Source organism: Anarhichas minor, unplaced genomic scaffold (genome assembly GCF_050575085.1).
Source record: "Anarhichas minor isolate MPS153535 unplaced genomic scaffold, ASM5057508v1 ptg000017l, whole genome shotgun sequence".
NCBI classification, from domain to species: Eukaryota; Metazoa; Chordata; class Actinopteri; order Perciformes; family Anarhichadidae; genus Anarhichas; species Anarhichas minor.
This window is the reverse complement of record NW_027466463.1, coordinates 3,293,532-3,365,620: the sequence shown is the minus strand read 5'-3', so window position 1 is coordinate 3,365,620 and position 72,089 is coordinate 3,293,532. Positions and strand designations below refer to the sequence as shown.

The 72,089-nt window shown below is 42.1% G+C and overlaps 1 protein-coding gene across 1 annotated transcript; it reads right to left on the bottom strand.

Annotated features, from left to right (window-relative positions):
* Nucleotides 1-20,090: 20,090 nt before the first annotated feature.
* On the bottom strand, nucleotides 20,091-69,864 carry LOC142951250 (uncharacterized). The gene is made up of 4 exons (XM_076092743.1): nucleotides 68,455-69,864; nucleotides 66,871-68,281; nucleotides 21,256-21,377; nucleotides 20,091-20,138 (listed from the first exon to the last, which is right to left on the bottom strand). Exons 1-4 carry the CDS (start codon nucleotides 69,862-69,864, stop codon nucleotides 20,091-20,093), a joined length of 2,991 nt encoding a protein of 996 aa, XP_075948858.1.
* Nucleotides 69,865-72,089: the final 2,225 nt, after the last annotated feature.

The window sequence follows — 72,089 nt, the reverse complement described above, 5'->3', positions numbered from 1 at the left end:
CCAGAGAGAGCTGGAGACACACACACACTAATACATAAATACATGAGAAATAAAAAAAAAAAATAGATACAAATTCAACTCCAGGTTCAGAAATCTGAAAACAGAGGAGAGAGAATAAAATAATGAATGAAAAACAAAACTCTATTGAATTTGAACTTCAATCTCATGAGTCGCTGTATCAAGTCTGCATAATCAGCTCCACGTTTCCATGACTCCAGCGTTCTTAAAGCGGTGCTCCATTCATCTCAAATCTTTACTTTCTTTAGCTCATGATCCTTATCTAGAGTTCTTCACAGGTCCAAAATGGTCGACCAGATCCACAGGACACATACAAAATCCACCCGTAACCATTATGCATAAATCTACTTTTGGAAAAAGAGACCCAGCCAGAACTGGTTCAAAGTAAACCTCATCCAAAATGCAATGGAACCAGAACCGAGACAGAAAGAGAAAGAACCCTCCACCAACCAAACAAGCAGATAGAGTAGAGAGCAGAAATACTTAAGAAGCAGTTCAGCTCTCTGTCTACTTTAAATATGGATACAGCTTGACCTAACGTCCTGGGTCAGGTCTTAGTTATAGGAACCATGTGGAGCCGTGTAGACCTCTACCCTAATCCTCCCCCCAATTTTCTTAAGGTTCAATTAAATCATATTTCAAATATTTTACACATATAAGTTGAAGTTTAGAGTTTTAGTTTTAAGGATTTACTTTTGGTCCATACTCCCAAATTAAAATTGGATGCACCACATTCACAACCCTGAGTGACCCCACACCTCTACAGTATATGCACTTTCACATGGCGCACTACTTCCTGCACCAGCACTGACTGTTGGCATTGGAAAGAATCCTTGCACTGCAGAATGTCCAACATGGACATACTTTACTCTGCTCTTGTACAGTCAGTCAAACCATGTAAACGCTGCTAAGTTATACTTACATAAATAGTATTCACCCGCTTTTCTAACCCTGCTTCCCTATTTGTTCCCGGAGTTCAACCAACAACCACAAACCCTTGGTCCCTGAGTACATCTGGCTCTCTGCAATCCCTTCATGAAGTGAGTACTGGTCTGCAGTTAAACACTGACATGGGGTCAGAGATTCAGAGCTGCGGTGATAGCAGGAATAAGAGAGTGGCGGCGCGCTGACCTTTCCCCGGTGGCCCTTCTGTAAACAGTGCTAATGATGGCTCCAGGTGATAACACCTCGCTCCCCTGCTCCTATCACACACTCCTTCCAGCTCCATGTCTGTGCTGCCACCCAGGTCCCGCTCCTCTTTCTCCCTCTGCGCTGTTAAAGCCGAGAGTAATATCCCTCCTTCCCACTGATAACATTTTGTACTCACAGGAAAAATCCTAGAAATCCCCTCTCCTGCTCCCCTGTTTAATCTCCTTATCGCCGCGGAGATTACAACACACAGTGAATAGAAGAATGAGCAACAAAAAGCCAAGCGCCGAGTGAAAACTGCTGCCCTGTGATATGGCGGGACTCATGGGATTACAAGGGATCTCAAGCAAAAGACGGCAACAGAGGTCTCCTGCCTGGGGGTTTGACCGATTCCAAGAGTTTGGACGAGATTAGCAAAAAATAAAACAACTTTATTTTGTCGTTTTATTTTGCATTACCTAAAGTCACTACTGAAAGCTAGACTAATAACATTCTTTCAAGTGAATTAGTAATTCCTTCAGGCAGAGTGAAAAGTATTCACTGAAGGGATATTTGGTAAATGAACACGCTACAAGTTCTCCACTGTCAGAAGGAAGGAAAGAGCGGATTCCATTATACACTATTTTGTATTGATTCTAAATCCTGTAAACATTTTCGATATATTCAGTGAGCCACCAATTGAAGCCCAATTATCAGTCCAATAAATCAATCAATTCTCTATCAGAGGTCCTCAGAAAAACAGCAAGGCACGCTACAAAGATTCAATGAGTGGGAGAGCTGTCAGCTAACCCCTGAACTAGACACCCCCCCCACCCCCTTTATACACTTCTGCTGTTAATAGAACCACTATCATCATGAATGCACCTGTAAACCATCCAGCATCATCAAAAAGCAAAAAGGCAGTCAGCTATTTAGTTGAATGTGCTGGTCAGACAATGAACAGGAGAATGTTTGCTTCCAATGTGAATGAAAATATTAATACAGTTCATTCAGCAAAATAAAGGTGCACTCGTATAGTTGCCAATGAGCTGTACGGCGTTGTAGTACACACTTCATTCAAAGTAAGAAAGAAACAAGTTGATGAATGCAGTCAATCTGCTAGAAGTTGTTGTATAAGGCATCAAAATGAACAAAACAAAATGAAACACATCAAGCTGTGTGCCCGTGCAGCAGCAGCGGAATGGAGGCGTGGTACATCAGTGTGTGTACTGCTATTTACGTAAGCGGTTAGCCAAACACACCATCCAAAACACTTAGATTGAGCAGACTGCTTCCCACCACTGTGTATCTGGCTGTAGAGTAGCAGATTGGGGGGGGGGGGGGGGATGTACTCAACTGTGATACCACTAGCGGCCCCTAACGGCCAGGGGCCTGTTACGAGTAGTGAGCGAGGAGTCAGCAGGCAGTCAGTGGGAGTATAACACAGGTAATAAGAGGTGTTTTGAGAAAGTGCGTGTCACTGCAACCACAAGAGGTGCAGCCATAACTGGCCACCCAACATATGATGCAGTTTGCTGCAGTAGAATGCGATAGTAGCCATGGACAGACACAGAGGTGCACACTTACTCACTCACACACACACGTTACCGATCACAACTTATCCTCATACAACGATTCGTATGATTTCTTACAAAATAAACTTTAAACATTTCGGTTTAGTCTTTTACTAAACCTATCTGTGAAGATGGGAAATGGAATTATCATTTGGACTAAAATAACTATGGAAGTGAAGTGAATGAAAGACACACGTTGTGTGACAAATGAATCACCGTTTCTCGCATGGGGAAGGAACAGCGGTCTCCCGGATCACAGATCCATGTTTGTTGTTCCCATCCACCTCTACTCCTTCCTGGCATGTGTGGGCTTTTGCAGTGAATATACTTTCTTGTTCATGAATACGTGGATAACATAAGACATGATTTTGTGGGATATCTACGAATTATGGCGCATTATTTTTTGTCAGTATTGCTACGAACGCTGGATGAGACCAGCCTGCCCATCATGTGATTCTCCTGGCGGGGATAATACATTTTAATTATGATAGTGAATACATTTCACCGTTGGATCACTCCAGAAATGTGCATGCTCATCTTAAGTATGAGTGAAGTGCACTAGATACCGGTTTAGGCATGGTTTCTGTGCATACACATTTTTCATACATCTGGCTCTGAACGGGAAAGCTTCTGATAAAAAAAAAGAAAAAAACATTCTTTCCCTTCACTAATTCTAAAGCAGCAGCTGTTTACCAGAGCTTCAGTCATCACTACTCACTCGCTTTGGCCATTACCATGATGAGAGGCTACAAACATGGATCAATTAAAGTATTACTGAGTGGACACTGCCAGCACTTTGTCCATTTAACAGTTTGACACCGTTTTTGCAGTGGAGAATTACATGGATTACACGGCTGATTGCTAGCAACTCATCACCACACGGCCTCTGAAGTGAATATGGAGAGGAGCGGTGATTCACACAGACACTGCAGCTCTTGTTACAGTAGTGGTAGGGACAACCGCACATCCTGCCTGCTAGCTTGTCAGTGAGCTAAATGAAGTGTGTAGGCCGCTGCAGAGTAATGTCAGACGTCACAAAGGGAAAGTTTATCAAGAGAGCTGGCTGTGCGTCCTCAGCTCCTAGCTGACTGCCTGCTGCCACCAGCCTACCCCTCTCTGCAAACACTCGTGTATGACTTTACCAATTAATGAGGTCTTGATGTGCCTTCTACTGTAGATCAGTCTGATCTACAGTCTGATCTGATCAGATATATTCCAGCTGTGTGGTCAACCTCTGATGTTAGATCAGTGGCCTGTGTCAGTTTCCACTCGTTACATGCCAAGTGTCTTTTCAAAGTAAATTTCCAACCTGAGTTAGTCTTTAGGTTTACTTGGTTAGGTTTTGGCAACAAAACTCTTAATAATGAACTTTCTCCCTTCTTATGCTCATTGTTATACAACCACATCACTTTTGTAATGTACAGTACATACATAGTTAAGTACGGAAGTTACGTAACAAAACTAAGGTGAAATAAGTCAATGTTGACTTTTACAGGAGACATGAACAGCAGCCTCCTGGGTGAGAGTCAGTGTTTGTTTGATCCATCCATCCTCCTCGACCTCATCCAAACATGGACGTTCTCTCACTTTAAACTACGTCAGTGGCTCTGAGCGTCTTATAATGATGTGGATGAGTTAACATTGGAGTTAGTCGGTATCAGACACCGAGCTGCGGTACTTGCCAAGTTGCATATACATTTTATAGAATTGTTCGATACTGTGCTAGCTAGACTATCTGCTCCTCTCTAAAAAAGGGAGAGGTTGGAGAGTCAACCCCCAAAGAACAAAATCTTAGCCTAAGCCCAACATCAAGTTTAAAATGTCAGGATGGAGCAGGGCTTGTTCTCAAAAGCTCTCAGATCAGGGCATGAGACATAACGACTGATGAGGATCAAAAGTGAGACAAGCAGAAGAAGAAGATGAATTTAAAGGATGCGATCTCTATTCTGGAGCAGGTCCTCATTTCACTGTCTAGCGCCCCAGCAGGCCCCCCTCTTTCTCCTCCTCTAAACCATGCAGTCCCCTGCTCGGCACACTCAATTATTTATCAGCTTACAGACGCACTGACGAGAGCAGAGAGGAGGGAGGAGGCAGCTGCAGACCTTCTCTCCGCTCTTCACTTTTGCTCCTTTCTATCCCTCTCCTCTTCAAAAATGACCATCCCTCAATCTCCATCCTGCCGTGTAAAGCATGAATAAATAGCACTAATGACCCCACATCACCTGTCCCCTTCTGCCCTTTCTTTGTCTCTGGTAAGCCCCTGAATCCTGACCTGCACCTCCAACAGCTCTCCTCCTCTCATAATGCTTTCCTCTTTCTCCTTTTCTCTCTCTTCCTTCCACCCTCGACGTACCTGTTCATTAGTTCTAGTTGATTCCTCTCTTCCAGCCTCTGTTATCGTTCTTACATCCCTCACACCGGAGGTCTTTGCTCTAGCCCAGAGTCTCGGAAGAGACAGATGGAAGTACTTTAACTCTGTTACTGTTGTCAGAGCGGCATCAAGGAGATCACTGCAACCGCAGCACTGTGTGTGTGTGTGTGTGTGTGTGTGCCAAAGCACTGCAGTACAACCAGCTCCCAATACATTTAACAATGGATACATTTTCAGTTTAGCTTATTAAATTTGTGATAAGCATGTGCATGTGTACATGTGTGTGTGTGTGTGTGTGTATAGTATTAGAATTTACAGCTGGGTGTGTGTTTGCACAAGTGTACAATAACTATGCATCCACATCTTGATCATATTTTTGTGCATGTATATGTTCACGTAAAATTCCTTGTGTGCTTATTTACAGTATATTTGTGTCTCAGAGACAGAGGAAGAGGGAAAGAGAATTGGTAAGCAGCAGTGATGAAGAGGAATATCTAATGTCAACTGCACTGGCTGCTGCTCGGTATCAAAGCCCCCTGCTTGCTTCATATCTACAGACAGCAACCAGTAACAGACTCCCCATCATTAACTACTGTATGTCACACCGGACTGAGAGAGGGAAACATGATGGAGCGAGAAAGAACAGCCAGAATAGACAGAAAGGAGGAGGAGGGCCCCAGTTAGCAGCGAGACACGGGAGGCAAAGATCCACTGAGGTCACCATGGTGTCGCTACTTGCCCTCTCTTCCTTCCCGCCTCCTTTCCTCACTTATTTACCACAGCAAGAAAGGTTCTATTAGCAACACAGTAGTCCCGCACTCTACTTCATCATTTATGGAAATTCAAACCCCATTGTCAGCAGCATCGGTGTGGAAACATGTGACACCAAACTCAAGCAAATTAACACCATTTGCAGTAAAGCAGATGTTCTTTTGCCAGCAGCCAGTTAAAGGCAGCGTGGCGTGGGCGGATCAGGAGGCAGGAGGCTGACTGCTCAAATAACAGGTTTTTGCATCTTTTAAGCAATGTAATCTGAACGGTGTTTCAGCAGCTTCACCCTGTGATGGTTGCTTACTCACAATTAGAACTCCTAAAGCAATTACTGCACACTGAACCCAGGAGTGTCACACTAAATAGGGTAAACTGAGCCTGAGGGGAAGAGAATTTCCATTCGGAGTTACTTACCCACAATGCATAGTGTTGAGTTTTAAGTTCTGAAACTCAAACGCTTGAAAGCAAGCGAAGGCCATGGGTTTTATTGAATCACAATGCAAAGGTGGTACTAAATCGATAGGTTTGCCTTTAAACAATACACAGCAGCCCACGTCAGCAGCCAAAAGAGAGCAGCGATGTCTTCCAAACACACACTCGACTTGATGAGCGCCAGACAGCCAGGGAGAACATGCTGGAAGGCTCCTGTAGGTCTGCAGTGGGCTTCATCGGGCGAAGGTCAGTACATGCTGTATCGCTGTGTTTCCAGCTCCAAGCTGCACATCCATAAAAAAGCCTCTTTTACACACTTTCAGCTGAATCTCTTGTCTAGGCCCAACTCCCATGACAGGCACTGCGGAAACACACACTGACACATATGCTCACGCAGTGTGATGGAGCTGCTAATCCACATGATGTTGAACCCTGATAATGGGATATATAGCTCAAGCATGCCTGCATCCAGATAAATGGTGGACGTATACTTCAAAATGATGTGTTTATCAATTTATATGCTGACTTTAGGAGAAAAAAAACTAAAAACTCTTGACAGTGTGTCAAGTCAGAGACGTAGATATGGTAAGTGATCCATTCCCATTTTGCTTTGGGTTGGAAAACATCTCCAGTCATGCAGTACAAAATATGAGCTCTCTGATTGATTGTTTGTTTCACAATGATGTGAATCAGTGTTAGATTTGTGAGGAAGGTTAGAATTCCTCTTTCTCCAAGTGGTAGTATTGTTGGATCCGCTGTCACAAAGATCGCTTTCCACTTTCCTCAGATTCCACAAAGGAGACATTTAGAGACCTATTCAGACCATCAGGGAAAGAAGCAAGAAACATATTCAAGTATATTATATAATCATTCATTCCCAAAGTAATCTCTGTGATGGCTCTAACGGGTCTCTCCCTCTCCTCTTGTCTCTTTCTTACTGCAACCGACACAACCACTGAGCTTTATGTCAATAATTGAATGTGATGGCAATATGCAAACGAGCATATGACATCATCTGGCAACATTAAGAGACTGTTGGTGCTAGTGCTAGCTACTTTCATAGGGAAAGAGTTGGCAACACTGTTTGCAAAGTCCACACTGCATTTTGTTTACCAGATACTACGCTTCTACTGTCCATCATTTTGTCGACTGGAGATGGTAACTGAAGAACATACGCAGCTTGTTTGATTATCATATTTCTTTTTCATCTGAAGTACAAAGGTCCAAATGGATGTTTGTGCCAAATTTGAAGAAATTCCCTCGAGGTGTTCCTGAGATATCTCGTTCACGAAAATGGGACGGACGGATGGACAACAGGGAAACGTAATGATGTCATCAGAAAGGAGACATAACAACAATCTACAATGTCCAGAGAATATTCTCCTGTCTATTCAGTCCTTCAGTCAAATCAAGTTTAGATAGCAGGTATAGATACAACAGTGTTGTTGTAACCTCATACAACCACAATAATGATCAGATCTCCCTTCCTAATTGTCTATTCAATAAAAGTGTGATGACCCAGTAAAATGTTTCATGAGGAACTAAAGAGTCCTAACTCACAACGTGTCATTCATTCTTTTTCAGGGTCTTGTGACACTGCTCGCTTTCACCACGTAACAAATACCACGAGGCCAGACAGTGAATGTTCCCAATCCAGTTCTGCAACAGAAGCCATTAATGTTTCCTATTCATGTCTGAAAAGACTACATGAGCGAGATGCAATGACACGACAATCAACCCCTCACCTCACATGTAAAATGTTATTACCAGTCTGGGTTTGCTTTGACACACTGTCATGTGATTTGCCATGCTTTTAAAGAAAGCAATTAATCACTGTTATCATCACCACATAACTCTCTGCAACATCTCATTAATGTGCTTGTTTTGATTCTGTGTTGAAGATTCAGACATTGGAGAGCTGACTTTGTTTGCTGTGGGTGACAGTAATAATCACACTCGCCTGTTTTCTAACTGAACATTTTGTTTAATTAATCAAACAGACTGGACCTCTGAAGCCTTTGATTAAAGAACTACGGCGATATGCTGTCTGACGCTGGCACTGGAGCCTTTTTTCAACCTTTGAAATTTCAATGCAGCTTGGTGGCTCGTTATGTCACTGATGGAGTAGCAGGCAGTGAGTTGAGCCACTGGAATGAACACCGTGTTAGATGCTTTTAGTCCAGACGCTTTGCTTTCTTACTAAACCCTCAAAACTCATTTGGATAAGAAGTCAGTTTGACGTGTAACGTCTCTGTGAAATGTTCTATTTCAGATCATGTTTACTCTTTTTGTTTATTCTCAAGAATGTGATCGTCCTTTATGTCGACAAGTTCAAAATATAAAAATAATCATATCAATAATAATAATTCCACATTCATAGCTTAGCAATAAGCACTCACACGGTGAGTGGGATCACATCACATCACATCACATCACATGCATTAAACCTGAGACAGCCTGCAACAATGACATGAATGCTGTCTGCATCTCCAATGACTTCATTGATCGATTACATGACAAAAAAAAACACATCTCCCAACCTGTCGGTGGCTGAAATAATTTGGAAAAAAATAAAAAATGTCATAAAGTGTTCCTGAAACAAGGCTCCCTCCTTTAAAAGCACATCTCTGTGTTTAAGTGCATTTTACTATTCATCCAAAAACATCCCATTTCTACACACGACCTCTATGACGAAGGATAAGTGCAGTTTGTGCTGATCGCCTCAAGTCAAATCTATAAGGTCAGACTCGTAAAACAAGACATCGTGCTCTTGCTTACTACAGCAGCAGAGAGGGAATGCATCACTGTAACAGGGCTGTACCTTATCAATGCCAATAACAAACGCTGGCTCATTAGTAAAGGGCCGAGTGAGAGGGACATGATGTAAACCTTTATGCCTCGTCACTTTACTCACTCTCACACAGGCGGCAGATCAAAGAAACCCTTCACAACGCACTTTCTGGTACGAGATGATAAAAAAATAATTACAGGACCAATAAGCACGCCTCTCTGTGATCACACACTGCATGTCAGCGTGCAGCGTGCCATGCTTTGTGTGTGTCCCTGGTCTCTCGGTAGTGTTCAGGAGCCCCTGTAGGGCCTCGGTACTCACCCAGAAATACATCATCATCTCGGCTGAGGGGGGACGGGAGACCAGGGGTTGGAAGACGGGAATATGCAAGGACACCGGAGAAGCCAGCGCTCGTCCTCTTTCTCTGTCTCTTTCTCTTTCTTGCTGGTGTGTTTTGTTTCAGTACGTCTGTCCTGTTCTGCAATGATCTTCTTCTTCAGTCACTTGACTTTTCTTTTCCTGCCAGCGCTGCTCTGCTCTGCTCGGCCAGCTTATAGCTGCTGTGTTTGGGGTTTTGCAGCCGGGTCCCTTTTTATGTGTCCCTTTGCCCCCTGAAGACAGTCGCTCTTCCTCTCCCGCTGACTCTTCTGAAGCGTGACTTTGTCCCTAAGAGTCGCCACTGAGGCTCTCACGCTGCTTCTCTTCCCCCTAAACCTTTCAAAAAACTCTTCTTTTGCTTCTTTGCCGAAGGAGGAAAGAAAGAGAGGGAAGGAGTAAAGAGAGAGAGGGAAGGAGTAAAGAGAGAGGCAACAAGGAGAGAAAGTGCTGCACGGCGTTGTTACTGTACCTCCCCTCGCTTATTGTTCTTGACTTCACTTCTCCTGCTTCTTCTTCCTCCTCTTCTCCAACTTTGCAACCCTTTCCTAGCTGCTAAGCTCTTCTCGCCTCCTCTTTTTTCTTTGCTCGCTGTAAACTATCCTGCTCTCTATTTCACTGACACACATGAAAGCCTGCCTTCCTTCAGTCTGGGCGCACTCTCTCCCTTTTAGTTTTCTTCGTCTCTCGATCTGGGGGTAGCACCAGTCCAGCAGCTCTGTTTTGAGGGGAGGCGAGTCTGAGACGGACTTTCTTCTACAGCGCTGAAGAGACTGGGGGGGTGGTGGGAAAGGCTGGAGATCACCACAAGGTACAGTAGCACAGGGGCTTTCAACCGGTGAAACTAGTGCAGAGGGGAAGGAGTGTGTGTGTGTGTTGGGGGGGAGCCGGTGGAGGGATGCCGGTGTTGCAGACACACGCTTGGTAGTGGAGGACGGCGGCAGACTGCGTAGGAGTTGTGGGAAAGCCGATGGACGAAGCCGGAACGAGGCACACAAGGCAAGATGAGAGAGGGAGGAAAAGAGATGCAGAGAGCTGAGAGAAAGAGGGAGCAGCTTGTTGTTGCTTATGGTAAAGAGCCAATGATACCAGCCGGTTTCATTAAGTTGCACTGGGAGCGGCGGGGAGGAGGAGATCTTGCGGTTCGGTGGTGGTGCGCGTGGGGGGTAAGAGGCAAGAGAGCCATCAAAACAAAATACAATTCAGGGCACTTGTGTAACCTAAGAAGGGGGGGGGGGGGGAGTGAAAGAGATGAAAACAGCCGAACTGGTGCTGCTGCATCTCTTCTGGTTGTTCTTTTATTCCCTCCATTTTTCCCCTCTCTGCAGAGGGAGGGAGGGGTGCTGTGTGCTGCTGTTAATGTGTATGGACATATATGTGTGTGTGTGTGTGTGTGTGAGTGTGTGTGTGTATAGGGGTGTGTATTAGCTGGGTTGGCTGAGCTGGTCTGGCCCACAGTAGTGCAGAGGGAATATTGTAGGCTGCCCTGCTCAAGCTGTGCACACGTGTGTGTGTGTGTGTGTGTGTGTGTGTTCACATGCAAGTGTATTGCATGTTTACCACTAATATTAGCTTACATATGATTTGTATATCTCACACACACACACACACACACACACACTGACCACTAGTATGTTTTATACACTCCGACTTTGCATCTGCATCATCATACACACTGCATATTGTGTGTGTGCGTGTGTGTGTGTGTGCCTGCATGCATATGATGGGTGTGTTGGTAATGTGGCTGGGCGACAGACAGGCATGGGAGAGAGCGAGAGAGATGGGTGAGGGTTGGATGTTGTAGCCTGCCTCAGCACATTCACCCCCCGCCCCTACACACACACACCACCATCACTACAGTCGATACACTACTGAGGCAAGTTGCCAGGTTAACCCCTTCACTGCTTTGAATGCTGCACTGCACACGCTGGGAACAGTGGAAGTACTGGGCCACTCTGTCACACACTGGGTCAGTATCACACTGCAATTAAAGTCAGACACAACTTCATTTTTTTCAGTGCTGAGAAGTACAAAAGACAAGCCATCTTGTTAGGAATTCATAAATACTGATCGCTAATAGCTAATTGAATTAACTTTGACTCATACTAAAACCATAAAAACAAGCATCTTGAAAATTCTCTTCTACTGTAAAATGAAATGAGATTCGTCAGTCGAGTTCCTCCACTGAGTTTCTCTCTCATGCCAGCTAAACAACATCAATTGGTCCAGATGGAAGCAGTTGGCTGTTGGAATAAAGACACATTTCTGTATTGGTAAAAAAAATAAAAGAAAACATGGCTGTTTGTCAGCTCCCAACGTCAGCTGAGTGCTAACATCTTAAAATGATTGTCACTGTCAACAAATCTCATGTGCAGAGCCAAACAAACACATGTGGTGTGTATGTGTATATCTTCTTCCTCTGTGCCATAGAGCTGGTAAAAACACATCAATGAGCCACACTGCTGCTCTGGGTGACATGTTCCTTCATGAACACACACACACTGTAGTTTTTTTCCACTCAATTCCACATACATCGTCCTGCTGCCCAAAACACTGACTGGAGAAGTGGTTCCCATGCACTGGGCCGGGCTGGTACCAGGCCTCGGAGCATTTGCAACCAGGCTGTGAGAAAACAATACGATGCAGAAAAGAACACTCAATATTAACCATACAACTTATAGGCCATGTTTGCAGTAATTCACATATATTTAAACATAGGGAAAAGTAAATACAAGTCAATGCATACCATGAATAGCAAGTCTCATTACAGCAAGTGAAAGACAGTATGGAGAGTCATTGTACGTATTCAACACATGTAAGAGGGTGGATTCTGAAGTCTACTGGGCTGATTCAGAGAGATGGTGTGTGCACATTAGACATTTTTTTTAACTCTTCCACTTCAAATGTAGAAGAACTCATTTAGAAAATCTGCATTGGGGGACTACATTCCTGATTAAAGTTGCATCAAACACTTTGTGTGGTCACTTCATTTTTTAGTTCAATCCAGTTTTTTATCATCATCAATAAGACATTATCACATTCATTTTAATATGTTGGTACAATTATTCTAAACAAACAAGACCCATCGCGTCCACACTGTATTCATGCCGTCTATTCAACCCTTGTGGAGAGCACCGTCCCCATACCCTCTTCACGATAGGAAGTTTGACATTTACCAAAGTAAAAAAATAATGAGCTAATTCATAGTTAAAATAGATTATGAATACCAATTCATCTGCGGCCATTTGTGCTGAAATTGGTTTTTAAGACTTGCTTGAAATGAGGCCATTTACATACATGTATGCATGCCTCAGCTCTCACTCTCCTTCACTCCTCCCTCCGAGACAATCACCACGGGCTCAGAGATGGGCTGCTTTCGCTCTCTTTTCTTCCCCTAGCAACTACCATTCAAAAGAGAACATTTTCCTATCAAATCTGGGCGTCATGCTATTTCAGGTCTGGGTCATGAATAAGTTAGTCCAAACTCTGCATGTGAGTGAGCTAATGCAAAAAAGACGACAGACTGATGGTGGGCGGGGTGTTGTCAGGGTCTAGAAGGAGAGGAGCAACATCAGGTCAGAGCATGAACGGTGTACATCCCATCATACTCGGTGTGCTTGGGGTGACACGTACTTCAAGGGAAATATCCAGTAAGCCAACCCAGAAGTTGCTTTTTTCCCAAAGGGATGGACTATAACTCATCTATAAAGCATTAGTAAATGATTAATTAAGCATTAACTTATAAACGATTCATAAAGAGTGCCTTGTTAGATAGCTGTGCCTCTTTGCTCGAAAACAGGCCGATCCATGCTCTGAGGATGTACGTCTGTACTGAACACTTGGTCAACATAATGTCTAACCCTGTGTCGGTGTGTCCAGTCGACGCATTCTTACTCCAACGCGTCAAATACCACCGCTTAGTCAGTGGCTCTGCTATGACGCTCTAGGTTCCCCTCTGGGGTCACTCTTGGACGTGTCCGTGGCGGCGTGTCAGTTTCCGCTTGTTACATGAAGTGTTTTTTCAAAATAAACTTCTGTCTTCACAGTGGTTTCAGAAACAAAACTATACTACAGTAAGGGTTAGGACTAATGACTCACGTGATTAGCAAGTGCGTAACGACTCAAGTGACAACAGGTGCCTAGCGACTTTCAGCTAACACTTGACAATACATCAATTCATCTGACCGTCTAATAATGACCTGGATGAGTTTACATTGGAGTTAGTTGAAAGCCAGTGCATCTCATACAAATGCTAAAATATGCCTTGGTATGGGTTGGTATCAGACACCGAGGTCTGTCTAAGCTGCGGTATTTGCCAAGTTGGGTGGAAGAATGGGTTGACCCGGTTCAGTACCCCAAAATAGAAAAGGTTGTTTTCAATCTGCATGTATTAAGCCAATAGCTGATTATGCAGTCAGCCCCTGCACTGCACCTGGGACGCCTCATGGGCACAGTTCAGCAGTGGGATTTCTATAAGATCACTAAGTTTACAAAAGAAACGATAACAGGGCGATCTTCAGTTCCAAAATATTTGCTTTGATCAATTCCAATTAGGCTATTACTAAAAATAATACCAATCAAACAAGCATATTTAATTCAATTCAATTTCGAATTTAATTTAATTTTTAATGCCCAAAACCACACATCACAAGTTTGCCTCAGAGGGCTATACAATCTCTACAGAATACAACGTCCTCTGTCCTTGGACCCCCACATCAGAGAAGGAAAAATCTCCCAGAGACACCTATGGCAGAGCAACAACTAGTAACAGCAGAAGTAGCACTAATGTAAGATAGCAGCAGTGTATCGGATTATTAACACAGAGAATAGACATGTTCCTGGGCAGAGCAGAGAGATGGGGTTCATATGGATCTCGTCAATACTGAGATACATGCACACACTCAACAGAAGAAGGAACCCCTCCGTTGCAGCCTGGAGTATTTTATAGTTATTGATGGCCAAGTTCAACTTCACATTTTTTAGCACAAATCAAAAAACCTTCCCCACTGTTTGTTTGTGTTACAGTTTTCAATATAGTGTTCATGAATAAAAGTCTTTAGTCTTTAGTTAGATACAAGTTTCTATCTCATTATTTTGCCCACATCAACCTTCCTTGTGGGTTCTGTAAATCCCATGTTTGAATTTTGACGTTTCTCTGCAAAACTCTGCAAAACTAACAAAGTGTGATTTTAGTAAATCCAACGGAATATTTAATCAATGCTTTAAATACATATGCAATGAAGAGAGAGACGCAAATGACAAGCAAACTGTGAGCAAAGTCGACATGTATGCTGACTCAGCAGAGATAACATTAAATGAGAAAAGTGATCTACAGGAGAATAAATATTTGAAAGCAACACAGAATGACTTCGAGCCTTACTGCATTATCTTCCATCATATTTTGAATTGGTCTGAATTTGGTGTTTTCCTTCACATTAAACACATTTTCACCATGCATATGTGCATACAAATTAATCAAATTTCAGAATGAAGGCCTTGTATGGATATAATGTCCTTAATGAAGATGGAAAGTTCATTCTTATGAACCGTGGGGAGAATAGCTGCTGTGAGACAGCAGGTGGATCCAAACAAACACACATCTTATTTAAATGTAAATGTAAAACAAAAGTATAATAAAAAAAATGTGTACACTTTTTTAAAGAAAATATCAAGAGAGTGACATTTTCAAAAAAGATACTCAAAACAGTATGGCCAACAGCTGAGAATACTCACTGCAGCTACATTGCCCAACATCTGAACTCAACTTTCTCTTCTCAACACTGATGATTTCAATCCCAACCAACAATAGCAATCCAGTTAAATGCAGAGAGGTTATAATTACAACCTACGGGCTGGGGATTGCTCACTGTGATCTTTGGAATGCAGCACACTCAGACACACACTCACACTCAGTCTGGTGCTCACAGTCTGAGATTCAGTGCTGTCAGCAGCCCTCTATCACGCCTTCGGAGAGCAGTGTTGCCAGCTCCACCTGATCTCAATCCTCCTGCCGGAGTTCTTCTCATTGACTCACTGTCTGCTGCCAGGCACACCGAGCAATCTCTCACCTGGAAAAACTCAGCAGGCTGCTTTGGCTCCACCACTGTTTACTCTTCCTTCTCCAGGAGAAGAAAAAGCCGGTTTATTGTGCATCTGTGCCGCTGTGTGTTGTATCTTAATAACAGGGGTCCCTTTGGTGTGTTAGTGGACACATATTGGCATCCCCCTCATCTCTTTTTTCATCTAGCTGGGAATATCTGGGAACAACACTGGCTGCACTATCGGACAGAGGGAAGGAAAAAGGAGGGAAAAGGGTAAAGTGTTTGTTCAAGGCACACCATAAACAGAAGCAGACCGAGCACAAGAGATGGATTGAGGTCCCTTCACACTATAAGGTTGACAGGTGGTCATAGAGAAAACATGTCCAAGACGTCTTAAAACAAACAAACTACAATAGGAAATGAAATGGCCGAGAATACACTGGCTGACACTGACATTTTAAGCACAGACGCAGGTACATGTAGATGCTACATTGATGTACTGTATGTATCTATTCAAAACTCTGCCAGGTGTCAGTTATATGGTTACATTTGCTTTTGTTTTTATACTATGTCTCAGACAAGTTTTGGTCTGCGATGGTTATGTGTTTCCAATAATAATAGTTATACAACAAATACATTGAAATGCTGTATATATTGCTATTTTACTGCACTAACCCTTCTTCAAATAGCAGTTATTTTCCTTCCTTAATATGTGGTATTTGCATCTTAAAATATGAAAGAGAGCATTCTACTCTCACTGTAAATACAAATATAGTAGTTTGTACAATTATTAATATCATTATTATTAATATCATTATTATTAATATCATTATTATTTTTTCATCCAATTAAAATGCAGAGGAGGTAGCTGTGTTTTGGTTTGGTTAAAACAAACGCAGGTCCATTTGCCCGGTTATTGTGGGTTTGTTTGTGTTGGTGTGAAAGCTGTCAATCAAACCCTGGTGCGGACCAAACTACCGTTTCCTGGTGGACTCTGGTGCGGTTCGTTTGTAGAGTGTTGCTGAGGATTTCTTGGGGAGCAGTCTCTTCTAACTAATCAGTATACAGTTACAAAGTAACTTCATCAACTTTACCAACTTTATGAATGCTATACTTTTGTCTTTATATAAGGGGGAACGATCTGCTCATTTGCTTACATTCTACTAACTTTTAAAAAGGAACATTGTCGAAGCACCTTCAATTTTCTCATTTGGCTTTACATTGCAAATGTCCATGCACATTGAAATGAGGAGCTGGAGGAGAAGGGATTCCTTTAAGCGAAGGGACTTGAGCACGCTGCTTGAGGCTTTGCAGCAGCCTTGTGTTGCCTCTGCACAGCTAAACTGGTGGAAGAGGTGACCAGCAGCCCCGGCAGCCAATCCAGAGAGGCTGCTGGAAGTGCTCTGGACGGTGCTCAGTTAGCCCTACATGTATATGCTGGTGGAAGAGTGGAGAAATGTTGCCATGCTTCTTATGGAGAGATGAGGCTAATTGTAAAGGAAGTGAGAGCACTACAGTTGTGTTTGATTATTAAAATGGTGGTGAGGAAATGAAAGGTGGAGCATGATGAGAACTGTCCTTAATACAAATTACCAGTGAAATAATTGTATCTATCAACAGTCATTATTTTGACCAACAATTGTTCTCCTGCTATTTAACCTCATTCTTATAATCCTTGATGATCAGCCTGAATGAAAGTATTCATGTAATTGTCACATGATGATCTAAAGTGTGTTATCTGTAGAACAATCATTTCATAAAAACTATAGTTGTTTAAGTTAGTAAAATAATAGATATTCATCTTAACAACTATTCTTGTTTTTGGTGCCATTAAAAGACCAAAACCAACAATGTGTTAATTCATCTGTGGCACTCAGCACCAGGCCCATCGGTTTCCACTGAAGGCTGCTCACAAATGTATTGTTTCATTTGTTGGGACTATTTTAAGCAGCAGAGTAAAAAACATTTGGTGCTCTAGTGAGTAGTTGTGGCAGCAGGACGGTGTATGTGGAACTGAGTGAAAATGATCTACATTGTGTGTGTTCATGGTAATAAAGGAACATGTCACCCAGTCCAACAGTGCGAATCATTAAAGGGTTTGTAAAAAAGAAGAAATATCAGGCTTTGATACACATACAATACTTGTTTGCAGATACGTTCATCATGGTTTGGCTCGTTTTATGGATTTGACAATAAGAAACATACAGAATATCACCAGACTCATACCGTATGCATCCGATTTAGTCCAACATTTATCTCACACTGCTCTATGGTGAAAAGTCTCGATAACACATTAGTGGGCAAATAGTTTGAAAAGATATATCCCATAATATGTTTCAAGAATAGTGTTGGGTAACACTACTGCCATTAAAAAAGCGTTACTTACTGAGAAAAGTCACTCGTTGGATTACGCTCTCGTTACCAAAAATGAAACCCCCTCTGATCCCTTGAACACTGCTTATATTGTCCAGACGGCGGGTAGCCTACTGTACACCTACCTTTTGAGAGTATTGACTGTACACTCGTTGCATAGCCTTGTCTGCTGCATCTGTGACTCTGTAGTATCCCCTTTACAGCTCTTTATTATGTAGAGGTTTTTGTTTTTCTGTCACACAATGTTCCCTCCATGTCAAGCCTCAGAGGTATTTTGTTAATGATCTTAGAGAAAAATGGTGGCTACAGTTGATATTGGTAGCATCTCCTCCACCACATAACCGGCTACAAGCTCATTCATTTCTCTTGGATTGGCAGCCGAGAGCCGTCGCTCGGCCATCATTCTCCTCGAAGTGCCTTGCCACCCGCCGGTGTTGTGGAGCTGTGCTGATGAAGGTGCTTCTTCAAATTTAAAGCAGAGTTCGTTGTAGCTGACAGACTTTTATCCCCCAGGCACAATTTGCATTTCACAATGTTGTTCTTGTAACAAACTAACGCGTTACATTACTCGTAACAACAACAAAAAGTAATCTAAGTACTCTAACACTGGTCATGGAAGCATTGCTTAAGAAAGAAAGTGTCTGACTCCTACGATACAGTATGACCACAGAGTAACAGACAGGAGTTACGTGTATTTTACACAATATACTGTACATTACTTTCACTTTGAAAGGAGCTCTCCAGCCATTTAGAACGTTACTCCTGTAAAGTGTGAGTGTTTCATGAATCACATAAAAGATGAATCAATAAAATAAATAAAATGAAAATAATAGTAAGATTTGAGGCAGGCGAGGCTGAGACACTCGATCCTACATTTCCCTTCATGCACCTGAGACTCTTTCTTTTTTAGTCACTCACCAGAAGCTTCTCCAGAGACACAGAGGACATTCTACTTTTATACATCAATGACACATCTCACTGTGGTTTCCTGGTCATTCTGTGTCTCTTTTTCATCGTTTTGGTTCTTTTTAAGTTATTCTTAGTCTTAGTAGATGTTTTGCACCTATTTGTAGTTGTTTTGTGTCTCTTTGTAGTCATTTTATGTTTCTGTGTGGTCATTTTGAGTCTCTTCCTGGTTGGTATGTGCTTCTTTGAATCTCTTTGTATATTCTTTGTGTATGTTTGTTGTTGTTTTGTTGCTCTTTGTAGTCGATTTATGTGTCTTTGTAGTCATTTTGAGTCTCTGGTAGGTTAGTGTCTCTTTGAGAGACATTTTGCAGGTAAAGACCAGGGGGGGCCCTGACACTTTGGGCCCCTGGGCCTGTGCCTGTTTAGTAATCCACCCATGGAACAAAACCACTGGGGTCAGTGTTCCAGTTACACCATGGCTTTCAAGGAAGCCATATTTTGTGCAAATGCACATACATACAAAAATGTACTCGCTTAAGTACAAATATATACCATTAGTACATCTCAGTTCATACAGAGGATATTTAGTTTTCAACAACAAAGAAACAGAAAAATGATTCACTGTTGCAATATTTTTTGACTGAGAAACAATAATCCTGTCATTAATTCCCACAAATTAACCCATCTTGCAAAATCATTTAGTGGTGTATCTGGTATACATACAGTGGTCCTCATTCATTAATTGCCTACCGTTGTATTCATGGATTCATTCATAACTGCATTATTCATTTACTTGTATTTTTATTAGTCAGTAGTTGTGGGTGTCATTAGTGGTTAAATAAGCATTTCATTGATTTGAAATTGATAATTTGATAAGATTGAAATTTGATAACATGGTTTCTGTAAATGTGTTATGGTCACTCTCACCAGCTGGTGACTTAGGTATCTTTGTTATAGAGCTCCAACTCAATGACACTGCAATACTGAATCATTGATTTAACATAGCTGCGTGTGTGTGTGTGTGTGTGTGTGTGTGTGTGTATCCCAGTAAATTAAACATGGACGATACAGCTAATATGTCAGCTGCTGTATAGGTACACTCAGTTTAAATATTGACACTGTTCACCATCTGAAAGTCCTGATTTTCCAAGAGTTGAAAGTACAACTGGTTTCCACTTTCCAAACACTGATAAAATATCTGAATTTATAGTATAAAAAAAGACAACTATCCTTTTCCAAAGTACCTAAATCAGCTGTATTTCATCAGAGGCAATAACTAAGCACACACATCTGGGTGTGTGTGTGTCTCACAGGCGAGTGATCGAACTGAGCCAGCACATATCCTCTGCCGTATCCTGACGGGGAGACAACATCGATACCTATCAAATATAACATTTATCAGCAGTTCAATAAAACAGAGCCACGCAATCAGCAAGTGACATGGAAGAGATTACAGCCTAATTCAAAGTTAATTGAAATACCACTAATATTGCATTAGTTCGTGTTAATGCTAGAACCCAATCCATTATTCATGGTGCCGGTCCTGAAGTAAGAACAACAGCTGTGAAGGCAGACACAGCCTTCAATGTGAATGTCTATTTATCTCCAGCATGGACCCTGAAGAACACCAGAACCATGTTCAACAGGCCCAGAAACAACCGCATTTCAAACGTTTCAAGATTACTACCAGCTACTACAAAGCCTACCCAGTTAAATTACACTCACTTTGATCAACCACTATACATCCCACGGTTCACAAAAGTGAACATAAAAAAGGTTTTCAGCTACAAGGCTGTAAAAATGTTACTAAATGATGCGGGGACATCTTGAGGGACACGTGACCAGTAGCTGAGCTGGCACTACAGCCAGCGAGGTGAGTCGTCTCATTTAGCCGAGGGGTATTCACTGACATACTTAATGTTGTCAGGCGTCTAACCTATACCCATTCAAGAAAAAACATTGACTTTAAGAAAGTGCAAAAATGCTGACTCATGTGTGCGTTTTAGGACTCATTCCTACAGCTTTCTATAAACAGCTTTATTCGCCTTACATATGGTAGTGGTCCCAAATAGTTGGCTTAAAAATATCATCATGTAAATTCAGTTCAACAGTATTTAGACTTAAAAGGCTGAGCTGACAGTAAGTTAGCAAAACAGACTTTAGTTTTGGGTGACAGGTTAGAATGATTTCTTTTCATTAATTAAAGATCTGTCCATTCTGCTAATGAATGAAACCCCCAACAACTGCAGCTCAAACTGTTACAACACCTTAACAACAACCTTTAATAGCTCTACATTAATCTAGTGTGTGTGTGTGTGTGTGTGTGTGTGTGTGTGTGTGTGTGTGTGTGTGTGTGTGAGAGAGACAAAAGACTGACATATTGTAATCGAGCCAGTAGCTAAAGCAAAGCAACAAAGCACAAGAAAGAATGTAGAGCAAAGAAGACAAGGAGGAGTATAATGAGGAACTGACCAGTCTGGTGACGAGGGGAACCCCGAAGTGCCAGAAGTGCTCGTTGAGCAGCCCGCTGTACACCACGTTGCCAAACAGAGCAATGGTTCCTGGTTTGCACAGACCACGTCCTGGCTTGGTTTCTGCAAAATAACACAGGGCATTTTTCACCACTATGTGCAGTCAATGGAAATGACAAAAATGCAGTATTTACATTACAAACAGTGAGAGACAGGTGTGTCCACTACAGTGTACATACACCACCAGCTGATCTCCTTCTCAGGTCTCTCTCTCCGCCTACTCTTTCTTTATTCCACATCCATCCCCTGCACCAATTTGCACCTCACATCAATCAGATCCAACCTGCTCCTCTTCCTCATTGTGATTATCATTTGCTGTGATAATAGTTGACCAGGTAGTCTAACAGCAGATGACAGACACAGTGTGTGTGTGTGTGTGTGTGTGTGTGTGTGATGGGTGTAATGCATTATTCTGTTTCTGTTCATTCACAAAAGTGTCAGGCCTAACGCCTAGACATCCTCTACACTGCTTCATTCTCTGTGTGGACGTGTTTTCTACCATCATTAATACTCCAAATATAACTCTGTACCTAAATTAATGAAATAATAGGAAGAGTCTAAGATGGTCTAAATCAAAGTTGTGTTTACTGTCTGGGCGAGAATGAGGACCAGGGATGGAATAGAGGGAAAATACAAGGCAGAATAGTATCGGGTCGTATTGCATTATGAGAACAGAACACTGGAAGTTGTGTATATGCAACGGTTTGTATGATATTACGAAAAGTTACTCCTCGTTTTTTATGTTTTCTTACAAAAAATTCAGCAACACGTGTCAAATTGAGCTCGTAACATGAATGCGGTCTTTTCTAAGTAAACTTCCGTCTCCACAGGTTAAGGCGACAAAACTATTTGTTTAAATAAGGTTTAAAATAGATTTTTGAGTACTTAGCTAGGTGTAGGCAACAAAAGTACTTAGTATGGTTTGGGAATGAATCCTGAAGTTCTTGGTTAAGTTTAGGAAACAATTGTGATGTACTTGGTTAGGTTTACACAACACAAATACGTAGTTAGGTTTAGGAAAAGATGGTAGTTTGTGTTAAAATAAAATAAAAATAACCATGGAAGTGCTGTCACTACATTACGCAAGTTAGGTGACAAATAATTCAACATTGACTCCTCGATTGACATGGGGAACGAACAGGGTTGAAACAATGATGGCTGAAAGATCAGGGTTTATTGGACCACTTCACATCTCCTCCCTCCCGCCCAGTCTGTGCTTTGGCGGTCTTTATACTTCTGCGTTCATGATTATGTGGATATAGTTTAAAAACAATGTGTGGGATATCTATGAATTACGGAGCATTATTTTTGGGTAAAGCTACGAATGCTGGATGAGAGCAGCCTGAATTGTGATAGGATGATGCCCAGATGTGAGTTGGTCTGATGTGTGTAGAATTAAAAAATGAAAAAAATTAAAATAAAAATGCTCTTCTTCTCGTCTTTCCTGATTTAAGTTGCAGAGTAAAACTTGTGCTTTTGGGCTGAGAGAGAAGTCACAGAGAAAAAGAGCCAAACCACGCCAAGCCAGCCTGATGGGCCGGGAAACACTTCAGTGTGCCATGCTTTATGGATGCACTGCTGTCATTCACTCATCCTGCTTCCATTCCTCTTCCTCCGTCTCATTCACATCCATTCTTTTGGTCTCTCGGTCCGTCCTCGCTGTTTTTTTTCTTACTGAATGATTTCAATGTTAATGTTCTAAAGATTTGTGCGTCATCATTAAAGTTTGAAACAGATCTTATAACACGTTGTTTTCACTTTGACACTTTTCTTCATATTTCAGAAAAACAGCCAAAAAACAGTCACGTTATTTAAGTTACAAAGTCAATTGAAATAAGTCATCATTGACTTGGTTTCACATGGGACACAAACAGCAGTGCTGTGTTGAGCCATCCAACAACCAGACCTCCTCCATCCACAACTAACTCATTAGTATTGGGTCAGAAAATAAATAAAGTGGGAGAAAATACATTTCCCTCGAAATGTAATTGACACTGCAGTTTTGTTGTATGGTAAGTTAACTTTTAGGGCAGCAGGCTGGTCTCTCTCTAGTTTTGTCCGACAAGAATTAATAGTCCTTGGTGTTAATTAGACCTACTCAAACCCCATGTGTTTCACATACTGACATTAATAACCCTGCTTAATTTTAGATTACATATTCACCTCCAGCTAACCGAACACAATTACTTTGGAATAGAATTGATGCCTATATTTTGTCTTAGTACAGTTATTAGAGGTTCTCTCCCGACTGAACAAACCAAATTAACTGGAGGAATGAATGTTTCAGTGAGTTCAAATAAACCACTCCAAACACCTTGGCCTAAGTGCAGCCTTTATTTGGGGCAACCATTGGAGGTGAGCAGCTGACTGAATGGATGTGGGAGGAGTGTCAGTCTGCAATGTGCACTGACAGTAAAACCCGTAATACGAGACGTGATTGCAGTGTGGAGCGGTGAATGATGAGATCTAAATAAGGAGAGCAGGTAAATGCAGCTCTCCTCCGGGGCTGCTGACATACACCTCAGCCAGATCACACTGCACCATCTCTTCTTCTGTGCCATCATCACAACTTGGCTGCTTCCTCCTGGCTCCACTTAGAGTGGGCCTATCTTACATTCCATCACTCTAAGTAGCTTGGCACATGCACACACACACACACACACACACACACACACACACACACACACGGTTATGGCCTGCTGCCTTGGGTATGGCCTGGTTCTTTGGCAAGTGTGTGTCTGCTAGGCTTGCATCCCAGTCAACACCCTTTGGGTTGTGAGTGTGTGTGAGAGACAGAGAGAGAGAGAGAGAGAGAGAGAGAGAGAGAGAGAGAGAGAGAGAGAGAGAGAGAGAGAGAGAGAGAGAGAGAGAGAGAGAGAGAGAGAGAGAGATGACTGCTCAGTCTGCTACCCCACTTGGCTCACCTGATGCTGATGGCAGGAATAGAAGGACAGGAGGAAAAGAAAATATGAGTTGGGCATATGGATGTGTTTGGAGACCTGGGGTATTAGAGCAGGATCTCTCTCTCTCTCTCTCTCTCTCTCTTACATACACTCACATACACACATTTACACCCTCTGTCATCTTTAGAGAGTTGGATCTGCCCAGTACACTCCCACTCCAGACCAATTTATCGCCTCCTCTCCTCCTGTGTTCTGAACTGCTCTCTCTCTCTCTGAGCAGTAGCTCACTTCCCAGTATTTATCACTCTCCATTCCCTCGGGAGCTCTGAGCACCAAAATCGTATCCACTGGGAGTGTGTGTGTGTGTGTGTGTGTGTGTGCGTGTATGTGTGTGTGTGTACTGTAAGCAAGAAAAAGAAAGGGATAGAGAGCATGACAGAAAGGGAGAGGGATGAAAAACATAGGAAGACACAGAGGCTTCTAGCTTTATGGCAAATAGTATGTGATGTCAGAAAGACCGGCCTTATGTGCAAATAATCCTTTAATAATAAACCAAGAAAAGCACGTTAACATTGGTCTCGGTGTCTCAGTAAGTCGTGACAGTGTGACAGTGAGCCGGCATGAACAATACAAGGACCCTGAAGCTGAATGGAATTCAGCCATCGTTCACTTTCTCATTCACACCTGTGCTTTTCATGCTGTCACATGTCAACCTGCCTGCTGTGAACGAGGGTTACCCATTGGTAAGAAGACTGATGAGGTAGAGCTTATTAAGAGTATTACAATGAGCTGTGTGAAACATCATCATCACTGATTAACATCAGTCTCTACACACAAACATGCAAAGTCAACGGGAGAGGAACTACAGTACATTACAGTCATATCAGACGCTTTTATCCAAACAATTCTAACTAACAATTCAGATTCTATCACACCGTCGGCACAGCTACGGGAGCAATTTGGGGTTAAGTGTCTTGCTCAAGGACACATCGAACCGCCGATCCTCTGATTGAAGGACGACCCTGCTCTCCACTTCGCCCTTATACCATTCATTCATGTTTACATCCTTGTCAGTCCAAAATGTAATTTCAGCAATTTATCTCATTAGAAATAGGTGAAATTGTCATAGTTAGCATATGATTTATTGAGTTATGGCCGAAAACGTGTTTTGTGATATCACGGTGACCTTTGACCGCAAAATTGTTTGTGCCAATGCTGAAGGAATTCCCTCAATGCGTTTCTGGGGCATCAAGTTATCACGTTAGCCGCCGCCATAAAAATCATTCTGTGACCTTACAACTATTTAAATGTGTCTCCTACAACATCCAATATGTTTCTCTATGTAGCTTTATTTTTGAAAGGACTGCATTAAAAATATATGGCGTGGGAAATACTATTGAGAACTACTGACCCACAAAAGATGAATACCTTTAGAAAAGAAGCATGAGTTCAATTAGTTTATGATGCTGCATAATATTCCTACGATATCCTCATCAGGACTTGGAACATAACAGGTCGGTTAATTGACTTCAATGTGAGCTCAACATAATTGACATTATTTTTATGTAATGGCCAACGTTGTTATAATATATAAATATTTTAGTAACTTTAAATATTACAATTTTTTGTAATTGCATTTATACTTCATCCAACTCTTTATTTTCAGTTAACATGTCATAAAGTAACCTGTTCTGTTTCACTGTCGTCCAGACGAAGGTGCTATTGCATTTGTCAAAACTTAACACTGTTGGTGGAATATTGATAACTAATGTAGTTATGGTGTGAACCAGTGCAAGCATGATATTCCTTTAATGTCAGAGTGAACACAATTGTGATCTGAGCAATTTGCAACAGTTTACCCACATGTTACCCGCATGTTTACACCTTTTCACCACAAAATGAAACCCTTGACAAAGTGGAAAAGCTTCCAAAGCAGCATGTAGACCATCACACCACATCCTCTCCAGCTTTTCTACATAGATGTGTCTTTTCAATAACACTTTGACCATTGGCTGCTGTGAACTCAGGCCATCCGATGTGCTGCTGTTCATTCTACAGCCTCACCCACCACTGAGCAGCACCTTGGATTAATGTCAGCTAAATGCCTAAAATATGAAAAGTACAGTCCATCCAGAGCCGTTTCTACTACAGCTCTTTGGAAACACACTGAGCGGAATGAGAAACTTCTTGCGCTCCTCATCAAGCGAAGGAGCCAATAAAGGAGCCAAGGAGCCAATAAAGACTTCACAGCCCATCAAGCCAAGCAGTGGATTGGTCAGCACTGTTACTAATAACTGCTGATGAAAATCTTAAAGGCCAATAAAAGCCCATGGATGAGCTGCTATGCTTTCCTATTACCAGCCAGTCATCTGGAGACTAATGTGTCTAGGACAGCATCTTAGCTAACTACAGCAGAGATTTACACAGCGTTTCCGCAGCATCCACAGCCTTGTAAAGATGCTTTTTTTTGCTGCAGTAAAGGGATTTAGATAAAGTCAACCAATGGTTGCTGTGTTGAATCACCTACTAAAGTATTCTAATATTAACCTGTGCAATAGGAAAGCAGGCATTGCTACGTGTTCAGGCGTGTTCAGGTAGGACTGACAACACATACTGTATAGACTACATGGTGCAGAGCCGGCTGGGAAACAGACATCTACCTTGCATCATGTGATGCAATCTCACAAAATCAGCGTACATGAAGAGTGACTCAGTCAGCAGAGATTGACAGGGTTAGGTTATTGCTTACGCTGTGTTCCTTTTTCATTCATTTATTAGACAGCAGCAACTTTGCAGCAGTGGATAAACAGTTGCCCCGTTCTTTTCGCTAGCAAATGTTTGTTTTGCGATATTTATGCTCAGAGAGCTTTTTTCCATTCTGCATCCTGGCGTAACTTATCAATGCATGGCTAAATCAATGTTAAGCATCCTTATGGATTAGCTCCAAGTCATAAAAAGGGCCTTGACAAGCCATGTGGAGGAAGTAATACGATTCAATTATGCTCACTAACCTTCCCTGCAGTATAAACAGACTCACATGCACACACCACCGCATGCCGCTGTGAACAGCAGCCTAATAAAGCAGCTCTTTCTTGGGACACAAACATCAGCAGGGCTGACTGTATGTTTATTTATAATGCTGCACTGATAACAGTGTAAGAAGCAATAGCCTATTGAAACGTAGTAAAAGTGAGATAACTTACTTTGAGGTAAATATGTGTAGAATTTTAACATTTCCAACCAGTGAGTGTTAAAACTACAATTACTTCCTCACGGTTGTCTACCACCGCCAACCAGTCAAGTTGCAGTTTCCATCCATTCTGTCCAAAATGTCACCAATTATCCTATTTATCCTGTTAGCCATTTTCTATGTAATTTTCAGACATAGCATATGAATCCTTGAGTTATGGCCAAAACATATTTTGTCCAAACAATTCTAAACAGTTCTTATTGTTTAGAGAAATATAATTATACAGGTGCCAAATTTAAAGAAATTCCCTCCAGGTGTTCATAGAATATCACGTTCATGTTCTTCAATACAGCATGATGTTCATTTAGTAAATGATGGTCCAGTTAGAGTCAAATAGACCATAAAGCAGGGGATGCTTTAGGGCGGGGCTACCTTGCAATTGATAGATGGCTATCACGTTGTACGGTCTGGGAGTTGTCCTTGTTTTCGTCTTAACCATTTCACAGTGTGTTTGCACTTCATGAATGTTAATTATAATCTCTACAAACAGGTTCTGCATTCACATGTAGAATATGTAGGCAACAGGACAATATTCTGACATCTTTAAGCATTCTGGTGTCTGATGTCTCAGTAGTATTGATCAATCACCTTTAAGCAGGCTTTGGTTGATTACAGGTAAAAAAGTCAGTGTGGAGAACAAAAGAGGAGGAACGCGTTGACGGAAAGAAATCTCGGAAACCCACCGGCTATCTAGCAAATGATGTAGCTTTTGATTGGTTTAAAATGACCTACTTTTCTAATCACGTTGTTTTTCAATTCCAACTCCTGCCTCATATTTTAAGTTGCTAATCGGACTGTAAACAATGAACAGCGCACGGAAAAGAAAGTCTTGGTCCGGAAAACCGCTGGCTACACCAGAACCCCAGAAATATAGCCCCTTGCCCAGGCTTGTCTGTCGTCAGACCGATAGCCGATGGGATTGAGTTAATTGTAACAGGTAGGTTGGAAATGCTACATGTTTAGTTTTTATTAAAACAGACACCCCCCCTATTTTTTGTTAATAATTTAACTATTCTAACACTCTTTCAGACTTTATATCGAGGTAACACCCTATCACGTCAGTAGATGGTGCTTTGGTGCTGCTGTGGATCCATTCGGGAGACCGTAGCTACAGGCTCCGCTCATGCGCAGCTCAGAATAAAGCAAGCTCTGGCCTGAGCATGACGCTAAATTTGGTCCTCTCTATCAATCCACAGGTCCTGCAAAACTCGTTTTCCTGTATTTAGCTTGGTTTACAATCTAATGTGAATGCAGTAGTAAATGTTCTGTAATGTTTAACAGGATTTGGAGGTGTGTGTTAAATGTAGTTAGCTTCATTTGTAGCTAATTGTTCCGACGAACGTCATAATGCGGCCTAGCTTGTTCTGTCCGTGAACTTCAGTGTTGCACTGTATTTTTGTAAGTGTAAGTAACTGACATAAGCCTTCTGTAGCATAAGACGATGTGTTTTACATGAGAGTATTAGCCAGCCAGCAGTAAGTAAAGGTTTTGGATAAAGATACCATATTCAAGCTAGTTTAACAATGCCAGTCACGTTCTAACATGTGGTGGTTGCACCATACTGTTAAGCTCTGCTGTTTAACACAAGTGTGTGAGAGCGGACAACACGTAAGAATGTTCGAGAAGACTGTTGAATAAATGTTAGCAGAGTTGTATGTTTTAATATGTGAGCCACTGTAAGTATGAACAGTAAAGTGCGTGTATGTTTTAGTTATATTATTTTGGAATCTTGTGGGATATTTGTACAATAATTTAACTTTGTCACACCATGTATATGTAAATTGCGAAATGCTTTGATATGCAATTGTGTGTGAAAGTATAACAAGCTCTGGCCTGAGCATGACGCTCACTTCAGTCCTCTCTATCAATCCATAGTTATCTCTATTGACTACACAGTGCTTCCTCGCCTGCTGCCGGTCCAGATTTCCCCTCGGTCTGGTGCCGGTAACACATTCAAATATTATACTCAGCGCTCCGTGGTACTTAGCTCCTCCCTTTCGTGACACTTCTGGTTCCAAAACACTAAGATGGCAACAGCCAAAAAGTAACATGGTGGTGGACAAAAATCAAGGATGGTAAAGGCCAAAAACCAAGCCGGCAACGGACAAAACACCAAACTCAAGGCTTCGATACTGTAGTCCACAAACCAATAGGTGACGTCATGGTGACTATGTCCACCTCTTACACACAGTGTATGGGACCTAGCCACTCAGAATAGGTAGTTCTGCCTGACTCTTAGTGAATAGTGAAATCAGCCAAGCTTGAGTGATCTCCACAGTGCAGCACAGTATGTGTGTGTGAGCATGCTCCCGTCCTTCCTCATCCTCTGCCTGTTGTTAAAGAATCCTCTCCCACTGGCTCTAGGCCACATGTTAAAAGACAACACCGGCTACCTGGGACTGCTGCTAATTCCCCTACAGACAAGACTACATGAGGCCCACTGTGTGAGTATGTGGGTGTGTGAAGAATCTTTCAAACACTACCAGCTACGTGGCCTCGATATCATTTCACATCCTTGATTCACTTTGCTACAGTTTACCTCCAGTCCACTTGACTCTGCTTTTTAGCTACAGAAGGTTTTTTGCCCATTTTTCTCTTGCTACTTTCCTGCCTTTGCTCTATCACTGCCCTCTCTCCCTTTATATCACTCCTTTACCAATCATTCCGACTTTGCAATCCCACCAACATCATCTTCACCTCCACCTTCCTTTCATCATCATCCTCCTTTTCTAGTATTTTCTTAACACTCCATCTTCCCTCCTCTATGTTGTCACTCCATTACTCGTGTCTGTGCACCACCTCCTTACCTTTTTATCCATAACTTTTACCTTCCTTCATGCTTCCTTTCTTGTCCCCTTCTGCACCGTCTTCCACTCTTTATTTTTCATCCCTGTTGATTTTAAGAATCTCTCTTTTTTGTCCCCTCTGTTCGTCGGTTCTCTTGGTCAAACTCCTTTTTTGTCCGTCTTCATTCCTCTTATCCAGACTTTCCCCCCACTTCCATTCCCCCCCTGTTCTGCTCAGCATTCCTTGCATATTTATCCCGTTTCCTCTTTTTGCAGTTCTGATATCTCCTCCATCTTTGCTCACACAAATCTTTTTCATTACTCCCGTCCCTCTTACCTTTTATTAGCATGTTTGTTTATTTCTTTAGCTCTCACTCCCCATTGCACCCCCTGCATTGTTAGCCTCTTTTCATCTCATCCCTCCACTTTTCCGCCATGCCTCGCTTTGACTCTAGCTTCCTCTTCCACCCTCCCCTCTCTTCTTGGCTCTGTAACCAGGACAGCTGGTAAGGTGGGTCTGCCTTCCTGTCAGTTTAACCAGCTTGGCTGCCCAGCCAGCAGAACTTTGATCCACTACCAACAACCCAGAGCCCCAGCAGGGCCACAGCCACGCCAGACCAGGGCTCCCTGTGAGCTCAACCTCCTCCCACCATGTACCCTGACTGTGGGCAGTATGAAGTCGCCAACATCACCCATTCCCATGAAGTATGTACATGGCAGATTACGCAATGGTTCTCTAGGGTAGAGGTGAACGGGAAGGCAACGTGAAGAGGAGGGTAGGGCCAGAGAGAGCTGGTTGGGGGCACATCAACCTGGATCATCCCTCTCTGCTGATGATCCCGCAAATTAGCAGACAGGAACCCCCTCGAGTCTGAGCTTGTGATGAGGATGCCAGATTTTAAATTGAGATATGAAGAATTGCACAGGTTTATGCACAAATGTAAATGAACACACACTTCCAGGTGAGGGAGGCAGAGCCAGGGAAGAGTGCAAATACACGGGCTGACACACAAAGATACTTACTGGAGGTGGACAAAGTCACAGGAACGAGATATGGAAGAAGGATTTAACATTAGCAGAGTGAGAGGTCAGATAGTGACCACGTTTCTATGTTGTTTCTGTAATGTCATGCGGTGTGGATTGGCTCTCATAACAGGTTGGATTTGGGTAATAGAAACACTCAGATGTGCGCATCATTACTGGCAACACAATAGCCCCAGTATTCTAACTGTAACTAAGCCAACAGACACCCTCCAACAATCTGCAGATATTCAGTGTATTTTCCCGTTATTGTAGTAAGAGGCTTTTGAGCAATAAATCACAATCCGACTAGTGCCTCAGTGCAAGAGAATCAACTTGGCATTCAGCTGCTGGCATTAAGGCCCTAACTCAAATTGCCACGAAACACAAAGTATAATGTGAACGCAGTATGGCGCACGGTTTGCTTCAAAGCCCGTTCATATGTGAGATTGGAAATGTGCCACTCTCCCCCGCCTGGAATCAGCTCTCCTTGCTCGCCTCTGTCAACAGCTGTGTTGAGGGGCTTCCCCGTGGGGCTGCTGGGGCGATGAGGGAGGGGTCGCAAAGCTTTGTGCCGACTTCTCCTCGTGTCGCCTGTTTATTCCGGAGACTAAGCGCTACAAAGCCAGCTAACTGTAAAACAATTAGATTAGCATAAATATGTTCAATTATAGATGTAGATTTAAGGCTCGGCGCATTGCAACAGGGAGGAAATCCACTGAATTATTCAGAATGTACAAATATTGGTTAAATCCGATTGAAACAACAGGAAGCAAATAAAACTTCATTACTCTACCGTGGCCTGGGAGAGCACCATTTGCCTCTGTCCACATTGGTTAAACATGTTATACTGTTTATTCACCGTTTGCAACATACAACGACTGAAATACAGGACATATGCATATGTATAGAGAGAGATAGAAAAGTAACACTTGCAAAGTTGGCAGTTAAGGAAGGATGGTGATGGCACCCACAGCTTTATGCTTCCTAGCTCAACTAGACCAGGCACACGTCAATTGCTACCTTTGTGTTTGTTGGAGGATATCAGTGTTTGATAGTAGTACCTTTTCACAGTACAGATGGTGCATTATATGTGTCAGTTATCGCTAGTGGTTTTTCATAATAAGTTTTGTCTTATTGATATTTGGTGGTATTTTTTATGTATTCTAGATTATTTTTGATAGTAAATAAAACCTTCATTGTAAGGAAGTTACACAAAGTTAAATGATATCCAAGCAGTATTAGATGGCCGGAGCAACTGACGTATTATAATGAGCAAGAAAGTCCACTTGGGGAGGTCAGGGTTTTTTTAAAACAAACTTGGGACTTTCACCCAGGAGACTGCTGTTTGTGTCCCGTTGACTTACTTTATTTGAACCAAAACCACAATATTGTCCTTAACCATACTTTTGTTGCAAAGTAGTCTAATTACCTAAAGCTAACCACGTACACCTCAAGTTAACCTACTTTAGAAGTTTATTTTGAAAAGAGACTGTGCATGTAATGAGCAGACACTAACACCAGTGTAGTACTCGAGATGGGTAGTAGTGCTGGGCGGTATGACCAAAAATGTGTATCACAGTATTTTTAAGATTTTGGCGGTTTCACGGTATATCACGGTATTTCTTTTCTTCCTTGACTGTGTTTTTATATAGGTTTATAGTGGCTTACCTGACTGTCAGGAGTACATAGAATATAAAAACATGTTAATGTCATCATGTATAAAGGCTTTGCTTACTAGAGGGTGTGCTCGTTTGTTCCTATAATGTTGGGATAGCAGTTTGGCTGAAGTATTGTCGCCCCGGTAAGACATACCTTGAATCCAGTGTTTTAATCATTGCTCTGAACCCGTCTTTCTCGACTGTCTGTAGCGACTTTCTCGACCATGTCCTTGCATAGCTGGATCGTTATTGCGTTCGTAATGTCGCTCCACCGCTTGCTTTTCTTGTCATATGCTGCCTCGAGCTAATGCCTCTTCAAGCGATGTGTGACCCTTCGGCTTCACTGTTTCACTCACGTTAACGTTACCGGTTGACGACCGTCATCACACTCTTGGTATTCCAACTCATGTTTTCTGCTGAGGTGATGGAGTAAGTTGCTCGTGTTACCACCAGCGGCAACAACAGTGGCTCGACAAACTTTGCAATATATAGTCTTTTGGTCTACGTCGGATTTGTTAAAACCAAAACACTTCCAAACAGCAGACCCAGCTCCTCTCTTGGGCACAGACTATATCGGTGCATCTCCGGTCTGTCTTTGTTCATCCTGCATCGCTCTGTTCTGTTCTTTATGTAACGTTACTGTAGCGATGGAGCCTCTCCCAGCTGTTAGCAGACTGTTGTGCTAGCTGGCTAGCTAACTAGCGAGCTGTACCCAGCATGCCGTTCGGCGGTGAAATTTTATAAATGTACAATTATTAGTGTTACAAATTGTTTATGTGTCACAAAAACACATAAACGTGACATAAACGTCACAAAAATGTGTTTTGCCCTGTTAAAGAGCGTTAGTTGTGGGTTATTAATTGTTGTGTTATAAAGTTATAACCATGATTAGAGGTCCCTCTCAATACAGTTAAGACAACTAGCTCCGATGAAGCACCCTTAGTGGCGAACAATATATTTTACTTTCTGTTGAAGAGTGACAGCAGTTGTTTCGGCTGTGCACCGGTATGACGGTGTGTGAAAGATTAATATCATACGGGAAATTAAATGTTCATTTTTACTTCATTTGTAATGCAAGTACAAATGAAGAGGCTTTTTTCTACTGGAGCTGTAGTTCAGCTGTAGGGCTGTGAGGGATGGAGCATGTTTCAGACCCGGTGTCTTCTATGAAACAGATCAATAGTGAACCCATCTGCTCTAATTGAAGATACTGTATACACTTAAAGAAAAGGCACACAAACACACACGTGCACTACTCCATGCTGCCGAGGAGAGCAATAATCTGCAAGGTCAAGGGAGCCACAGTTGATGTAGTTGGTGATACATACATGTCATCTGTCTAATGCTCGCTCCGGGGAAATCATTAAATCCATAACACAAGGATGTATGTACATCACTGGATTATATATATATGTGTGTGTGTGTGTGTGTGTGTGTGTGTGTGTGTGCAGTGCAGAGGTACCAGGGGACCCAGACTAGTCATTTCATGCATGAAATGTTCATCCCATTGGTCTTAAAGCAAGAGAAAATCAACCTTGGAAGGATACACAGATGAAAGAATGCAGAGATTGAGGGATAGAGCACAGAGGGATGGAGGAGAGAGGACAGTAATGTATTCAGCAAGAACTTTTATGAATTAGCTTAATTTGAGAGTCAAAGGTAAAGAAAGAGCAGGTTCTAATTCTCTCTTCAGCTTTAAAAACACACCACACTGCAAATAAACACAGACAGCACAAACACTCCTCTCTTTCCCCTGCTATTCTCGTGCTCACCCTCCTCTCTCTTTCTCTGTCTCTCTCTCCCCCTCTCTCCCTTGCCACATTATTGCACTCACTCATTCATGTAAACACATACACACCCACGCACACACACTTTCTCTCCAGCACTACTCCATTACCAGCAGTTCCCAGTGATTGAGGATTCCTATGGTAATGGTGATGTGGGGCTGCCCTGGCTGCCAGCTGGCTTGCCCCGTGACTGATACCGTGGTTTGTGTGTGTTTGTGTGTGTGTGTGTGTGTGGAGGCCTGAGTGTTGGTTGGTTAGGTTTTTGTATGCATTAGCAACTGAAGAAGAGCTCATGTAATTAAGTCAAATGCAAATAATGAGTAAATGTGTGTATCAGTGAATAGTGTGTGTGTGTGTGTGTGTGTGTGTGTGTGTGTGTGTGTGTGTGTGTGTGTGTGTGTGCGTGTGTAACACCCAGTAATAGTGGGTGGCACAGAGACATTCATTTGCTGTTCATTCGTTGCCTCTAAGAACTGGATGCTGAATTTCATTGTAATGAAAGTCAAACCAAAACCGTTTACTCTCATCATGGTTTTCTTGTGTGTCATGCAGCTGTTGAACCCCTGAAGAAGGCGGATGAATAATCACGAGAGTGATATGATGATGTTTCCTCAGCAAGAACTTTACTGCAATGAGGAAAAGATCGCGGTTTCCCCGAGATATGTGGGTGGAGACCAAAGCAATCGATCTCAGACTCATGATCAAGACCACTATGCAGATCACAGTTTAACACGACGTATCTCAAACTACACAATACAGAACAAAGCAAACAATGCAAGAAAAGCATAATCTTATTATTTCAACCACGTATTCATGTGATGAGTTTAACTTGTGGTTTCAGTAAATCGTCATGTTATCCATGAATGATCCTCTCAATCACATCACATTCAACACAACAGACCATGACATTACCATTTTCCTTAACTTATAAAAGTGCATGTTTTCCAACTTGTCGCACAGCCTTCTGCACAAGTGCACTCCCTGGCCTTGCCTGCTTTTGGCAAAGCGGCAGACCTCATTAGCTTTTTCCGGATTTTACAGATATCAAACCGTCATAGGTAAAAAAAATCATAAAACAATTGAGGCCTTCGCTAAGTCATGCCCCTCTAACACAGACTGGCCAATTAAAGTGCAGCGTTGGCCAGCTCTGACCAGGGTCCAGAAACTATCCGGCTCTGCTCCATAGATTTTAAATTGTTTTAGATGTTCTTCATTGTCATGCTGGTTTAGTGGATTTGGAGATAGTCAAGGTGTTATAGTGATACTCGTTACCCAGAGAGGTTAGAAAGATATTTGTTTCGAAAACTTTCTCCAAAAAAACCTGTGGAGATAACATTAGCACATCATTAACTAGTGTTAGCACGTCTATGCTATGCTAGCTACTGAAGGTATACTGAATATCTACACATGCTGCTTTTGCTTTTTAATGATTGTAACAGGGAATAAAGACCTACCCAGCTTTACTGTTCACTGCTTCACTGTTGTTTCTTAATATCATTGTGTTCTGTCTTCAGGTACACTTTAGCTTCTATCTTAATCTTTTAACCTGTTTTCATCCTGGATAGATCCTTCAAACATTGTAGACCCTTCTATCTGCTTCTCTCTTTTTTATTTTTAAGTAGATTAGATCATATGTATTCAAGGAGGGCAGTTAGTGACAGTGTGGGCTCCATGGTAACGTAGCTCTGACAGTTTGATGGAGTAGCAGTGGGGGGCGGGGCTTAGCAAAGGGTCAACTGGGCTTCCTGGTGGCCTGTGTGCGCTCTGCCCTGGGCAAAGAGAGACACACATGCTGCTTGACCTGTTGCTGTAACGTTTAATGTTGTTGTTTAACTTGTTGCAGCAGTTCTTCCTCAATAAAAATAAGGTAGATGCAGAATAGGTGATAGGTTGTGCTGAAAGTTGATGATGCAGTGACTGCTAACTATCGAGCTGATGTAGTGAACGAGCAGATTAGCCATTAGCAATAGTCCGCCAAGATTAGCAGTTCATTCGAGACATGTATTTATTTGCATCTCTGTTCAATAAAAGATCAACTATGTCCTCATCATCCACCCCACAGACTTTTTTCAATTTCTTTTTGCCTTGCTTTTAACTTATGAATTTCTTTCACTTATTTCACCCCATCGTGCAACCTTCTTCACTTAATGTTTCCTCTTGCTCACCTATCTTTCTCCTCAATGTCAGCAATACGTCACTCCTTCTTTCAGCATTTCTCAACATTCTCTTTACCTTTTTTCCTTTCCTCAAATATTTTTCCCATCTTCAGCTGTTTTTGTTTTTCAGTTTTGTTTAGCCTTTCTCCACAACTTTTTTTCACAAACACACACACATGCAGAAACCTCTCTGCACAGGAGCACAACTACAACCACCAGCCTCTATGCCACTTCATTTTCTTTCTGTCACACAAAACTGGTTTTATTTCCTTCTGCCTCTGTTCCTCTTCCATAAGTACTCTTCTTTCTCTCCCTCTCTTTCTGTCTCTCTCTCTCTCACTCCGGGTATAATGTACCACCTGCCAGCCTGTCCCTGCCAGTCCACACCACACCACCAATGGGCTACAGGGAGGGATGGGGTGGGTAGATAGAAGAGGCAAAGCCTGCACAATAATGCCAAGTTTGTATTCTTTACTTTCTACGTACACTTAATTTTCTTCATCCTTATTTCTATGTATTCCATTCTAACCAACCACATCAGAGCAAGGAAATCAACAAAGACTAAAAGAAATCAAAATAAGCCATAACAGTGTAACAGTGTCCCATCTTCCCTTAACCAGCATCCCTTGGCATTACATTCAAATCAATCAAATCTGCAGTGAACAATTTGCACTGACTGCTAACGTTTGGAAGCAATGCAGAAAGTAGTGTGACCTTAAGATACAACCCAAAATACTTTATTAATCCCCAATGAATAAGAACATGGAGGATTGGGTGTTGGATGCTAGTGTTTCTGTGTCATGCAGGAAGAGTTCCCCATGTGAATAAAGACTGTTGTCTCCAAGAAGCAAAGGCAGAAGTGAGCATGATGTTGTTCTTTGCATTGTGTTGCAGAGATATCTACTGAAATAAGCATGCTAATGAGCTAGCCCCGGCCTGTCCTGTCTTGTAATACCACTTCTGTCTCGAGAGGCGATAGTGAGTCACTAACGTCCAGTCTGCTCTCAGTTCTACTTGATAGCTACACTGAGGGTCTTTCAATCATGGTAAAGTTACAGGGTCTGTGTATGATTAGATAGTTTGGTTATTGAATGAAATCAAAGTGGCAGAAATGAGAAAACTAGTATTTTCGTTTCGTCCTCAAAAATCAGGAGACGGCTGCTCAACGAGATGGACCTTCAGTTAGCATTTAGTGGTAGCAGCTAGCATTCAGCCGACATAAGCTCTGGTGGGGGGGTCTGATCCTGCCGAAGCAGTCTACTGCTAGTAGAGAACGATACACAATACAAGTCATTTTCTCGTTCATCAACACAACTTCACTCCCAACTCGTCAAATACAGCACTTGGTCAGTTGCTGTAAGCTGCAAACTATGACACTCTTAGTACTTGTGGAACACGGCCAGACTTACACATTGCACCTTTAACGAAGAGGTCTATATAGATGAAAACAGTAGCGGTGGCATGTTAGAAAACAGTCAAATGAATCCTTCTGCAACAGTGTATTGTAACAATTTAAGAAGGCACTGACAAACAGTGTCATGTGGCACCAGATTGAAATACATATGTGTAATTTTAAAAAGCAATGACAGCCTGTCCTTTAGTTTTAAAGACTTGTTGGATCGTTTTGTTCAATGCAGTTCTATTATTTTCTTCCATCTTATTCACATTATTTTATTCCACACATTTGTCTATTCTTTCTTTCCCCTTTTATCATGAAGGGTTGGGTAAAGACAGAAAGGACAAAAGAAAACACTAATCCTGTTTTCTCTTTCTTCATCTTTCCTTCATGCAGATCCTTATTGGTCACTTCCTTCCTCCTCGCCTTCCATCATTTGTCATGCAGGTGAAGATTAAAGTGGTTTCTGTCCTGGGTCATAGGGCTTACTGCCCTACAATCACTCTCCCCCTTGAGCCTTGGCAGAAGCCTGGCAGGCAGTGCCCGCCCCATATGCCAATCTACAGACCGGCCTGGATTGGTCCAGACTGATCTGGCCTGGATCGGGAGGATTGGCCTGGCCTGGACAACACTGGTCCAGGTGGATGTGGGCCATTTCTCTCCTCTGTCCAATGGAAAAAGAGCCACAAGGGGATCTTTTATGCAATAATGATTCACCGGATGACATGATATATGTGTAATTACTGGGAATGGCTTACAGAAAGAAGACACATCATATCGCGCATGGCAGCCGCTGGTAATTAGCTGTAATTAGGTGTTGGCTGGCATGCAGAGAAATGTACGTCATTGATTATTGTTATTATGCTGCTCCAAATGAAAAGGAAACAAATCTATAATTCATTAATGCTACTTTGTTGCTTGCTTACTATATTTGGTGTCTGCCCTTGATGTTATACCTGTTTCACTATAGCATGCTCTTCTATCAGACAGTCTTTGTGTATGAAAGAGAGGCCCTGAATAAAAGTCAAGACTTTACTATTACATGGTATTTTACTAGAAAATACATTTATATCCTGATTTGCTTTGCCAAATACAATTCGAAAGACACATAAACATTGGCTGGAATACATTCAATGACAAAGTATTTTCTGTTGTTTTTTTTCCAATCAAGGAACTGTTATTCCTATATAAGCCCTATAAAAGCCCTCTGAGGCAAATTAGTAATTTGTGATTTTGGGCTATACAAAAATAAATTGAATTGAATTGAATTATTCTATTGCATAAAGGTTGGAGCAAGTCCTAGGATCAGTGCTGGGCTGTGAAGTGATTTTGACATCGTGGCCGCAGTCAAGTCAAAGTACAAGTCACGTCAAAAACACAGGTCCAAAACTAAAATACTTCATCATTACAAAAGAATTAGCTGTAGGGTGAAATATTTTTTCTATTTATATAAGAGTGTGTTTGAGTCCCGAAGAATTGTTGAGTAATTTTGAGGTTACGCTAGTGATGTTTGTGACGTGTTTTCAATACAATAACTGTTGCATTGTTTACATTTTACTTTGTTTACGTAGTTAAGCCCAACCATGATGTGTTTCCTTTGAATTCAGAATGTTAACCATGTGTTTACTGCAACAGTAGTTGTTTGACATGCTGGGCCCTTTGTGTTAGAAGATGGCGCCAAGGGGTCCTGATAAAGCGTCAGTATCTACTGCCATGACATTGAACCCCTACTGTTTTGCGTACCCCCAGGTTAAGTCGGCCTTCCTTTGTTTGCTTCTTTGGTTTTCTAGAGTCCAGCCTTTTTCACAATATTCAGCAATGACAATCTTTACTGAATATTAAAGATTGCTTGGTCTTAAGAGTCCTGCTTTTGGGTCAAAACCTATGTTCACCAAATCATTACAGTACCATTTGACCACATATGTTTTCAGCAGATGAACTTGATGATGTGATGCACACCATACAGTACTTTCTGAACTACTGCAACAACGCCTCAAGTATAAAGAGGCAACTGGTTTCTTCTACGCCTTGGCTAATGAAGTTGCTATCTGGAATTGCAGACATCTTGACCTAGCCTTTTTGTCTGCTAGCATCGGGCCTTATTCCCAGCCTGCCAGCCTTCAGTCTGTACCTTGGCTTGCTAACCTTCAGCCTTCAATCCAACCTGCTAGCAACCAGCATTCACTGTGGCCTGCTAGCAAACAGACCAGCACCACAGAGACTCAGTCACGGAATCCAAGTGCTGTCCCCACCGACGTCTGGCCTGAGTCCAAGTCGGCCATCTCCAGGATGTCCAGTTCTCCTATCTATTTGCCACAGTCTCCAGGACACCAAATTCAAACTCATTTAAGCAACAACTTACCAGAGGGTAAATTGATGAAAGGTCACCCCCATCTGCACCCTCCACTGTTGTATATGTGACAATGTGTGCTTGAGAAAACAAAGGAGGCCAGGCAGCGATGTGGACAGATAATCAATAGTGGACTTACTGCCTCATAACTGGCCTGGTTAGGAACTCTGTCTTCATCTCCTAGCACATGTCTTCACCACAATAAGCAGTGGATGACTGGAGGGAGGTTATTCGTAATATTCAGCAGGAAAATGCAAACAAGGATGAAATTCACTTGAAAGTGACCAGCTACAGACTAGCTAAATAGTTTTGAGGTTCCACTTGTCTTTCAGTGGGAGGTGCAGCCGATGCAATATTTAATGAAAGATTATCACAAATCAAACTAGATCGTTTACTCATTATACTTTTTAGTCTTCATAGAGGACACATGGCTCAAAATCATTATAATAATTATGATGAAAAAGTGATGGGATAAGGAATGAGAGGACCATGGTCAAAAGGATGAAAAATGAAGTGCCAAGCACTTTGGGTAACAATTTGACCATTTCTTAACATTTGTAATCTCATACTCTCCAAATGAATTTGACTAACCTGGGGGATTATTTCTAACATGTCCGTTTGTCCTGTTCTGACCACTTCTTTGCCCCATCTGACTTTGTTGATGATGCTACTGTGTTCCCAGATCTTACCAATTAGCCTGGCAAGTAAGGGGTATTTATTACAGAGATGAATGATGGCCAAAGCTACAACAAACAGTAAGATTCAAAGTTGTAATAAACCACACACTACAATTTAATAACGGTCAATGCCATGGAAAGATCATCCATTCATCCATCCATTATCTTTAAAACACTTATCCTGTTCAGGATCATGGAGGGGCTGGAGGCGATTCCAGCTGACATTGGGTGAGTCCCTGGACGGGTCGCCAGACTATCACAGGGCTGACACATAGAGACAGACAACCATGTTGGCAAGGGTGACTGAGCCACAGTAATACTTCAATCAGAGCATCAGCGGTTTGATCCTCAACTCCCCTAGTCAATGTCGATGTGTCTTTGGGCAAAATAGTTAACCCCAAATTGCTCGGCATATAAATGATCAGTAATGCTGCGTTCACACCAAACGCGTCACGAATTATTCGCGCGAGTAGATTACATACAAAGTCTATGCACAGACGCGATGAGACTGACGAGGCGCGAATTTGCGATGGCGCGACGCAATTGACGCGAATTTGCGGCGCGATTGACGCGAATCAAACGCCAAATCGCCCCAAACGCGCGAGTTGATATTTTTCAACTTCTGCGAAATATTCCCGTTACGCCCCGGCGCGATAGCCTATCAGCGTTGAGATGTTTCTCCTGTCATCACTGACGTCCTGCCGTTGTTGAATCAGAAAATAAATACTGTAGCCGTCTGTGTTCACCCAGAGCTCTACGATCAAATCGGCATCATTACGTAGTTATTTCGGAGTCCCTTTTTGTCGGTTTATTGCCGTTAAATCACAGCCAGATCAGTTTATGTTGTGTTCATACAGCTGTAGTAAACAGCGACGTGTGGCTTTGCTAGACACAGTGAACACAGCTCGATAAAATCCATGGAGCTCCTCTGGACTTTGTTATGAACCAGACATGACGGCGTTTAGTTTCCCGGGATATCTGTGACTTCCACAACACGTACTAAGCAGAAATAGAGGTTATTTTTTCATGGTTAATGGCGGACAGTTGAACGGCTTTCAGGGCGATAAGCCACGCCCCCTCTCCGGCGCGTCCAGCGCGATTCGCGCGATTCACACATGAACACAAATGGTCCCCGCCGTTTTGACTGGCGGCGCGAATGACGCGAATACGCGGCGCGATGATTTCGTTTGGTGTGAACGCAGCATAAGGGTCCTGATGCGCAGGTGGCACCTTACATGGTAGCCCCTGTCATCAGTGTAACAATGGGAGTGAATGGGTGAAGGATGACATGTAGCGTTAAAGCGCTTTGAGTGGTCAGAAGACTAGAAAAGCTCTATAGTCTGCTCTAGGTTTCACAGGGCTAATTATGATATATATTATAAATATTGTTAATTATTCCTGAAAATAACTTGTTCAAAATAAACAATTATTTTCTCCTTCCAAGCACAACTCTAGTGTTAGATGATACATGGTGAGAAATATCCTTCTCAACAAGGTCCTGATCTGACTGTTATGTTCTCGAATGGGCAAAAAGAGCCAACTAATTAAGAAAGAAAAGGTTGAAAGTAACTTCTACAAAGCAAACAGGCATCGTGATGCTTCAAGACAACACATGAAAGAGGACGATAGCAAAGGCAGTAGCTTAACTCATGTCCATTCATTTGGTCAAAAAAACAGCTACTGCTCAGGTTTCGATGATTGACCACAATGCAAAGCGGCAGCTACAGCGTGTGAACTTGTTGCTAGCATGTATTTGTTTGATGCCCTGGAGCAAGAACTGGCTTCACATTTGCAAGTTCAATATCATAGGATGTTGAAGCCTTAAAGTTGCTCAGTCAACTGCTCTGTAAATGTTTTAGTAAGATGAATTTGAGGATGGTACCAAAGACTGACAAGTTTCCACTTTGATGGACATTGTTGATGTCCAACTAGTACAATCAGGATTAAATCCCCACTGTTTGCCTTGACTGTAGTCTGCAAATATTTATATATATACTAAATACACAATATGCCATTTCTAACAAATCACCCATAATAGCTTTGATCTTATCTGCATGGTAACATCATTTGTTAGTGCCTTCAAACATTCTCCATTACAAAATAGTTTCAATGTTCTTATCTTGAAGTTATTCTATGGCTAAGGCTTGCTTAGGTTTGGACAAACAAAATAGTGTGTAAGAGTTAGGGAATGAACATGGTTTGGTTCAAATATTGACTTTGTGAAGGGGAGGAGCCCCAGGCAAAAATAAAATGTTCGTGCACTGGTCAATTTTGGGCTATTTTGCTTCCTTAACATGTATTCTCTCAGAGTATTAAGGAACCGTCATCATTGTTAAAAGAATAACTGCTTGGTGGAACTTAGAGTATAATTGTTGTCACAATGATCTTGACAGACAAGTGTCATTATTTACTTGCCGTTACAGGTCATTTAAACCTACACTAGGAACAACTGATGCTATCATTTCTACCAAATAGTCTCCTGAATTATGTTCCAATTCAACAAAACAGCATTTTTAAATAGCGAGGGAACGTCTTTTCTCCGATGTTACGTTTGTTTTTTGCCTAAAACGTTTTTCGAAACGGCAAAAACAATATGTAGAAATGTTGCAATGTTTATTTCATTTAAGAAGGGAAAATGAGGCTTTGCAGAATGGTACAATGGCTACATTTTATTCTAGAGACTGGGTTGCACTTTTCTTGGTAAGTCTCTCTTCTGCCTCAACAAGAATTTAGCTATTGCACTGGATTTTACTGCTCAATAGCACCCTTTCTTAATTCAATTGCAGTATTCACTTCACTTTAAATTTGTTGGGCATTTTCCATTAAATTGCATACATGCTTGAAGTTATCTGTCTCAGTGAGGTACTGGCAGGATTTGGAGCACAGGACCTAGAATATTAGTGGAAAATCCCCCAAAGGCTGACTGCTGTTTTCCCATTACGCCCCCGACTGGGAGCCTCCCACTTGCTAGCGAACTCTTAGATGCATGTCCGGCCGAGCTCCTGCTCATTATGGGACTTAATTGACTTAATCATTTAAGAAGCAGACGTCATGCATCTGCATCACTGTGTGTGTGTGTGTGGTGGGCTTTTTTTATATCAAAAATAATTCAATCAGGAGAAACAAGTCAGATGAATGAAAGATAATAGATATGTTATATGATATATGTGATGATAAAGTCTTCACAGAGTCTTTGGCGCATGGACTCTACAGGGAGATCTGTAATGGAGGGCCGTCTGCGCTGAGCAGCAGGAGATAACCCCCCCGTGGAGTCCAGACACTGGGGACGGTGGTGGCTGATGAGGCTGATAGAATGATGAAGCTGAACGTACTGAAGGTAGAGAGACAATCATATTCAAAAGAGACAGCAGCTAGATGATAGGCTAACGATGTCATTGTTTCGTTGTGCTATTGGATAGAAGAGACCAGCTGATCTAAACAGCTGATCTCATGATTGACAGCCCCGAACAATGACAGCATGAAATAATGAGTGAGCATGCGTGAGGACCTATAGGCGGATGTATGAGAAATAAACTACGGGCTGAGGCATCCAAGAGTATCATCTTCCTGATTGAACTTACACCAGAGCTTCAGTAGTAGCAGTAGACAAAATAATCCTTTTCAAGAGTTTTATATATTCAAAACATATTGCGATTTGGATTCTTTGGCCTGAAAACAAAGGAACATATAGCAAAACAACACAAACAGTAAGGGTGTATTGGACAGTGTAAGTGCTACTTCTGTCTGTCCTGTGGTAAAAGCACCCATCCTAACTTGAACGGCCCCTCTGATGAATTACTTCACAGTGTGCTAGTATTGTTGGGAAAACACTTCAACATTCATCTCGAGCACAATATGCGGCACAATGGACTGCGTTTGTCAGTGCTAAATGTCTCGCGGCTACAAAACAGCCCTGTTATATCAGTAACAGCTGCTCTTACATGGCATAGCATTGACATCCAAGATGGCTGCCGTAGCTTGGGGAAACAGGAAGTGGGAGGGTAGGGGTGGGGGCTTACAGTGCAGAAGACAACAGCTGGCTGACAGTCACAAATGAGTAAACAAAGGCTGCGCAACTCAGCCATTTATTATGGCATAAGTAGGCATTGTTGTTATTGTTGTCGGCAGAGAAAGGATGGAGGGGAGGTGTGTGTGTGTGTGTGTGTGTGTGTGTGTGTGTGTGTGTGTGTGGTGGTAGTGTTGGTGGTGGGGGGAGCAAAGAGAATCACCTCAGCCAGCACTAGACTTTGAAATCAATTATCGAGCATTCCTTGCTGTGACAACTGCCTCAAACACTGCAGTGTGTGCATACACCCTGACACACATGACGCACACATGAAAGTCACACAAACACACACATGCGCGCACACGCACACACACTGTCTCCCACACCTGACAGCAAGAGGAAGAGGAAATACATCACAGGAGTTGAGCCCTCCGCTGCTTCCTTCTCGTCTCCGTCTTGTTAAATGTGATGGCTGGAGGAGCTTGTATTTTATCTGGAAGTGGAGCGGCATTATGAGTTGAAAGCCGGGGCAACTCTCCAAGTGCTTACAGAGCAAACACTGCACTCAGCTTTTAGCAACAAAAGGGAGAGAAAAGGTACAGCAGGAGTGTGTAGAGCAATACTGACAGAACAGATTATTCTCTGCGTAGGAAAGCATGCATGTGTGTGTGTGTAGTGAGTGTGCATAAGGGGTACTAATGTGAACTCCTGTGTATGTAAGGCCTCTTTACTATCATACAGAGCTACAAAAACAGACTGCAAAGGCATATTGTACAAGAGCCACGTGTTTTGTATGCATACATTTGTGCATAAACCATGTCAAGAGTTATGATATGGGAATTTACATTTTCTTGAGTGTATGCATCTCTATACTTCTTGTGTCTATCATATTAAATAAGTATACAAATATATAAATATAATTTATTTGCTTACTGAACTTCTTTTTACTTTTAGGACACTTCCAGATTACTCTCTTAGTAAGCTTCAACACCATTTTTTAAGGGTGTGTTACAAAATGCAATTCCAGGCATGGAACATTCCATTCTCCAAACCGCTTATCCTCTTCAGGGTCGCGGGGCGCTGGAGCCGATCCCAGCTGACATTGGGCGAAGGCAGGGTACACCCTGGACAGGTCGCCAGTTTATCGCATATAGAGACAGACAAATATTCACACTCACGTACAATTTTGATTCTCCAAATAACCTAAGCTGCATGTCTTTGGACTGTGGGAAGAAGCCGGAGATCCCGGAGGAGACCCACGGGGAGAACGTTCAAACTCCATACAGAAGTACCGCCTGGATTGGGGATCGAACCGGGCCCCTCTTGCTGTGAGGTGACAGTGCTAGCCACTACACCACCGTGCAGCACTAGTAAAATCTTTTTATTTTTATTAACACAGCTTTGATCTACCCTGTTTGAAAAGGCCTAGAGCTAAAATGGCCTAATTTTGATAATAATATTCTATAATAATAATGATCCTCACTATTCATTTTAAATGAAAAAGTCTTTAAATACAGCATCAGCCTTTAATAGTAGCATATTAAAGTACTTAGTACTTTAGAATAAAGTTGATTATGACCCTGTCCTCAAAGGTACTTCATAGACATCATTGTCTCACTGCAGACTGTATTTGGAATTAGAACTAATAATACCAGTTTTCCCATTGATTTGATTTGATGCAGTAACATTCTGATAAGTACATTGTTTTTCAGTGCTGACTGTGATTCCTGATCATTAGGAGGGAAAACGGTCTGAACCTGGTTCTATCAGGGAATTCCGAGGACACTGAAGAAATATTGTAATGGTAGAGTATCAGATTGCTTCACATAGGTAGGATTTAGTTGTGTTATCAGCTTGATATTCAGGTGTGTGAGATGAATTATGGTGGATCTCCGGCATACGTCCACAGCCGATGTGGTCCGGCTAACAGTTTGGGTTTGGAGGTCAGAAGGGCTGCAGAGCTGCGAGCGCTCAGCCGGATAATAAGGGATTTTCCTCTTCGCCGTGAGGAAGATCCACCAGAGCCTCGATCCTCACACACTGCAACACACTCCTTTCATACAGAAACATAGTGCAGATGCACAATATCTCAGCAAACGTCTCTCTCCTCAAGTGAGTGTCAGGAAGTAGCAGCAGGTCAGGCTTCTTCCTAGGAAGGAAAAAATAAACTCCACTCCTGTAGGGCCTGGGCCATCTCTCTACCTGAACTCCTTCTTACCTCTCACTCTCTCATGCCACATATCAACTCATATCGACAGCTTCCCCCTCGCTCTGTCAGTATCTCTTCCTCCTCGGCAAACACTCCTGACATGCACCTCACTGCAGTATATTCTATTCTCTCTTTTCTCCTCTTAGTTTAGCCCCGCTCCCTCTCGCCTCAGAGCTCCAAACTCTGTCCCGCAAAGTGAATCATGTCCAGTGTTCTCGCTGTTCGGCGCTTTCAGGAGCACTTCAATTCAATAGCAATAATCCTCACGATGCAATAAGAGGGGGTTTTTGGAGAGAGAGCCATTCATTAGGCGACGGTGGACTGACGAGCCCATACTTCATTTGCAGGCACTCCCACTCATGGATCAGAGAGGTCTGGTAATCTCGTCCTGGTGACATCAAGACAACATCCTTTGTGGGATGCCTCGGAAAATTGATTTAGGAAACGCGTGGCGGCGCTCCCAGAGGCACATCACTGACAAATAGGTAGATTCTGCATGAATGTGCAGGAGGTATAGGTGGGAGAAAGAAGAGGTGTGGAGATCTGCATGACATTAATGAGAAGAGGAAGAATGAGACAATAGAAAGATGGAGTCAAAGCACAAAAGCACAATGCAAAGATTTTTCAAAAAGTAAGAGTTAGGAGAAATATTCTAGTCCACCGAGTGAGAGTCTCTGCACTGCAGGCGGTGAGACTGCTGAGGTGCTGCTGCCTCAGGCAAAGACCCGGGGAGGCCCCAATGCAGGCCAGACGTCCATCCTCCTCCTCCTCCTCACTGCCATTCTACATGACATCGACTGCAGCAGCTCCTGCCCAAAGCCAGAATCAATGGTGCCAGATTCCAGCCGCAGAGGTGTTTAGCTCCGCCTTGTTATTTGGTGGACCTTCAAACAAACTAGCGGGTTTTGGCCCGGAGGAGCCAAATGATGGGGATGAGCTCACCCCAAAGTAGCTGTGTTTGATTTAAATCTCTGGTTCAAGTGGTTCACTTTCACTTCATGCAGAGGAGTGTGCTGTTTGAAGTGATGTCTGTTCACACTACACTGAGAGGCAAAATGCTGGAGTCCTGGCTGCTACAGTATAACCTGCTCTATTGGCAACATCCAACTTTCACTTTTCTTCTACCTTAATATAGATCCATCTGAAAATCTCCTCACCATCCAAGCAGTCTCCACAGGCTGTCAGCACCACAGCTAAAAAATAGAATGAATATATTAATAAATAAAATGAAATAAGAAATGCATTGGCTACAGGGTTTGTCGGGTGCAACTTCAAGTCTGCTGACGAAGAGCTTCCAAACCAAACCTGCCCTAAAAGTGCTGCTTGGTGTTTTTGGAGACAGAGGCACGAGAAGCAGCTTATTCAAATTCAAAGACTTGCTGTTGCCAGGGTTCAACAAAGTATCGCCCTCCAGCTAATTTTGGGCTCCGGAGCTATTTGTTCCATGCTGTCTCAGTTGGACTGTTTTAGCATTCTCTACATTAACGGGCCCATCATAAATCATGCGGTATAACAAATGGACTTATCCTCTGCAGATAGTGCAGCTCCGTCCGACGCCGAGAACAAGAAAAGCAAAGGTCAAATGATTAGCCTTGGTGTGCCTGTGCACCTGTAATGATTGTGCTGAACCTTTGTGTTGGGCGCGTGCCTCCTCAGCACATGTAGCGCTTATTAAATACAGAACAGAGAGATAAATTAATGAAGGCTTCCTCCTGCTGCTTCTTTGGCCTCTGCATAACCTAGCAGTGATGACTGCGCAGAAATGTGGCCCGACTGTAGCTGTACTGTAACGCTGTGTTAAAGAACGCACTGCTACGGCAAAGTCACTTAGCAGCCACGCTGTAACTAATGCAGCACTGTATCTTTAACAATATGTTGTAATCCAAACGTTAGCTGTAAATAATGGACACAGTGACGATTGGATTTGACTCATGTGAGTCATTGAAGCACAAAGCATATTTGTTATTGGGAATTTTGGAATGATTTTATATTATTTAATGCTATAATAGAAAGAATATACAAACAGACTGGTTTAGGTAATATTTGTTTTGTATCCTCTTTCAACAATTTAGCTACATTTCTAATCCTATGATTTATCATCTTTTATAGATTCTCATGTATGACAATTTCCACAACAAGAGGATGTTCAAACAACTACTTTACTGCTGCATCTCCAGGTACACTGAAGATTTGTTTCTGTTTGATTTGTGTTAGGAACAAAATGACAGAGGAAAATACCAGTTTGGTTCCTGAGGTTTAAAACATAATTGATGAATGTTGCTTATCATACTTGTGATGTGAATGGGGAGATACCAACCCTTGATATATTACCATCAATATCCTTATACTCAAGGACGTGGATTTACAGACCTGACATGATCAGCTTATTTACGTCAGATCTCATTTTTTAGAAATACCTTTAATGGAACAGTCAGGGTGCAAGAATTTCAAACCAGAAATGGGACTAGTTTTTGCTAAAATATTTCCCAACATTCCAATTTGCAGTTCGGGTGATTTGAGTCTGTGAGGGACTCATCATATATTACCATCGCAACAAGCAGCTGGTTTCAAGAGTGTCAGCAGCTCAGGGGAACACCGGGCGCCTCGAATCACAGACAGCGGCACTTCCTGTTGACCTCACCACTGCCACCGCACCAGTCCAAAAGAATAATGCTGGCAGAAGTGAAAAACACCATACCAAACTGTTTTATGTGCTGCTTTAAACACTCACTGAGGACTTCATCCTCACCTTCCTCATTCTCTGCAATGTGTCCCCAGGCCTCCACGCTCAACATCCCAGCCATTTACTCTGTTTCGATCCCCAGCTTATGGCCAATTATTAGTACAGCTATAGGACGCAAATCGCAGAGTCAGCGAAAAATACAGTGCAAACACTCATTTAGCATGCCATCACAGGCATGGAGAGAGAGGAGGGAGGAGGGAAGAAAGGAACAGAGGATTGGAGCTTCCCCAAATAGGATGGAAATGATAGTGGTGGTGGTAGAGCACTCTTTACAGATGCAGGCTGGAGAGAGAGGGAGATCATACCAAAATTGTGCAGCTAGCAAAATGCAAATGAAGAATAATCTACTATGCAGGTAACCAATACCAGAAAGAAAAGAATTTGGGGATTTTCTTTTTCCTTTCCTTGTTTGGTTACATAACGTAAGGAGGTTTTAAATCATGAAATGTAAGGCTTGGGGAATGGGGGATGTTGAACAACTCGTAAAGTTTGGGATTCCTTACAGTGCAGAACCAAACATGGAAATAGAATGGTAACAGAAGGTCCAAGGACAGAGGATGTGGTATGTTCTACAGATTGTAAAACCTTCTGAGGCAAATTGGTGATTCGTGATAATGGGTTGTACAAATAAAATGAAATAGAATTGAAATTCATGTGTTAATAATCCATTCGAGATAAATTCTAGGTTAAGACATGGATGAAACAATTGATTCAATTCACTCACTAGCATTTCGCTGAGAGACAAATCAACAAAATAGCTTACACTTGCTTTTCCCATGACGTCTAAACATTTCTAACATTTTAAATAGATATATTACCTTTTAACTTCTGGTAGACAAGTCACAATAAGCGTTTATTTGCATATAGAGGTGAGATCCGATCACAAGTGGTCACTGGGGACACATTCTAATGCCAGGTGTGTACTGATGTACTGAGAGCTGTCCACTTGTGATCGGATCACCCAAGACCCATGTTGATGCCAGGGTCATTGCAGCGGTCTCCTGGCTCAAAGATGGGTGTTTGTTTGACCCGTCCACCGGAGTGGAATGAATGGCAGTCAATGTTTGGAGCCATTGTAAATACACCCTGAGGACGAACTTGAGGACTATCTGCACCTCGCTGTAAAAGCCTCCTGAAGAAATAATCCAGGACTGTCCATGCTTTATAGATGTGAGCACATCTTAACACTGGCTAGACCGGACTAACAGCTGAGAATAGTCTGGCTCGATGCTAGAAAGCAGGCACTGACTAAACCAAACTAGGCTATCTGTTAACTTTGTTTGAAGTCATTGTGTATCACATGCATAATTCTAGGGTAAATATTCTTGCTGAATTACAACTGCAGCTTTCAGCACAGCATGAGCAGGAAGAACGTTGGACATTCAGAGCAATGATCGATGTGCCAACTGAAGGATGTAGCTGCGGTGACTATGAATGCCAAACATCACATACGTTTCACATCTCCAAAGCACACAGATGGAAGACAGCAAAGGGAATGTAGATTCCATGTTAGAATAAAATACATCCACGATGACACTATAAATACAAACTGATTACAAGTCTATTCGCAAAGTAAAGTCAATTGATAAGAGAAGACATGAAAAAGACACAGGAGCAGATGTAAAGTGTGGTTTGACCCGAGCCACAGCCGCTATTTATGGCAGGTCTTTACCTCTCCATGTAGGAGGCAGTGTGTTCTGCTGCGCTGCCCTCATATTAAAACCCCAGCCATTAAACAGCACTCGGCCAAAACATTAGCAGCCGCCCAGGAATTAATTGAATATAAGCTTGTTCAGCCCATGCTGTGATGTGGCACGAAGACACACACACACAGATGTGGATACAGTACATGTGCTTGCAGGCTTACGGAAAGCCAACAGGGTCACAACTCACTTCTCTTCCTCTGCAGTATTCAAGGATACTTCAACAACTGCAACTTTTCTCTCAACTTTTCCACCAGCTGTGTCAACACTGACGTCGCCAAAGTAATTGCTGTCCCCTGAAAACATTACAAAACTGTCCAATGAATTCTAATGTAAAAAATGTAAAACAGTGTATCCAGATTATCTGAACCTCTTTATTTGAAATGTAGGTCAGATCAGCTTGAACAATGACAGTAAGTACAGCAGTTCAAAGTTGTAGAAGGAAGTAAACAGGTGGATGATAACAATGGAGAGGTCGATAGAAAATGTTGTTTTGTCATTCAAACAAGCTTGGCAGTTTGTTCCCAACCTGTCTGATCGTCTGGCTGCTTGTGTTTCCTGACATGGCAGATTCTCAGATCTCCGCAATTAACTTAATGACTACGATGGAATTATTACTGATTGGAATGATGGCCTGAAAAAAAGTTTGACATTTTATTTAACAAACACAAGTAACACAACTGTGGAACTCCCAGCAACATCCTGGTTCTAATAAACCTGAATCCTCCTAATAGAAATGTCATATGTGATATCAATTAATGCACGCAGGTAATTAACACTAGGAACACCAAGACTCTAGAACAGGGGTCACTAATAGGCTACGGACCCAGACGCTGTCCTATCCAGACCGGATAATTGAGAATTATACATTTTGAGGGAGCGCTTCTATTTGAACCTGCACAACTTTTCTAGCCTTTACGTCACTCAGCCAATCAAATATGTGTATTCCAAAATGCATCGTGAGTCGAGAGACGGGAAAAGAGAGAGCGAAGTGGGAGAAGTAAGTGAGTCCGAGGAGCAATTTCACATGGCGTGCTCTAAAAAGAAAAAAGTGGACCGTGAAAAAATAGCTTTTAACAAAGAATGGACGGACTCTTATTTGTTCATTCTTCCTGCTACAAAACCTCTCTCTCTCATATGTTCAGATACCGTGGCCATTATTAAAAGCGGCAACGTGAACTACGAGACCAAACATACATCTTTTGAGCAAACATACCCACTCTGAACTGAGGGCAAGATGTTAAGATGTGTAGAGACTGTTTATTATAAAGTTGACTGAGACCGTTATGATGTTGATATGATGATGATGTGAGTTAACAAAAGAGAAGAAAAAAAGTTAACTCCAGCGACACTCTTTCATTTTCATTCATTTTTCTAAAATCAAGCACTTTCTTTTAGATGCAAGTTTTTCCCAAAAAAATGTTTGTGCACATTTATTGATGTATTTATAATCCAACCAGTTAAATTTGAAAACTGAGAATAATAATTGTTCAAATATAATTGATGTGTACTTTCTTTAATTGATTTGACAGTTGTTACACAGAGACATCACTACTACTCGGCTTCTTGAATATATATGGCACTAAATAGCGCAAGTTTATCGTAATGTTCCGGACCTTTGCACGAGGACATTTTCTCAATCTGGACCTTTTGGAGTTTTAATTGAATACCCCTGCTCTAGAACGTCCGCCACCACCATGGTGTGCCAGAGTGTACTATGTAATTACATTAAATACATCAATAATATGTTGGTTATGAGGACGTTATGAGGAATAATGGTCAATAAACAAATTATCATTGAACATTGAGCAGGATATGCAACCTTTTTGACAATTTACAATGTTTATATTTCTGTCTAACGAACACCAATTTATGTCTAAATCTAATCTCAAACGCATTGTACAACGGAATAATGTGAAAAAAGAGACCTCATATGGTAATAATGCGTAATATGGCAACTGCAGTCAGAGGAAAAAATGCTCAGAAATCTTGTTTATTTTGGTACCTTCTCGTCTTCAGACAATATTAAAACACACATTTGAAGTCGTTGGCTGAAAGGTTTGTCGATTTTACTCAAACAGACTTATTTGCATTGTAGAAACCCAAACGGTCTGTCAGACCATCTTGGCAATCCTAGTGTTAAAACATATGTATTGTATCAGACAACATTATCAAAACACTGCATATTTGCAAAGTTTAAAGCTGCATTGATAAGCTAAACAGGACATTTTAATTTATAATGGTAAAGGTTTGTGATGGTTAGTTTCAGAGTGAACGAGTTACATTTAGACCCCTTATAAGTAAATTGTATTTGTTGGAGCAGCTTTGATATTTCTTATTCTCGTTTTATTCTGTTACATTTGGATACATTTTTCAAGCTCTTTATTTATTTTCATGCAGAGTCCTTTAAGAGGCTGCTGGTCCACTGGTGCTGTGTTATCGCACATCCCTCATGATATTCAGATGAGACAAACCCTCCTTGGTGTCACTTTTTCCATAATTGAAGTTGGTGCATTGTTTCCAAATAGCACTTATTGTAATTACACTTGGGAGACACAGACTGGGAACATTGTCCCAGTGTATCTGTAGCAGATTATCTCACCCAGAGGGTAATGGATATTTTATCAAACTAATCATAAACACACTTCATTACTTGAGGGAGGCCATCTGTGGTTGAAATTATGTCTCATCCACATAAAACAAAGAAGTAGGATATGCCGGTAGTTTTCTTTTGGTTTGTTTTGTTTGTGCCTTCCGCTTTGTGGAAATGTTCTAAGGTTCTCCATCCCCCCACATCTAGGGCTGGTCTAGATCATGACCTTTGACCTTAATGTGGAGGGGTCAAGAGGACAGACGTCAATCAGCACAATCACGATTATAATCACAATTATTATATTCCATAACTGCATCATGTATACACATGCACACACTACATAATATATAACTACAGTTTCTCCTGCAGTGTCTGTACAGCCGGTCTGGTTATTATCATCTTGTTTGTTAGCTGCTGTAGCCGGAGTGAGCAGAGTTCCACCCTGATTAACAATCAAGGCAGAGCTGCTTATTTGCAGGCTTCTGTTTGATTCATGATCCACAAGCTGCGAGTCAGTGCAGGGTCACAAAGTCTTTTCATGAGTTATGAGAGTATTTAGTGGGTACTAGAGAGCCATTAGCGCTGGCTAATCACCACAGGTGTGTGTATGAGTCTGCCCTGTGGGTGAGGTTAATTGCAAGTAGGAAGGACTTGGATTCCGGCAGGGGTCCCAATGAGTGGAGGGGAGGTGAAGGGAAGAAGTAGACTGGGGTCAAAGGTCAGATACCTGCTCAGGGCAATTTCTACTGTAACTCATTTTCAGAATCAGGGTCAGGGGGAGAGAGCTCATGCATGCACACACACACACACACACACACACACACACACACACACGGTATGCATAGAGCTCATTATCTTTGTTATGTTTTTTTAATTTGGAAAATTGTCAAATGTTAAGATAAAAAAAGGTATAAAATCAATATAATGAATATATATACCATTTATTAGAGTGAACTGTATTTTACGATGAGAGAGTTGTAATGATTGTAATCCACAGAGAGATCGAGCAGACCAGAACAGAGTCATGAAACAGAGGCTGGAGCCACCAGCACCCCATGCCTCTGGTGTCCATCCTATGGCATGAGGTAGGTGAGTGGTAAAGTGGGACTGCGTTCTGTGGTTCATTGTGGGGGTAGCAGTCTTCTGCTAAAGTTGCTCCTGTGCGTGACCAGCACTTCATGGAGAGGGAGAGAGCCATTGCCCATGATGCTCCGCAGGTTGTGCAGCATCTTCCTCTGTGACAGCACAACCAAACAATCAAGCCCCACCCCCAGGACAGAGCCAGCCTTCCTGATGAGCTCATTGATTGTTGACTGTCCTCACCCTGCTGCACCAGCACAGCAAAAAAAATGTCACTAGCTATCACTCACTGGTGGAACATCTACAGCATGGTACAACCGACTCAAGCCTCCACAGGAAGAGGAGTAGGCTCCAGCTCTTCTTGAACACGGACCTTTGTCCTTAGCCCAGAGGCCCATACTGTGGCCGACCACTCAGATAGTCCACGATCAAGGACACCAATGTCTAACTGCATCGCCTTCAGAATCCCCCCTAGCAGGGCCGGCCTGGATGATGTTGAACGCGCTGGAGAAATTGAAGAACATGACTCTCACAGTGCTACCTGTCCCATCCAAGTGAGCATCAGCACAATGAAGTGTCTTCCACTCCCACCTTTGACTGGAAGGCAAACTGAACGGGGTCCAGGGAAGGTTCAACCAAGGGTCATAGATGTGACAGGATCAGCCTCTCCATCATATTGTAAGTCAGTGCCAGTCTGGAGGCGTTAGGGAGAGCCCTCTCAGGTACCGGAAGCAGGCAGCATGTCTTTGGAATTTCCTGAACTTTTTTTCTTTTTTAGCTGACTGCTCACTTAGATTAAAGTCACATAGTCAGAACACGTCATTTCAAAGAAGAATTCTCAGCCAGTGGCTCTGACGGCAAGACATTTTGGAAAACAGTCAAATCCATGGAAAACAAACTTGCTTCTCCGTATCTACCCACTTCTATGATTTTTGATGACATTGTTGTTACTGATAAACAACGCATGGCCACACACTTCAACCAACATTTCGTGAAATCGTCTAATTTCTTTGATGCAGTTGCCCCTGAAATAGATTCATCTAACACGCTTACTTCATCACCCAGCGTTACCATCTTCTCCCTTCAACCTGTTAAGGTTTCGGAAGTCCTGGATGAACTTAAGTTAGATTCAAACAAGTCAGCTGGTTCTGATGGGATTGACCCTGTGTTTTTAAAATCAGCCGCTCATATTATTGCTTCCCCTATTACAAGCCTGTTTAACCTATCATTTAATTTGTCTGTTTTCCCCCTTGACTGGAAATTGGCTACGATTGGAACTTGAACGCACCAAAATGTAACTAAATAGAACCTCCATATCAGAGCTGTACGGCTCTTTCACTAGCGTTATTAGCTCTACTATTGCAGATTTCATCATTATAAAGCTAGCGTCTATAAAGCATTAATGGCGATCTTCAGATCACATATTTTGTACTGAATATAGGCTGATGACAATTGGCACTACAACCTTTTGCCACACTATGATGGATAAATGGTGTAATTCAGTAGCGTGCATTTTATACCTGGGCCTTCAGTGCTGTCCTACTACAGTTGAACCACCTCCTAATAAGCTCATTATGACGCCACAGCTACAGGTTATTATTTGTTTCTAGGGGTGTAACAATACACATATTCATATTAAACCGTTCAGTACGAGGCTTACAAACCGAACAATACGTTTGAATAATACTAGTGCATTTGGAAAATGCAGAAGCTTAAATTGTGGGAAATATAATGTTTTCGGTGGACTGCGTTCAACATGGCAACGCACTCAACGTAACAGACAATGTGCCGTCTGACACGCCCACCACGTAAGAAAAACATTGTACTCTGGTGATGCACATGTGTTCTGGGAGGTACACTATGCTAAACTAGCTTAGCAGGAAAACAACAGCAGCACACACGCTACAAACTCTCCCCGCAGTGTTTAGCTGTTCCCTCCTGATTCAAACAGGGCTAAAGCAATCGCCACAAAATCTCCATTTCTCCAGACCATCATTCTCGCTTTGTTAAAGAAAACAAAACCCCAAACAGAGAATCAAATGTCCGACCCTAACCCCGCGCATGCCGGGATGCTTCGTCATTAACGGACAATGCATATAGTCAAAATCAATGTAATTAACACAATGACAAGAACAAACTCACAAGAACCAGTCACATATATTTATATGACAACAAAGCAACAAATCAATGCAGCAACACTGCAGCGCTAAAACACATATTCCACCGCACACTGAAGAGCACGAGCCATTCAAATATTATTCACATCAGAGGGAACAATATTAACCAGATCATATAAACGACACCATAGACAAATTAACACAGTAGTAACTCTACTGCAGATGTAAAAACACAAAAGCACTTCACTTACCAAAGCTGCTGTTCACTTAAAGACAAAGTCCATCCTCCTTTCTTTGATTACAAAGAGTTCAATGACGCGGTTGAACAGAACATCGGTGCGGTTCAGTTCCAGCCAGAGGTCCTCCTGTGAACGTGTGAGTTGAGTTGTAGATCCACTCGGGTCTCAGCAAAAGTTTTCAAAAGCACCGTAGCTTGTAAGTGTCCTGTCGTGCTATGGTGTTGTGTTGCTGCCTTGGTTAGCCACCTCAGGTTAGCGTAGCGTAGCTCCAAACACCAAGACGCTCAGTTGCAAATAAACGCATTCCCAGCAATAAAATGTGCAACGCTTCTCCAACACTGTCAGCCAGAAATACCGTCCGTTTGGATAAAAGCTCTCCTTAAAACAAGCTGCACTGGAAGCAGAGCAACTGAGGAAGACAGGAGCTGTGCAATGAGAAAATAAGCTAATGGGAAAAATAATTATAATACATGTAGTGTATTTATGAAAAATTATTAAATTATAAAATAGCTATAACTTTGTGATTCTGTTTAGGCCAGCAGAGAAGGCTTTGCTGGCCCTGACGGCCCACCACTGGTGTAATTAAACAGCGGTTCACATGACTCCCTGATCATTTTCTATATCCAAAATGCTCCTACACTGGAGATTTCACTGCACACACACACAGCCCTCTATGTATTAATAACAACACCATACATATCGTAGCTTTTATCAATTCTTATGGTTATGAAACTGTGACTAATATAACCCCGGCATATTAATCCCGGCATTCCTAATTGCAATATTAATAGTTTATATAATAAATTAATATAATATAAAAGGCTGCTACTTGGCGTTCTTGTATCTGTACAATATTGCCAGACAAAAATCTATTAATTTTTTTAAATTTAATTATACTATATCCATTTTTTTCTCCTCCCTAACCCTAACTGTACTATACTGTGATTATACTACCTTAACCATAATCATTAATCAGTGTGTTTCAGTTATGATTGTATTGTGAAACTGCTGATTGGTGAATATACTACATTGCTTTGGGGGCCACCATGGCTCACTGGGTTAAGAGGGTTGTCTGGGAACCGGAAGATCCTCGACTGGGACGTGTCACGTGTTGTAGTGTACCTGAGCAATACACTGAACCCCCGGCTCCCCGGGTGCCTGTCATTGGCAGCCCACTGCTCCCTATATACAGGGATGGGTCAAATGCAGAGACAAATTTCCCCCTTAAATATAGTATAATAAATTAAAAATTGAATTAAAAATTGCTGGTGTTATTCACTGAAACGTCAAGGCCCGTGCTATATCTAAAATTTCTGTAGGCATATTATGTATTGGGTAAAATGTATGTTTTTGTGCAACAAAAGCAGCTGAAAGGGTGGCAGCTTGACATAAAAAGGTTCAGTCAGACAAGATTCAGAAAGCAACCTCTAAAATATTCACTTGACCTGCTTTGTTTGCTCTCCTCCTCCCTGAGGCACGCTACATCCTTTAACTCTTTCTTTTGCTTTATCACCTCTTTCTTCACTTTTGACCTGTTTTAGAGCTTGTGGTTGACACAGAGGCCTCTTCCAAATCACATCTACAGGCTACTTGCCTCCACATTCTCCAGCATCCTCCCTTGGTACTGCACAGTGTGTAGATTGGATCAAAGTAAATCCAGGGATGAAAAGAGTACTACAATTTCATATTCAAGTAAAAGTACTGTTACTTTAAAGATATTTTACTAAAGTAAAAGTAGTTAGATTAGCAAGTAAAAAGTAGGTTAGTTAAAATGTAGTCTGAGTAAACGTTACTGCATGATATCCTATAACCCCAATTTCCAATTGGGGTTATAGGATATAGGGTCATCAATGCTAGTTAGCTAGCTAGCATTAGTAGATCCTAGATCCGGAAGATTAGTAGACCAACCCGTAAACTAGCCTGAGACAGTGGCGGGCCGTGCATTTTATACCTGGGCCTTCTGTGCTGTCCTACTACAGTTGAATAACCTCATTATGAGCCACAGCTAGGGTTATTATTTATTTCTAGGGGTGTAATACTACACGTATTCATATTAAAGCGTTCGGTACGAGGCTTACGAACCGAACAATATGTTTGAATAATACTAGTGCATTAGGGATACAACATCAAATTTAATGGGAATGCAGTAAAACTACACAAAGAAGAAGAAAAAACATGTCAAGCTGAATGAAAAAATCTGCTAAAATTTAGTATAGCCCTACTTAAGCCTTGCCACTAACTGGACTACTGTATATTCACGGGGACAAGGCCTGAAGACTTTGACTTTATTCATCAAGCAACTCCAAATTATGTTTAGTGATCTCAACATCTAATTTATTTCAGATTTTAATGCATTAGTAATTTATATCAATACCATTACAATACATGTACATAGCTTACACGATAAGGGTAATGTCTCAGCTGCTTGCTGCAGATTTTATTTCCTGTGCATAACAGGACCAACGGGCAAATTCCAACCACTACATCACATTTGAATTGATTTTCTTCCTATAGCCGTCTCTACTTTGCAAGAGCTTTGGTTCGAATATCATGTTTCAGTCCGTGGATTTTTTTGTCTGTGTTCACTTTGGCTTTTTTTGCAGTAACAACCTCAGCAAAGACATTTGTAATGTCTGGTGTTGATATTTGTGTAATTTAACTAGCCAGTGTGTGTACATTGAAAGTTGTTGCTAATTGAAAGTTAACAACACCTAATTGCATTATGCTGTTGATTATGATGTGAAAATTCAAAATTGAAATTGCCACAAAGCTAATTATTTCTTGTGCATCAAAAGTCTTGATCTGCATTGCGAGCAAGAATGGTAGAAAGACCATTAGCCAAAGCAATGAGACTGAAAGGCGGTGCAGACACAACAAGTCCTTCTTACAGTAAATTATTCACTTTTAACATCCCTCCCATGCAGATGACACAGGGATTACAATAATTTAAGTAAAAGCTGATTTTGAGACTCAGCACCGAGTTAAACCAGTTGCATTCTTTTTTGTAGGTGACCTCTTATCTTTTTACAAATTAATAAAAACTGTGCACTAACTCTGCCTTCTAAGCCATGTGAGCCCTTGCCCCCCCCCCTTCCCTGCAGTCTCTTGCAGCGTGACTGACTGACTGGCTGACAGAATAAGTGCTGATTACAGGTTATCATCTCCAGTGAGGGTGATTAGTGGAGGTGCAGAGCAGCCCAGGAGCTAGTCTTGTCAGGGACCCTCTGAGGAGGATCAAGGGGGGCTACAGAGCTCCACCACCAGCCCAACACGCTCCATCTATCCTCGGGCACAAAGTGGATCAACCTCCCATCACCCCACCATCTCCTCAAAAAGTGCCATGCTGAAAGGGCAGAGTGAGAAAGGTAGTATTTCAGTTGGTATTGAATGAAGCAATGGTTAGTAGTATTTAAGGCCGAACTAGATTTTTTTTTAGAGTAAAGCTTCTCATTTGCCAACAATGCTGAAAGCTTATTAATTTCAAGAAATATCAAGGCCCCTTGTAGTTTCTTCACTCCAATTGTGTCACAGAAACCAAAAGTATCGATTGAAACCTTACAGTATTTTAAAAGAATATATAGTCAGTCATGCATACTGAACTCTACTATTTTAATATAAATGAAATCAGCAACACAGATATTGAATGTCTTTTTAATTAAATCATAAAGGGTAAGTATGAAATTGTATTTCTCACGATGTGTACTATAATAGTGGGTGAAAATCCTGCAGTTATAAAGATAAATGTAACATGGTAACATGGCCTTCTTTCACACTTACATTGGACCCCTGCCATCAGTGTATGAATGGGTGTGAATGGGTGAATAATGACATGTAGTGTGAAAGCGCTTTGAGTGGTCGGAAAGACTAGAAAAACACGATACAAGTACAGTCCATTTACCATTTACTCCTGGCCAGCCGTTTGGCCTCAGGGCTAACTGTAGCCATACAAACTCATTGCACTATGCTGATGACATTCTGTACTACTTGCAAGTCGTTTTGCTGAAAACTGTGGTCGCCTGCTGGCGATACCAGATTCTGAGTCATTGATTACTAACTCACAATACGATACCGTCAAGATCCGTTGTCCAAAATAAAGATGGTTTCACAATACAGCAATTATGCAATACCCGGTTCATTGCAAGACAGTCATATACAAAACATCACCATATCAAAAATAGCCCTTAAAAGAAAATTGTAATTATGCGTTGAATTATGTGATGTTTTTATACAAACAAATAAGAACATTTCAAATAAAAGGCTGGGCCAGAGGGCTGTTAGTGTCATGGAGGTATGAAGAGAACGTTAGTGTTGGATGTTGAATGGATGTTGAATGTGAATACAATGAAGAGATAGAAATCAGCCTAGACAGCAGCAGATCTAGTGACAGCAATACCAGTGAGCACCCGCTCACCAGAAAATCGGTATTGATAAATATATGACAGGTTAGATTATTAATGATCGCGAGAAGTAATGTTGAAATAATGGTTTGAGAGCATCGTCTGTACAGAGGCAAAAGTCCTTTGTGTTGGTAAAACAACCGGTGGGCCGTGTCAGTTTATAGACGCTAGTTGAGAGTGAACTAGAGAGGAAATTCCCTTTTTGGATTCAGACCAAATAGTTGAAAACTTTTTGCGTTTTTTGATTAGAACTTGTGTTCCCCTCATGGCTCTCTAATGCAATAAAGCCACTATACCTTTATACTAACGACACAATCCAGCCAATGAAAGCCATGTAGGCAGGATTTGGAATGGGGAAGTCAGCTTCACGTGCCAGAGCCATGACCTATTCCAAATAACTACACCACTCATGCAATGTTTTTTTTCTTTGGAGTAAGCCGTGAAAATAATTATTTTTCCAGATTCTTTTTTCACTCCCTCAACCAATGATTTAGGTATGTAAAATCTATGAATTTCTTCGATAAATACGACCCCATTACTTGCAAATGATATGACACCTTTACCCAGCTGACATTAACATCATGTTGACATCAAAAAGGAATTTATGTCAGACAATCAGGGTAAACTAGGGTATATTGGTAATAATGTCACTCTCATCGTTTATTTTTGCTAAACTTTCATCATGCACAACAAGTTATAATACAACAGATTAATATATCAAATAAAAAGTGGACTCAACACAATTAGAAACTTAAAGATGAAAAAGAGGCTAAAAGGTACGCTTCACCGCTTCAGTGAACATTTATTTGTGACAAAAGAAATGTGATTGAATAAACAGTCTTACCATTCACATTTATGTAAGAACCTCCTAAAAAAAAGGGTAGTCTTATCATCTAACAGGTCAACTGGCAATAAGTATGACTGTTGACTTCTGCGTTAAAAATTGCCTAATAACGTACTGCATAATAACATACTTGAGTAAACTCAAATAGTATGTCTTCTCTGCATCACATGACTGTATCAATCACGACATAACTAATCTGAGCTACCATTGAAGGGAAATCGTTCTTCACAAATGTAAATCAATATTACCTCTTCTACTCATTTAATATTTTCCAGTATTATTTTAAGGCCAGTTAGAATTATAAAATACTTAAGTGTTAAATATATTTTCTGTAGAACACTATATGTGAGCTCCTGCATTTTCCCTCTGTTTTCAACTTTTCGTTAACGTGATTCGCCATCATTGGTAAATATTTTTTTGTATTGGTTACTTATTTGAACTGTATGCCTCTCAGCTAGGCAATGGACAGTCTGAAGGAACCCATAACCCTAGGAATACTAGTTACTACAATTTTAACAGACCTTAAGTGTACCCAATGGACCCTAACATGAATCATAGCTCAATCAATTAAATCAATTTGATAATAATTACCATTATTACACTTTACATTATACATTCAACCAACACTATTACCTTCTTTCCATTACAAGCACCAAAAAACTAGTGATGATGATGATGATGATGATGATGATGACTACAGTTTTTTATCCAAAGAGCGAAGACAAAGTGATCTTACAGATGATAAGAGACTGAAGAGAGGAACTGGGGTAAAAGAGAAGTGAAGACAGACAAGACAGTTGAAATGAGAGGAGGGATTTTGTGATGCAGAGATTGACAGTGTCCTTTCAAACAACAGAGAGAGTCATAAATGCAGCTTGCCTGCCTCTAAAAGCATGAGTGTCGTTAAATCAATAATTCATTTACTTTAATGAGATAAGTACTCGCAAAACTAATTGCACACCGCCCCATTTAGCCAAGCCAGTCAGGGCCTTAATGCAAAAGATCTCATTGCTATTGTAGCTGCAGGACAGAAAGAGAATGAAAAGGGAGACGGATGAATGGAGATGGAGAGATTGAGGAAGTAACAAAAAAAAAGAGAGAGGGGAAGACAAATCAAAAGCATGATAGAGAAAGTGGAATGGGAGATGGAGGGAAAAATATATATGCAAAAGACAGCAGTATACAGAAACTAACTTCTGGAAAAATGTGATCTCTCCTCCTCTGTTCACTGATGACTCTGTACTTTTTTACCATAATTCCTGCTGAGACTAGAGTTACAAGAGTACCAGTATCATAAATGCCTCTGATACAGCCTAAAATGCTGGGTCGGGTCTATCATATCATTTACCAGCTCACCTATGCTTCACAGGAACAGGAACAACAACAACAACACGAGTCACTCACTACCCGATCCATACATCCCACCTGATCGGCAAGGCACATGTGCAACTCTTAACACAGATGAAAAAGATGCAAGTTTGCTCATTGGTTAGCTGCTTCCATCATCAAAAAGAATCACTGCGACAGAAATCAATGATGGAATAAGTTAACACGTGTGGCTTGCTGCCTCTTCCTCATCGCTGTTGGGAGTTCTACATGTGTAGTGCTGATTGGGTAGGTGCTAGTAGATTTATTAAAGTTATTTTTAAGTCATGACTGATTATCAAACTAGATAATAAAAAGTTCCATTACAGTAAATTAATGTACTGTATGATTTTTTTTTTTTTTTTTTTTTTTTTACAAAGGGTTGAACCGGTGACAGCCCATACATCAATGACACTGACAATCATGTCACATATCTACAGGGTTAGTAGAATATAGCTATTGAAAATAATAATGATCAGAATATTTTGTTTTTTAACTCACTGGTAATAGATAGGCCAACACGGAAATTGATATCGGGAATGAAAAAATGGTATAGGAACAGTGTCCAGGCTCATGGGCTTTGGTATTGAGTCAGAGTTGTTGGGAGTTTTGGAGACCAATGAGTTTTTGGAAGCAGTGTGTGTCATACAGGACAACCTGTACAAGGTGTGACAGCAAGGTGTGAAAACAGGAGGATCAGTATAGTATTATGCATTGAATTATGCATTTGTAAAGCACTGACAGAATGTGTATGAAAGAGAGTCTTTGTCTTTGTTAGCAGCGGTTGTGAAGTCAAAGTGAATATTTGAAATTGGCTCCGGTGTTGGTGATGATGGTTGGAGATGTTGCCGTGCCAGCCCTTACAATCATTCTGTGGTCCTTCACTGAGGAAGTTGTGGGAGGGGGGGGGCATTGAGGTGCTGGACCTTGTTTATCATCTGATGAGGCTTGATAGTATTTAAAGCAGAACTGAAGTTGATGAAGAGGATTGTTACAAAGTTGCCCAGTGATGGGTTGTAGCAGGGGATGGAGGAGACATGCTACAGCACCCTCTGTTCTACTCTCGGCCCTAGGAAGACTGTTGGTGGTCCTGCTGTAGACTGACAAGTGGAATGATGGTCTTCCGCACCAGATTTTGCAGGCATTCAATGATCATTGAGGTGCCCACAACTGCCCCCGATAGTGATTCCTAGGACGGGATTTATTTGGCCTCGGTACATTAGTGGATGTTTTCTAGAGGGTGGGAATTGTTGAGGTCCTCTAAAATTGTAGAACAGTATGTGGAGAACAAGGGCGAGCTCCATGGCACTGGCCCACAACACTCTTGCAGGGATACTGTAGAGTCCTGGGGCCTTGCTTGATTTGCCGCAGCTCTTGGACGACCAGTACCTGGATGGGTAAAGCTCTCAGCAACTCTTCACACTCAAGAGCTCAATAGTTAGGGTGTAGAATGTGTTAAGGTCATAACACCCAGTGAGGGATCTGTGTATCTGAGTTTACAGTGTGATTTAATGAGGTCATAAAAGGTCCCAGAGTTCATGTGTGTCAACTACTGAGGGCAGCAAACACACCGTGAATGGCTACTATGTCAGAACTACAATGGGATAACATTGAATCTGTTTAAGCGTCCAAACAAACTGGGCTGGTAGGATTCACCAAACCGTTACGACAACTATACTTCCTTCTCCAAATGTACAGCATCAAATGTTGTCTTCTGCATTATGCATTGTCAAGTGTGTGCATGCTTCCTGTGAATCCCTTTTGTGTGGATACACAATTTCAATTTAAGAAGTGTCCGGCTTGACTTTCATGCAGGAGACCAGATTTTGGATTACGTCACAGGCATGTTTGTTTTTAAATTTGTGATCACACGTTTTGTCCTAACCTTACCATACCTTAGTCAGGCTGTTTTCATATAATGTTTATAATTAGAAAAACATAATTCATGAATTATTATTATTTGTATATTCCACAAAATAAACGTGTATTTAATCCACATAATCGTGAACCAGGAAGTATAAACTCTGCGTAGGGTTTTCACCAAAGACCGCTGTGGTTTCCTATGCCAAACCAGATATCAATGTTAATTTATTTGTCATGTAACTTTCACACATATATAGTTATTTCAACCCAAACTACAATCTTTCTTCAACCTAACAAAGTTGTTAAGCTAAACTTAACAAAGGTGTTCCCTATTTTGTTTTGAGTGCAGTCTCGGATGTGTTTGGGGAGAGTTCCAGAGGGAGGGGGCAGATATGGAGAAGGCTCTGTCACCCCATGTCCGGTGCTTGGTCCTGAGTGGAAGAGACAGGAGGTTGGCATCAGAGGAGCGGAGCCGATGGGAAGGAGTGTGGTGGTGAAGCAGGTCGGTGAGGTAGGAGGGGGCCTGATTGTGGAGGGCTTTATGAGTGAGGAGAAGGATTTTGTATTGGATCCGTTGTGGGATGGGGAGCCAGTGGAGGTTCTGGAGAACAGGGGTGATGTGGTCACGGGAGCGGGTGTGGGTGAGCAGGCGAGCAGCAGAGTTCTGGATGTACTGGAGTTTATTTAGGATTTTGGATGATGTGCCGTGAAGAATGCTGTTGCAGTAGTCAATTCTTGAGGTGATGAAGGCGTGGATCAGAGTTTCAGCAGCAGATGAGGAGAGTGATGGGCGGAGACGGGCTATGTTTTTTAAGTGGAAAAAGGCAGTTCTGGTGATTTGTTTGACGTGGTGTTCAAAGGAGAGGTTGCTGTCGAACATGACTCCAAGGTTGCGGATGTGTGGGGAGGGAGACAGAGTGGAGTTGTCGATGGTGAGGCAGAAGTTGTGACTGGTTTTGGTGAGGGATTTTGGACCGATGATGATCATGTCAGATTTATCACAGTTCAGTTTGAGGAAGTTAGTTTGCATCCATGATTTAATGTCAGTGAGGCAGTTGGTGAGAGTGGAGTGAGTAGCAGTGGTAATGGCCTTTGTGGAGATATAGAGCTGGACATCATCGGCGTAGCAGTGAAAGTGAAGACCATGTTGACGGATGATGTTACCAAGAGGGAGCAAGTAGAGGATGAACAGAAGAGGACCAAGCACCGAACCCTGGGGGACGCCTTGAGACAGAGGAGCAGTGGAGGAGGTGCAGTTGTTGATACTGATGAACTGTTGTCTGTTTGTGAGATATGATTTAATCCAGGAGAGAGCAGTTCCAGTGATGTTGAGGGAGGATTCGAGGCGGGAGAGAAGGATGTTGTGGTTGATGGTGTCAAAAGCTGCAGTGAGGTCGAGGAGGATGAGAATGTTGAGGTGACCAGCGTCGGAGGAGAGGAGGTCGTTGATGACTTTGAGGAGGGCTGTTTCAGTGCTGTGCTGTGAACGGAAACCGGATTGAAATGGCTCCAACAGATCGTTGGAGATGAGGTGGGCTTTGAGTTGTGTGGCGACAATGCGCTCCAGTATTTTTGACAGAAAGGGAAGATTGGAAATGGGACGGAAATTGCTCATGGTGTCAGGGTCAAGTCCAGGTTTTTTGAGGATGGGGGTGACAGCAGCCAGTTTAAGTGTGTCGGGGACTGAACTGGAGCTGAGGGAGGAGTTAATGATGACTGTGATGAGTGGTGAGATGGCTGGGAGACATTCCTTGACCAGATTAGATGGGATAGGATCCAGGATGTAGGTGGAGCTTCTCATTCCAGTTGTGAAGTTAGGCAGCTCCAATGGGGACACAAGGGAGAACTGAGAAAGGGGCTGGGGGGTGGAGGAGGGGGGGGGGGGGGGCTGGGGGCAGGTGGAGAGATGGAAAAGGCGGGGGAGGTGTTCAGGTTGCTGTAAATGGTGTCAATTTTTGTTTGGAAAAATGAAAGAAAGGAGTTGCATTTGTTCACTGTGAAGGATGTGGAGGTGTTGTCCTTGGGTTTGAGAAGCTTGTTTATTGTGGAGAAGAGAGCCTTTGGGTTAGAGGAGCCAGAGTGTATGAGGTGCGAGTAGTAGGTGGACCAGGCTGAAATGAGAGCGTCTTTGTATTGTTGAAGGTAGTCGGAGAGGGCTTGGAGATGGACTGTTAAACCGGTTTTCTTGCAGAGTCTTTCAAGCTGGCGCTTTCGAGATTTCATCTGGTGGAGTTCAGGAGTATACCAGGGAGCCGAGTGTGTGAATGAGACAGTTTTGGTTTTGATGGGAGCCAGCTGATCAAGACAGGAGGAGAGTGTGTCATTGTAGTAGTTTACAAGATCGGTGGGATTATCAGACAGCGGGGCAGGGGAGGCAGACATGGTACTGGCAAGAGAGGCTGAAAGAGTTGTGGGGGAGATAGATTTGAGATTTCTGAAGGATATGTTGCGCTTCATTTTTGGCATGGGGATAGGGATGTCAATGTCCATGGTGATAGCCAGGTGGTCAGAGATGTTGAGGTTGAGGCTGGAGAGTTGCGGTATTGTGAGACCAGTGGAGCAGACCAGATCCAGGATGTGACCTCGGCTGTGGGTGGGGAAGTTGATATGTTGTGTGAAGTTGAAGCATTGTAGTAGTTCCAGGAATTCTGTCGTAGATGTACAGTCAGTGTTATCAATGTGGATGTTAAAATCACCTAGGAGGAGAACGGAAGGTGAGATGGCACATAGCTGAGTCAAAAAATCTGAAAAGTCAGAGAGAAAGGAGGGATTTGGCTTGGGGGGACGGTAGATTACAGCAGTAACCAAAGGAGTGGGACCAGCGAGTTTGAAGGCAAGGTGTTCAAAAGAATGAACGGCAGGAATGGGAATGGTGGTTGTTTTAATGTCCTTCCTGTAAACAGCAGCAACACCACCTCCCCGCCCCTCAGGACGAGGTTTATCAATGTATGTGAATCCTGTGGGAGTGGTCTGGTTTAGTGAGAAGTAGTCCAGGGGTTTATGCCATGTTTCAGTGAGGCAGAGGAAATCAAGGTTACTGTCCGTTATGAATTCATTCAGAATGAGGCTTTTGTTGTTGAGTGAGCGAGTGTTGAGCAAAGCCAGTTTCAGGTGACGTTGCTTTGTGATAGGCTGTGAGGACTGAGGAAGGGGACGGAGATTGGACAGATTCACGTGTTGTTTGTTGTGGTGACGTAACAAGGAGTGACGGAACAAGGTGCGACAGGACCAGAGGGATGGGATGGAGTTTGGGGACGTGAAGTTGTAAGTGAACATGCGGCCAGAACCTCTGTGTGAAGGATGGCCTCGGCAAAGTATTCCATGTTCTTTGAGAATGTCCATGCAGTCCGGACGCAGGTGATTGTTGAAGTTGTGAAGATCTGACGTGGAGTACAGCGGCGGCATGGTCCGGTTGGGGAGCGCTAGCGATAAGCTAGCATTAGCTGGTGACCAAGAGCCGGCTGTCCGTGAGAGGAGAAGCGATGTGCGACCCAGGAGTATCAACGGGATGATCCACAGCATAACAGCGGCAAGACGCCAACAGTCCGGTTAGGAAGGAGTGGTGGCCTGGAGGGGCTACCAGCCTGTTTGCCGGACGATCCTGCCCGGAAAATGGAGGTCTGGTGCGCGGCTGTGGCTAGCAGAGAAGACCAACCCGAGCCTGCTAACCGCGCCGGGACGGAAAGATCTACAGGTGTGCTCGTGCTGGCCGCTCGTGTTGGCAAGCAATGTAGCAGGCAGGGAAGACCGACAGCTCCAGTAGCAGGACAACGATGTAGCGCTGTGGACCAGACCCGGGAGTCCTGGGGCTAGCACGGAGGTAGCTTTGGCAGATGGAGACGGTAGGTTGATCTGGTGTGGCTAATCCAGTGAAGATGTTTGAGTAGATTGGATGGTAGACGGCAATATTTAGCCGCAAACAAGCAGCTATCTTTATCGGCCAGGTTTTTAGCGTTGGGATCCATTTAAACAGCAAAATTTAACAAAACTTAACAATCAAGTACGGAGCGGCAGCCAAGAGTTTTGCCAGCATCCGCCATCTTTTCTCCATACCCATACTAAAGAGAGTGCAGATCAGTAACTACAAGGTCTATTTTAATAATTTTGATGATATATTACAGGTAAAACTTGTGATACACTTGTTCAGATGTGTAAATATTGTGTATATGTTACTGGTTAATAGTGAATGAAGATGGAACACAGCTCAAATTGAAAGGTTTCAGGTTCCCCTGAAAAAAAAGCACTTGTATTGAAAATATTTATTTGAAATAATGCAGATCCAAGCCTAAAAATACACCACAGTCATAGCACAACATGTTTACAGTCTCCACATACAAATGTTACTTTGATTGAGTGAAGCAGGCCAGCATAATAGAGGTTTAAGTACGGACAGTCAAGCCAAATTCTCATTTTTGTAACCAGCTGTTGCGCTGCTCTATTCTAATTTTATATATTATATAACTATATATTAACTATATTCACTTGGTTCATCACTAAGAGTGTTCAATACATCCTAATAAAGCAGTTTGGCATCATTTTGAGCCATTTTGAGATCTCATATCTCTCCTCCATGGAATTTTCTCCTCTCTGTCTGTGTCTATGTAACCCTTTGTAAGGCCTGCGATTGGCGGATTTCATCATGTGACACCTTGTTCAATGCGGAAGAGACTCGGGCAAGCAGTATGTGGGTTATTTAGTAGATTGACAGAGCCACTAAAAATCTCGATCTGTGCGGCGCAACCCCCACGCATAAAATCATTGGCCCAGCAGGGAAATGCTGACCATTTCGTCATAGTTTGTCCCCGAAACGCCATTGTAACACAGGCACGCAGTGGAGCAGAGGGACTATACCGCTGGAACGGATTACAATAATTTTCCAGCGTTTTTCGTCACGAAAATCACCTAAAGGTACGATGCGTTTCAATTATTAATTTTATTTGATGTAAACGGAGTGCATAGGTCGCCGATTCGTGGCGAAAAATACGTGATATTGTGGTAAATCTTATAGTTTATTGAATTAGTTTGTGTATAACTGTGTATAACTGTTTTGAGTGAGTAAAATGGCTCCCATGGTTGTTTCGCCCAGAATCTCTTTGTTACATAGGTATATGATATGTCATAAAATATCATTTTATTCGTTTCGCAAAAGTGAATTGTACACATGTGTGTACTCTGTCGCCCCCCTCTCTAGCCCCCTTTAAAGGGTGCTCTCAGTAGCAAGATTAACGTAACACGGTTGTTTCCTGTGAAGATGGAAATTTATTTTGAGAAGACTGCATCTAACAATCAAAAATGAAAACGTTTTGCTGGACATTTGTTGGAGAACTCACATAAATGGGGAATAACTTTTTGTACGATATCATATGAACAGTTGAATGAGCAAACGTTGACAAGAGGATGTACGGTAGAAAGTAATTTCAGAAATATTTAACAAAAACATTGGCACTGAATATAATCCAAGGTCCAATAGTATAAATGTTCTTTTCTGGTGAAATGGTTAAATTCACACATAAGGGTTATGTAAATATTGCAGTTAATTTAACATGTGTTTGGACTGTGGGAGGAAACCTAGCCAGACTTTGATAGAACATACAAACAGTAAAGCCTCAACCCTACCTTGTGGCTGTGAG

Coding starts and splice junctions, on each gene's coding strand:
- LOC142951250 (XM_076092743.1), bottom strand. CDS start 69,864: ATGCCGCCGCTGTACTCCACGTCAGATCTTCACAACTTCAACAATCAC. Junction 21,378..66,870: donor GACCAAGCACCGGACATGGG/GTGACAGAGCCT, acceptor GTTATTTTGCAG/AAACCAAGCCAGGACGTGGT. Junction 20,139..21,255: donor TTCCCCTCGTCACCAGACTG/GTCAGTTCCTCA, acceptor TCTCCCCGTCAG/GATACGGCAGAGGATATGTG.